This window comes from Salarias fasciatus, chromosome 22, assembly GCF_902148845.1.
Source record: "Salarias fasciatus chromosome 22, fSalaFa1.1, whole genome shotgun sequence".
Lineage (NCBI taxonomy): Eukaryota > Metazoa > Chordata > Actinopteri > Blenniiformes > Blenniidae > Salarias > Salarias fasciatus.
Window position 1 is genome coordinate 10,663,799 of NC_043765.1, and position 70,888 is coordinate 10,734,686.

Below are 70,888 nucleotides of genomic sequence, written 5' to 3' on the forward strand. Positions count from 1 at the left end.
AAAGAGAGCGAGACAGCAACATTCCAAACACAGGGGTGAAGGGAGTCAAATGGGCGCAATGAGGCTTCCTCCTGAACTCCAGGCAGTCTGCTATTGAAGCAAGTGGGTCTTTCTCTCTTTGTGTCCTCAGCATCACCTCAACATGGCTTCACAAACAACACATCAAGTAGAACAGAGGACAAAGACATATGTTTAAGCCATTTATTTTATGGAAAGATACTGGTTACACTGAAGTATTTCGATTAAAATTAATTCTTTCAACATTAATGAGGAAAGTGAAGGAAACTCTCACATACATAGGGAGAACATGCAAACTCCAACTAACCTGCTAAGTTTTGGTTGCAATAGCAGTGTTTACATCCGCTGTGTGTTCACCGGGGACGAGGCGTCTGGTACCGCGCTGGAAGGACCCAGCAGGCGGCTTCTATTAGAATCGGTTTAACCTGTAGTTTCTAAAAATAGCGCGTGCACTGTGTTTATTCTCTAAAGACGAGCCGTATGCTTGATTCCGCTCTCTCTCTCTCTCTCTCCTCCTTCCCTCCCCGCAGAAACCCGGCGGCGGGGATGTGACACACTGAAGTGGCGTTTTCTCACTTCAGTGGATCTCACCGAGGACAGCGAGGGGAGGAGAGGAGAGGGAGGAGGAGGAATATCTGGATCCTGGTTTGTCAGATCTTATTTTTACTCCCACCGCCAGCACACACACATACACACACGGAGAAACTTTCACTCATTACCAGCTCTCTCATTCCTCTCTCCTCCTCCTCCCATCACCCGTTTGAAGCGCTGATCTCTCTCTTCCTCCCACACTCTCTCTGTCTCCCAAGCTTTTTTTTTTTCCCTTCCTGACTTTGTCTCTTCTTCCTCTTCCTTTTCTCTCCCCCCCCTCATCTGTGTGTTACAACCTCTCTCTCTCTTTGGTTTCTGCTCACGCTGACACACACTTTCTCTCTTCTTTTGCCAACTTCACTTGACTGTCTTTTCTTCCTCTCTTATGCAAATGTTGTAAGTGTCTCCCTTTTTTCCCTCCACCTTGCAAACACACATTTCCAGTCTTGACACACGCACACATCCCAGTTCTCTCTCCACATTAGCTAATCTCACACATCTCTGTTCTCACATTTTCACTCGCGCACACACCCTCTCTCTCTCTCTCTCTGTCTCTCCCTCCCTCTCTCTCTCAGTCCTCCTCTGTACCTCGGTGCAGTAACACGTTGCCTCGCTGCAGCTCCAGCACTGAGCAGTGAGCAGAGGTTGCCGGCTCTCGTGCAACGAGAAGCATCTCCTCTCTGTGGAGTCTGATCGGTTTCTTTGACAGGAGCAGGAGGAGGAGGAGGAGAGGAGGGAGGCTCTGTTTTCTCACTGTCCTGACTCAGTTTGCCAGCTCGAGCGGGAGGAGCGGCAGAGGATGTGAGCGAAAAAACTGCCGGAGCTGGAAAGTTGGCTCCCCTTCACTCGCCTTGCCCGTCCATCCATCACTCGCAGCGCAGCAAACTTTTTCAAAAGCGGAGAGCAGGAGGAGGAGGAGGAGGAGGAGGAGGAGGGGAAGGAGGTGGAGGAGGAGGAGGTGGAGGTGGACCTGCGCGGGAGAGGAGGCAGAGAAAGGGCGAGAGAGCATCCCTCATCCAGCACACTTTTTCTCCGCACGTGTTCTTTTTCTTTTTTTTTTTTCCTTTTTGTCGGTTGTGTTGTCAACAAGCGAGCAACAATTCAGAGGCGGCCGACTCATGTGGCAGGAGGCCCTGTGGACCCGCGGACGCTACCTGCTGGAGAAGAGCGATGGCGGCGAGGGCGCCGAGGGGCCCGAGAGCCTGGGGGACGTGTGCCCGGGGTTCCAGGGCGAAGTGTGCGTGGAGGCGGAGAAGCCCCAGGACTGGCTGTACGAGTCCTACTACAGGATGAGCCAGCAGCACCCGCTCATCGTCTTCCTTCTGCTGATCATGATGGGAACCTGCCTCGCTCTGCTGGCCGTGTTCTTCGCTTCAGGACTGGTGAGTGGATAAGTGTGTGTGAGTGTGTGTCAGTGTAAAGTTAAGTGTGGACAGGAATATGAAGGCGTGGGCAGATCCAGCACCCTGCAAGAGGAGGTCGGTGCAGTTTGATCCTAAATATACCACAGTGCTGTTAGTTTGGCCATTTTTGCAATAATGTGTCAAAGCAATTTTTTTATTTCTCCTAAGAAATTACTTTTCAGAATTTCTTTCCTAATTCCACTCCTATAGAGAGCGGAGGATTGTTTGACTCTGTGGTTCCTTGCTTTTATTTTTTATGAAGACTTTCTATGGGAAATGAGAAAAAGGTTGGATTTTGTAATTATTGCTTAGAGTTACCAGCTCTGCAACTTTACCTTCAAGAGCAAAAACTCAGATTTTATGAGTTTAATACTTTTGGTCCCACGGTGGTGCAGTGTTGAGTATTGGCACCTTAATTTCCGCAGACCTGGATTCCACGTTTCGGGGTTTGCATGTTCTTACTTAAAGATGCTTCCTCACTCAGTCAAAAACGTGCACGTTAGTTGTGGTTGTGAGTTCTCTCTCCTCTCAACCAGTGGCAGCTGGGATTCTCTCCAGCGTCAACCCAAGTGAGATTAAGTGGGTTTCAGTGGCTGGATGTTATTCAAAGAAATAAGCGCCAAGTAATAATGTGACAGCCATTCATCCACCTTCCAGATCTGCTTCATCCAGACTCTGATCGTCTTTCAGTTGCAGTGCGAATTCAGACAGAAAAAGAAATTTGGTTTCGATGGTCTCTGTTAATAACGAGAACTGCCTCAGCCCTGTTTTGCACTGATCCAAGATTTATATTTAGGGACCAGCAAAGAGAGGCGGATGTAGTCCAAACAGCTCGGGAGGATAGTTATTCTGTTTGTTTACATTTTATATTTATATTTCTTACACATTTTTAACTTGGCCTGTTTACATGTATAATTACTCTTTTTTTTTTTTTTTTGGATGAATTTCGTTTGCTCTGACTGGGACTAATAAAGTCGCCTGTTGATATGCAAACCTCACAATGAAAATCCAGCGACCCAACAAGGAACTCCCAGCAGAGCTAACCACTGCTGCACCGCGTCACCTGACTGGGGAATGAAAAGTTTGATTTCCGTTCAATAAGCTCGGTTATTCCCGGAGCGGGACTTCGGCTTGTGGGGAGCCACACCTCCCCGAGACAAACAGCCGGTCGGCTCGCTCGAGGCGACTCATCTGAGTTATCGTCAGTAAGAAGAGTCAGAGAGGGAGTCTTCTCTTCGGGATCACAACATCAGAGTCTGTGTGACTGAATGAGATGATGGGTGGGCGGGGTCGGGGGGGGCGGGGGGGTGTACGGATGGGGGGCAGTTTGCCGGGGTGTGTGTGTGTGTGTGATTATGTGTGGCAGCTGAAGTGGCTGTAAAGCGGCACTTTAAATCCCAGCGCCCCGGCTCGTGGAGTGGCTCGAGAGCAGGATGAGAGTTCAGTGTGGGTGTCGGTGCTTTTGTTGAGTGAAATGTGTTGTTTTGGCCACTACCACTCAAACCGCAAACGCAAGCCATTGTTTTTCAAGTGCAGCTTTTGTGTTTTATAAAATATACACACAAAAGGGAAGCCCACTCATTGCCGCCGCTGCTGCTATTGTTGTTGTTGTTGTTGTTGCTGCATCGTCTTCGAAATGATTTGTCTGCTGCTGCATGTTCAGGACGGTGTGTGTTTGTGTGTGCGCGTGTGTGTTGTGCTGTCGATTCAGCGCCTGGAGGCTGTCACCGAAGTCCCGTTACATTCATTTCAACTCAATAACGGGGTCGTTCTCGGTGGCACCTCCACCTAAATCGATCCCTTACTTCTATTTAAGACAAATCAATAGCTGTTATTGCCCCTACTGATCGATTAATTTGTCCGGGCTCTCCTCTCCCTCCGGGGCTCCACGCTTCGCAAGTTAAATTACAATCTCCCCCCTTTAATTTCCCATCAATCGAAATCAGCCTCTCTCTCTCTCTCTCTCTCTCTCTCTCTCTCTCCTTCTCTCGCTCTTTTCTCTTTCTTTCCCCTCCCCCCCATTTAGTTCCTATTAAATACCAGACGAGCAGTGATGAAGTGGCTGTTCATTGAGGCGTGTGTATTTATTACTGCTGAACGAAGAAGAATGGCAGGAATAAATAGAGAGCGGGTTTTGCGGGCGGGGGCCGGGCGGCGGGAGGGGAGGGGAGGGGAGGATGTTGTTGTAAGTGTTGTGGCTTTATCAGCGAGCCGGCAGAAACCCAGCCAAAGCAGAGCTAATGCTCCCAAAATTACTGCACGCTTTTATCTTTCCCTACAGATTAGGGCTGGAGAGGCTGAATGTTTTCAGGCAGGGAGACGCCCCCCCACCCATTTTGTACTCTGTGTGTGTGTGTGTTTTTGGGTGTGTTTGTCTGAGGAAGTGTCTCATTTCCTCCTCGTGCTTATCTACAATTTTTAGAGAAAATAACTCTACTTGTTCCGTCTGAAGTTGTATCGACTGTAAAGGGTGTAGATCTGTACGCTCCAGCATGTCGGCGTGTTACCGTAATGACATTTAAAACACCCTTAAACTCAGATCAATATCAAATCTGATAATGGAATATTGGAAATCTGTGCAGAACAGCTCTCATTGTTTGATTCTTTTGTTTTTTTTTTTTTTTTTTTTGGGTCTTCTGTGTTTTCATTGACAAGTGTTTGTTTCCGATCATGACTGTAATTTTACAGTCAGGTGGACGATTCATGTCAGGCTAAAAACACATGTTTCGTTGGCTTCCATTGACAGTTTGATGGATGCCGGGCGGTGAGAGACGGGTGGTTTTATAATGATGGATCACCAGCTGTAGCCGGGGCCGCTAAGGGGAGCGAGGTGTGGAGCGATGGGGGACGAAATAGACGCTTTGACGTCACTGACTGAGATGTGGACCGGGCGCCCAAACGATCTGCTGCTGCAATTCAAACAACATGTGGAGCAAAAACAGGAATAATTCCAACATTTTTGTTCATTCTAAATGATGGTTTGTATAAAGAGTCGCATAGATTAGTTAATACAAAAGCAATTCCACAGGAAAAAATGAACAACTTTTACCTTCCTAGGAAGGAACAGATTTTCTGGCCAAAATCAACAAAATCTCCCTCCTTGTCTGTGAAGTCAATGGAATTCTTCAAACTAACTGATAAAAGGAAGTAGTTATAAAATTCAAAGCCTCTAATCCAATCTCTGTGATCGATGAAGAACCTGTTGCAGGTTGAACCCTGCGTTTTACACATCGTCAATCCTGGACAAGGCATGCTAAAATGCATGGAAATAAATAACACTTTCAGCTCATGCAACTTTTACCACTGATGTACGAAAGAATATCACCATGAGCAACATCACTAGCAAGATGGGTCGTTCAGATGAGGTTTTAATGCAAATTAGTCCTGTTTGCATGAACACAGTCAGCTGGAAACGGTCTCATTTGATTGTGTCCACCATTGAATGATTGGACGAAGCACTGAGCCCCTGCAAGCATAAAAATGTGGAGTTGGATGTTTTAGTGGACGAAGCCATCAGACATGTCAGATCGTTACGGAGAGTAAATCTAAATATACATCATAACTAATACCTATTGGATTCACACCAATGTAAGCAGTTGTCCATCACCTGGGAGTGATCAGGGTTTCAGTGTCTTGCTCAAGGACACTTTGATGTGTGTACAGGTGATAAATGGGGAGTCAAACCCCCGACGTACTGATGGAAACATCACCCATTCCACCAACCGAGCCACAGCCGCCCCTACGGATCAGAAAATCTTTTATGATAAAGTCTGCTAACAGAAGTCGTGGCGGGCCAGCTGTGCAAACGACTCTCATCGCATTAACAGCAGCGTCTCTGCTGGAGGCTGAACGGGCTTGGACCTCCTTTTCAGAATTTCTCACACCTGATATTCCATATTCATCAAGGCTGACGCTCTAAACAGATAATTGGTGGTGTTTTGTTTTCCGATCAGCCTCAACGCTTCCCATCATTCAGTAGATCGTTCCTTGAATTGAAGGCAGGATGATTAAATTCAAACCAGCAGCAGAAGTCAGGATATGTTGGTAAAGATTGTTAAGAAGTACTAGTCAACACTGAAGTTTCTTGTTCAGATGAAATTTTGATAACAGTTGACAGGGGTCACTAGGGGTCAGATATGTGCTCATGGATTCTCTCATTTTTGTGGTAGATCTTCCCTGGGCATACAGACAGCTATTTTTTCTGACCGTGATGCTTAGTTTCAGTTTTCCCTGCTTATATTTTCAAAAAGTTGCATCAGTAGTGACTTATGCAAGGCAATGACAGTTTTTCATTTTCACTTCAAAAGATTATCATGCAAACAGGAATCTTGACGCTATTCAACTACAGTGTCCTTACACTACAGTTTTTCAATTAGGACAACACCTTCATAAGCACAATTACAGCAGATTTCATAATAATATGCTGTATGTTGCAAGCGGTCATTAACTACTGGCTGATTTATAGTCTTTTGCAGATTATAGTCTTTTGCAGCAGTTGTCATCGACAGGGTCCTTCCATTTGATCTACATCACAACAGTAGATGCGGAAATCTTTAAAATGAAATTCTAACAAAAAGAAAAGATAATTTGCAGTATTATTAAAACTTCTTTTTACCTCGCACAAAGCTTTTTTTTTTTAAAAATATTTTGTGATATTTTACAAAGTACAAGTTCATCACAAAGTGTAGTTACACTCACTATTCCTGCCCACAACCTCCTGATGTACATCAAGAGGCTAAAACCAGATTGTCCTCAGAAGAACTACTGTTTGTCTGGAATGGGCCTCTTAAACTTTAAACTGACTTTAACTTCTTCTCCTGCTTCAGCTGCAGCTCACTTGGAGCCCTCATTTCCATTTTTTTCCCGTGGCCCGTCTTCATGTTTGTGTTTGGTCCTGCATGGCTGCTGGGAATCTTTTAATGTAAAAATGCATTTCACACCGTTCACATCCACTCAGTACAACGTCCCAGTGCTGTGCCCTGTGGCGTGTTTTTGTCTGGTGCTGAAATTAACATTTTCCTAAGCCCGTGTTGATGGAGTCCTCCCTCGGGAGCGCTGCGATAAACGGGGGAGCTTCATCAGGCAACATGAGTGACAAAATCTCTGAAGAGGCGGCGTCGCCTGCTGTAACATAATCACATTTATATTTTTGAGATTTGTATTTTTAATGGAGCTTCAGTGCAGTACAAAAATTCATTGTCATTCCTGCAGAGCAGGTTTTTTTTTTTTTTAATATTTTGTATTTCTGCAAGCAATCAATCAAACAAAATCTAAAAAAAAAAAAATGTGGGGAAGAAAGATGGGAAATAAACAAATATACCTGCTAACTATGATAATAGTACAAGAACACAAGGTATTCAGTGAAGGATCAGTCAGTGTTTATTTTATATTTCTTCAATCATGACAGTCTTGTCTTTTTCTTCATTTAATGTTTTTATTGCCTCTTTTTAATTTGTGGTGCTGTTCAATTTTTAGTATGAATTGTAAACAAATTGCAACCTAATGAATACTGTAAAGTTCAAAAGTTCTAAAAAAAAAAAAAAAAATGCTCCTATCACTGGCTATGGTAGAAATTCTACTGACTTAACTTACAGAACTAGATGAAAATGAAATTTTAAATATGATTAACTGGTTGAAAACCTCTTTTGATGCAATTTAAAAAGCAGCTGGTTAGAGGAAGCAGTTGAACGAGTTTCACCCCAATTTATAAAATCCATCTGTCAGATTCAGGCACACGGGTAATTTAGGCTCACTGCATGTTTTTGTAACCTGACACGCCAGATGGACAGTTTCATATGTCCGCCACGGAAATATTTCACAAGCCCATCCGGGTAGCCGCTCTTCCGATTTGATTTCAGAGGCGGGACCTTCAAAACAATCAGTAGCTGGCGATTGGACGACCGTTCGAACCAAAGAAGAAGAAGATTGGACTACCGTTCTGATTGACGCACGACACACTCACCACAGACCAATCCGCATCAAGCCACGGTATGACGTAGCTTACGTGCGCTGATGCTGAGAAGCAGTAGACACTGCAAAAAGTCCAAATCTGAGCAAGTTTTTTCAACTTGTTTTGAGTGAAAATGTCTAATTTTATTTGATTTAAGATAAATTTACTTAAATTTTATATTTGATCAAGATAAAAAGGCTTGATTTAAGAGAACATTCTCTAAAATCAAGAATATTTTTTGCTTGTTCTATTGGCAGATTTTTTTTACTAATTTCAAGTAAAAATTTCTTAATTTAAGAAAAAAAATCTGCCAATAGAACAAGCAAAAAATTTTCTTGATTTCAGAGAATTTTCTCTTAAATCAAGCCTTTTTCTTGATAAAATATAAAATTTAAGTAAATTTATCTTAAATCAAGTAAAATTAGACATTTTCACTCAAAATAAGTTGAAAAAAACTTGCTCAGATTTGTTTCCTGACAAAAAGGCTTGAAGTGATGTTCTGTGCTCCTCTTTCAAAGAAGAAATTGAGTCGCTTTCTTATAAAACTGCAGATATTGCCTTTTCCACGGAGATCGCTTCGCATGCCGCCATTGTTTTCAAACTTTCAGGCGCTTCCCGCTGTCGTCATGTCTTCTCGTCACTTCCGCTCCTCCCACAGCTCCCGCCTCTTTTCCCTGATTGGACCGGTAAAATTTCAACCGAGTGACACCATTGGTCAACGGAGCGCTACGAGATGGGATCTGCAGGATTTCAGGAACTGAATCAAGCAGGCCCGTCTGCTATGCAAGGTTAATGTTTTTGGGCTATGTGACGAAACTTGAGAAACATGGAGAATATGCAAACCATGAGGTAAATGACAGACTGCAGTGGAGGGCTGGAAAACAAACAGCATTGTATATTGTTCCTCTCTTTATTTATTTATTTATTTATTTATTTATTTATTTATTTATTATTTATTTATTAACAATGAGCCCAAAAGTTTTCTGGAAACAATTGGTAGTTTTGCCAGAAAAAAAGTGCAAACAAGCAAAAAGTTTATACTATACTATACTATACTATAAAATAAAGACAAAGTGTATACTTCCCAAAAGTAAAAGCAAGGCAGTTTTATTCCATGCTTTGTGTACAGTTATTTTTTTTACTCACTGTTTCTTACTGAATTCCCGCTGGCTGGTCAGAGACAACCAGAGGTCTATGAGGCACTCTGTAAACAGGAGTAGTCTGTTAACTTAATTATGGTGAGTAGACAGACAATCATATTCACAGATAATGATATTGGATTGGTATCATGTACTGGGAGTCTTGGCACTCTGGAGGCCACTGTTTTTTTGTTTTTTTTTTCCATCTACGGCATTTTTCGACATATCCAAACAGATGTAGTTGGAGCATTTTCTGGAAGTTTCACATTGGGAGCGGTTTTCACAAAGTTGCATTTTCACTGGCTCCGAGCATTGTTGTCATGTAAACGGACATTAGTTTGCAACGATAGTTTAAATTTTTACTCGAAAATGTTATTGTATGAACAGAACCTGATATCATCAGGGTCGCCTCCTGTTTCTGTGACACGTCGGAACAACTTGCAAACCAAAAGCAGTCGTCTACAAACCCTCTCCTTTTGCAGGGTGAATGTTCAGAACATTAAAAAAACATACATGCCACCTGTCACGTGGCTTCTTTCCCCTCCTCGCCGTCGGATATGACGTATTTGCCTTGTTTCTGTCATTTCTGCTGCTGAACAATTAGCGCTCTGCACCTCTCTTTCTCTCTGCTCTGTCTGCCTTTGTCTGCCTTTCCCCTCCGTTTTCCTCCCAGTATAATAGCTGGATGAGCCAGACGAGGTTAGAGAGAGAAAAAAAAGAGAAATAATTGTTCTCGGTGACAGAGCAGTACAATATGGCTGGCAGGCACAGCCCCTCTCCGTCTCTGCCATGTCAAGGGAAATGGCTTTAAATGGTCTAAAAAGGGGGCTTTAACCGGATTAGGTGGCCTACAATCAGAAATGTGCAGCGTGCAGATGCTTTTTTTTTTTTTTTTTTCTTAACGCGAATAAGTGAAAAAGCTGCTCCATGTGGAGAGACGGCAGCTCCCTCCCTCCCTCCCTGTAACCTGGTGTGTTCATGCACAGCGTGCGTGGGCATTTTGCTAAACGTGTTTGTTTGCTCAAGGAAAGTCCGTGTCACCGAGCCGTCCCTCTGGTGTCTGTGTGAGTTTGCAGTCTTGCTTACATTCTCATTGGTATTCAGCCCGGCGCTCCGGGGCCCGACTGTATAGCTGCCTCGGCATCTGCAGCCGCGTCCTTTGGGAATTCCTCCGCCAGACCCTGACTCATACTACCTCTTCCTACATCGACGCTGCCGCATCAATACACAAGCCAAACGCTCTCATGCCGCAATTTGTTCTGCTCAAAAAGACTTTGTTTTTTTGTTTTTTTGTTTTTTTATTTTCCTCAACAGGCAGCCCGTAAACTGTCAAATCATCCGCAAACCCAAAGCTGAGCCCGGAGCATCTTTTTCGCTCCGTTATCTAAAACGCTGCTTCTCCGTGGTGGAAATCAGGCACATTTCCAGGCCCACACCGCTGCTCAGTTCACTGTAAAATTGGTGGTATGTAATCACTTATGTGCAACTCCTGGGCCTGTCAGGGTGATCATGACTCGGCTGGAGTGGCTTCGCATCAGGACCCTTTTGAATGACACCAGACGGACTGGAGATCAGCTTCCGCTTTGTTGCAGTTTGGGGGTCGGTTTACACAACAGCGTTGGCCGGAGCCACTCAAAACACGGCTCCCAAGTGGAACTTTTCAGAACTGCCTCAACTCCGAAACACAAAACTTCCCCTTGAAACGAAAATTATGTATTTTCGCTTGAAACACATAAGGCCTCAGAGGCAATCTGCAAAAAGGTTGAGAACAACTGAACAACTGCGGTAAACCCGACAAACGATGGTGATCCTGCTTCTGCTGTGTAATTTACTCACGGTTGAGGGCTAAAATAGGAAAGCGAGGGACTTATGTTTGCTGCTTCTTCAAAAGCGTTGAAGTCTATTCTTACATTGGCCAGAACATGTAATTGCGCGTGATTGCTGGTAGACACGAGATGTCACACGCCTGTGAAGTGTACCGCGACAGTGACTGCTGCCGCTGCAAGAGGCCGCCCTCACCTCGGAACCACCGCGTCCGTGACATACACTCCTGTCATTACGTGGGTACAGCTAATTAAATCATAATGAGCAACTAAAAGCCTTAAATGAACTTAATTACCAGTTTTGATTGGTTAATCCATACATCTGCCTCCTCTGTGGGTGAAGGTCAAGTTAATTAATGAGTCAGAGAAGCATCCGGCGGTAAAGCACTGACAGAAATAAGTATCCAAAAAGATGCGTCTGACCTCAAGCAGACAGGCTGCACAGATTTGGATTCATGATTTCACAGGTTTCCAGACGGAAAAGAATTTATTGAACAAAGCAGAATCACATTTTCAGCTGAGAAAAGTTTGAGGAAGTCCTTTTGTCTGATTGATATCCATTTCTGTCTGATCCCATTGAAAAGCCCTGAGAGAGCGAGAGGAGCTCATTTATACTGGACAGTTAAAGGAACAAGAATCAGGGTATTCATGAGGGAGATAACAGCCGCCAAGAGAAATGAGAAGGAAGAGCGAGAAAAAAAAAAAAGAAAAAAAGAAACTCTGAACAACGAACTACATGCCGAGATTTAACACACCTGGTCTGTCAGACTGGAGCCATTTCACTACACAACTGTGTGTGTGCGTGCGTGCGTGCGTGCGTGCGTGTGTGGCTTCTAAATGCTGACTTGGACTGTGTGGGCATGGAAATGATGCTTTAGCACATTCTCTGGGCTCAGACTGTCTGCCGATCTGTATGCCGTCTGTTCGACTGTGCGCGCGCGTGATTGTGTGTGTGTGTGTGTGTGTGTGTGTGTGTGTGTGTGTGTGTGTGTGTGTGCGCGCCACATCCATCCTTTTGAGGACTGAATGTCCTCACCAGGTTATAAAAACGTGGAAGAGTTTTTCTTAAGTCAGCAAGTGTTTCTTGTCTTCTCTCTTGACCGTCGGTCTTGATCATTTGCTTCCCCCCCCCCTTTTTTCTCCAGAACACAGAGGACCACCTCACCTTCCTGATCGCTGTGCCCACCGTCCTCTTCCTCTTCCTGTCCATCTTCGTCCTCGTCTGCATCGAGTCCATCTTCAAGCGCATGCTCCGCCTCTTCTCGCTCCTCATCTGGGCCTGCCTGGTCACCCTGGGCTACCTGTTCATGTTCTCCGGAGGAAGGCTGAGCCCCTGGGATCAGGTCTGTACAAGTCTGTGTTCGTCTGCAAAGATAAAGAGTTTCACCCACTTATGCTTTTTATGAGACAAGTACTTATTATTATCAAGTCCTGTAACAGGTGTCTAATTTCTACCTTGTTGGCTTAAAATCAGCTGTCAAAAGTATTGCGTTTCCATAGCAACATTTAAATTATCAGCATTAATATAACAGTATTGGGTCTAAACTTGGCTTCACAAGAACCCCAGACAGTGAAGGTGGATGCGTATGGGTCGAGGATGGAAAACAGTGGACCTTCTTGAGTCGGGCGTCTCTTCAATCCTTCATCAGAGTCAATCTGGGACAAACGACGCTTGTGACCAACAATATCCACAACCAATGATTACAGCCTGTCCTTTGACACACACGCGTGTTCATTCATGAGTATGACTGGTGCCGTGTGCAAATGTTTTCTCTGCGCATCCGTCTTTTAGTTGAGGTGTGTGTGTGCTCCTGTGTGTGTGTGTGTGTGTGTAGAATTAATTCCATGTGTTAATGAGGCCTGATGAGAGAGCTGGAGGTGAGCAGATCAGCAGACAGACACATTAGTTTTCAGAGCCAGGCTCCCGTTCTCTCTCTCTCTCTTTCTCTCTCTCTCTCCCTCTCTCTCTCTCTCTCTCTCTCTTTCACCAATCTTATTCTCCTGTGCTTATGCCGCGTCTCTTCTCATTCATCACATCTCATTTTTCTCCCCTCAGCTTTTCCCCGCCTCCATTCTCCCACCATCCACTCCAGGCCTCACTCTTCACCATTACCTAAATTTCCTCTCTGCCCCTCTTACCTTCCCTCTTCTCCATCCGCCCGCCCTCCGCCGGGATGGAGATATTTTTATCATCAGCCACCTGTGCGAGCATAATCATTCTGCATTATTAATCATTTTATTCTTCTACTATTCTTCCGCCGTGACTGTTGCTCTCATCTTATCTATCTGAGGATTTTTATTGTGTATATGAGGAGTTCAGCTGCTCCGCGACAGAAGCAGGTTTTAATTTTTTTGAAATCCTGCATGAATGAGATTCTTTAAAGCAAAGCTGACCTTTTATTCTATGTCTGGAAGTGGTCTGATTCTTATTTAACTTTTACCACCTGAAGACCAATTGAAATGAATCTATCTGTCTCCAGGTTTTTTTTGTTTTTTTTTTAACTCCAGGTCTCTTTCTAGGACTGTGGTCCTGTCAGTCTTGCGGTCTGTTAAGACATTAGATCTCTGTTCACCTCTAGGTCAGTCAATCCGTCTATTTTTAGGTCTGTCTGTGTTTTCGTCTGCCTCTCAGTTTCTTGGGATGACAGTTCTGACGGTTGATGCCTACTTTACTGTCTCTGTCTCTTGGGTCAGTCTGTCTTTAGATCTGTCATATTAAGGGTCTGCCACTCTTTATGTCTGATTCTCTCTCTCTACGTTAGACATTAGGTCTGTTGGTCTGTCTCTAGTAGGTCAGTCAAGCTTTCTATTTTTAGGTCTGTTTCTGTTTACAAATTTGATTTTTTTTTTTTATTAATCTATAATAGTATCAGTTTGTCTCTAGTGCTTTGACACATTGCTTGAAGTGTGTTTCTTGTTCTGTCTGTCTTTAGGTTTGTTTTTATGTCCCTCTATCTCTATATCCGTCTCTCTTTAGTCTGTCACTTCTAATCGGTGAAACGGCATGAAGGAAAACAGAACCAAAGAACAGAGCCGAAGAAAAGACAGAAACTTGCTGGAGAGCAGAAATCTGATGAAAAGGGAACAGCTGGAACCACAGCCTACTCTCAGCAGGCTGGATTGATTGCGATTACCGAGGGAACAGCATGTCTGATGGAGCACACTGAGCTAATAACAGTGAAGCTTGAAAAAAGAGAGAGAGAGAGAGAGAGAAGGAGGGGGAAAAAAGGAAAGGCCAGTAAGAAAGAGGTTGACAGAGAAAACTGGCTTTCTCCTCAGGCCCTTCTCTTTCAACCCCGGTGAGAAATGTCTGTTCGGTATAGAGGAGAAACCTTGGCTGTGTCCTGCGATCTGTATGCATTCGCTGTTGGTCTGGGGTTTATTTGATTCCTCCGAAGGCCACAGGCGCTATACGTGGCCGTCACGTCCACACTTAAGTACCCGAGTGTGTGCGAAGGCAAATACCTGATGGTTGCTCGCGACAAGAAATCATCCTGGGCAGTTTTTTACTTTCAGACATTTTTGATATGAGTATCCAAGCCTGTGCTCGTGTGTTCGGAGACAAGTGCACTGCTTTTGTCTAAAACACACAGGAAGAGAGGAGTTGTGCGCTTGAAACAAGGGACAATGAGAGAGAGAGAGAGCGAGAGAGAGAGAGAGAGGAGGGAAGGTAATTGAAGGACCTGAAGTGAGATGATTCCTGCAGCACCCATCTCCAAGTGTTAGAGGCTGTATTAGGATGCGGGCTGGAGACGGAGCGCGTCTCGCTGGCTGCGCGGCAGACAGGAGCAGGTGACGCACCTGAAATTGGACTGCCACTCTCGATTCGGCACAGGCGCCCAACGAGACAGGACGCGGCCAAGTACCCTATTTTTGGTTCCTGTTTTCGGAGTTCCGAGTGGGGGGTTCAGGGTTAAGAGTTGAAGGTTACGGCAAAAAAAATATACAGGACCTTCAAAACACCACATCTGCTCCGACGTCAGCATCCTTCCCTTTGTTGGTTCCCTTAGCAACAGAGGGTCTAATCCAACACAAAACATTCTCTCTTTCTCTCTCTCTTTCTCTCTCTCTCAGCCTTCAGGTCCTCTTTTAGAAGGAACCCGGTCAACCAGACAATCACTTATTTCCAATGTTCCAGCTGTGATTTGTGCTTGATAAAACACTGTGTGTCAGTAATGGAAGTGATTATATATACATGTTGTCAGCAAAAATTGTCTCAGCAAAGAGATGTTGATCTGAGAAACATGCAGAAGGAGCACTTCCAGCACTTCCCTCAGGAGCCGAAGCAATAAGGAATGTAGAACAGCAAATATTCAAGGTTTATACAGAGATTACCTCGACGGATACATCACGGTCTTGCAGGGAAAGCTGATTCACTTCGAGCTGTCAGTTGATTCATGGTTTTGGAGGGACTCTCTGAAACGAAAAGACAAAGGAAATAAACAGACAGGCAGGAAGGTCGCAGTTCATCTGGTGTCCCTGTCAAAAGGGTGACCCGATGGCGCTGGTCGCCACCATAACAGGATGGGGCGGACTGACAGCAGGGGAAGTGGACAGGGACGAAGCACGAGGTTAATGCTCCAGGTATCATTGAAACCTGGATTAATATGAAATCTCTCCTGCAAATTTACCCACTGAATTCAAAGAAACCAGCGTAAAGACATATATTAAAATAACACTGATATTTTCTGTTTATGTAATTCTCACCATAAAACAAGTAAACGTGCGGTGAGTTCTAATGATATGACCAGATACTGTCTCGGGTAGTAATCTCTTCACAGTGAGCATCCGCATTTAGATGCTTTAATGGAAACCTGTCAGTGGAGAGAAGCAAGAATGATTACAAAGAACTATTTTCCAACTCATGAGTAAAAACAGCTTCAGTATCTCTGTGACGCAGATGCTATATATCTTTGTTTTCATGGCAGCTTATAGCAAGAGGTTTTTTTTATTAACTGAAGTGATGAGCCCACTTATCTGTGAAAATTAACCACAGAATCAGCATTTTATCATTTGATCCTGTAGTGAAGAAAAGCTGGCAACCCTCTGCTCTGTGCTCTGTATTTAGACAGCAGCCAATGGGGCAAGAAACACGAGGGACTCTGCTGAGACTCGATTGTAGACATTCCTGTAATTCAAAATCGCTGTTGTAATGTTTAGTTTCCCTCCCAGTGAATATAGAATGAGATCCACAGTTTGATTTTGCAAATATGTCTGCTGGAAGTAAAATAAATGAATATTTGATGCAAGTGTTCACTGCATATTTCTCTCAGAAAAGCTTACTGATCATGCAAGTCTTGTTTGGTAAGAATCCTCAACCTTGGAAAAGCTTCAAAGCAGTAAAGAATGTGTTGTTTAGTTAGAGTATGCAATAGAGTATCAAACTGTAGACATTGTGCCCACACCAACATCTGAAGTGTGGACGTACGCAGATGATGCTGTGCTATTATTTTTTGACAAGTGAGAGACGGGAACTGTTCACCTCGGGCAATGTCATTCTTCAATGCGACCACACCAGATGTGTTTTTTAGATTCCATTATTTCACTTTGATTGAGTGAAGCTTGTTAATGTGACGACAAAGCGTTGCTCTCCACCGCCTCCTGGGACGAGGATGGAGGACACAATCTGCACCATCACCTGCTAACTAAGACTCTGATTTTCATTTCCAGGTGTCCTTCTTCCTTTTCATTGTGTTTGTTGTCTACACAATGCTGCCCTTCTCCATGAGAGGAGCCATTATCGCCAGCGGCATCACATGCTTTTCACACACCGTCACCCTCAGCGTCTGTCTGACCTCTGAAGCCGCGGAGCTGGAACCTTTAGTCTGGCAGGTAAGGACCGCCGCGACATTATCCGCCATCAAACTGACTTTTGAAGGCAGTTCCTGGAAACGCTTTTCGTCTTTGTGCTAACGTAGCTGAGGTGGCTTCTTGTTTTGGTCCCCTGAGCAGATAAATGGCTACACGGGGGCTAATATTCTCAAATCAGCAAGGCCATCACATGGACGATTAAAAGTGATGAGGTACAGCAATTTAATGAGGTCCGGGCTGTAAAACAAGTGAACCTGTCCCGTATTATCGAGACAAAGCACATTCAGCAAGGCCTCCGGAATCAAATAAACTGCCGTTTAATGGACTTGGGAAACACCTCTTAGAAACGTGGCAAGTGAGCGAACTCTCGATGGAGGTGACGGTTGGTAAAGCGCAATAAAAAAAAAAGAAAAAAAAAAGGGACAAATAGACCAGATAACACACAAAGTAAAGTACAGTCGATTTTATGTCACATGCCAGACGTGAAAACACACATTATACCCGAACAACTGTAAAAGTAAACATGCCGGCAACACTAATGGCAGCAGTCTTTCTTTTCCTTATCTTTGGCACAGACACAAACGCACACAATACAATACAAGGGAAAAGTACACCAACAATAAAACATGCTCCAAGATGCTCATCGCCCTTGGATACAGCGCCAAGGACAACATGCAGGTTCACACTTTAAAGCTCCCCAGGTTGACATAGAGGCGTTAGACGCAGCACAAGTGTGCACTATTGGCTGGTTTTATGAGGTGATAATATGGGCTTAAATGGAAGGTCACATGTTGGGGAAAATTACAGGTACAGATATAGCCGGAACCTGCATCACCCAGCTGACGCTCTGTAATGCTTGGCGTGCGTGCGTGCGTGCGTGCGTGTGTGCGTGTGTGCGCACATCAGATCATGGCCAACGTGATTATCTTCACCTGTGGGAACCTGGCTGGGGCGTACCACAAGCATCTGATGGACCTGGCCCTCAAGCAAACCTACCAAGACACCTGCAACTGCATCAAGTCTCCAATCAAGCTGGAGTTTGAGAAGCACCAGCAGGTACGCAGCGTGAGAACCGACGGCCATTTCCCGTAACAACCAACACCAATGTGTTGCACGTGAGTGCAGCTGAGCTTCCTCGCATTCTTTCCTTTCTCTCATCATATTATGGTTTTCCTGCCACAAAATTTCACTTCTCGATTCTGTCAGGGATGAGGACTTGGGAAGTCGGTCATGTCTAAAGTGGCATTATGCCGTGACATTTGCTTGACATTAGCGTCTTTGCCCTGACATTAACCGCTCTCCCCACTTGGGGAAATGATGTAAAATTATGAATGATTAGCTGCTGGTCTACTCGGTCAGGAGTTTTTTTTTTTGTTTTGTTTTGTTTTTTTAAATTTTTATTTGCCAAAGGTTATTTCCTACTTCAAGGTGATGCCTGCAATTCAGCGGTTCTGTATCTATTCTTAACGGAAAAATACTGAATTTGAACATTTGGTATGTGTTGTGAGGCCTGTTTCGTCTTTGAAATAGTGTGTTTGTAGTCATTGTTCAGGCTGTTTTTGCCACTGCGGGTCCGTTCCCTGGTCAGCGCTGAAGATTTAACAGAGAAAATGTTACACTTTGCACTAGCACAGGTATTTTTATTTATTAATTATTATTTTTTTAACAGAATACCAAAATTTGCATTCTGCTTGTTGTGATGTACTTTGTGCGACTTTTTTGTTCTTCTAAGGGCTATTTTACAGATTTTTTTTCTGTCCACCAGTTTTTGAACTTACTGAAAGTAATTAAATTATGCAAATGAGGCAAAACAACTGCGACAACAACACTTTTGAATCCAATGATCCAGTTTTCTCTGAAGCCGGGGATTTGCTGTATTTGGTCCATTTAGAGGAACTCGTTGGTCAGTGCTGTATTAATGAGTTCAAACATACCCCAAGTTTTTGATTAACTTCTCCTAGAGTGGGTCTATTGGAAAAAGCAAAATGCTGAAATGTCTCCCTTTACAGTAACCATGCCAACCAACGACGGCAGGTTACAGCTTATTATGGCTTTAACAGGAAACGTTCACTCTCTCTTGTAATCAATTGGTTTGAGAATCCAGTAAAACTTAAAGCGCAAGCTTTACCTAATCTGATTATGTTTTATTCCAGCTGCCACTTCTCTGCTTCATGTCTTCTTCTCTGTTTTTTGGCGTATTTCCGTGTTTTAGTGTGTTACAGCACAGGTCAGGTCTCATGTATTTTCATGCGTATGAAAATTTTTTGGGTCTCGGAGTTGATCTCACTTGCTTGTGAGACTCAACATGCCTGGTAAGAACCAATGTGCTCAATTCCAACATATTCTTTATTTTTTATTTGTTTAATTTTTTTTGGTTCAGGTTACAGTAACTCTTAGGCAGCTACTAGTTAAAGTTTTCTTGTGTGCACAACTGTGTGTGAACTCTTTTTTTTTTTGGGGGGGGGGGGGGGGTCTGACTCAACTTGCAGGGACCAGCACTTCTGGATTTGTGCAGGGGTTTGCATGTTTTTAGGGACCAAGATGATGTTTGTATAGTTGTGATGGTTAAGGTAAAGGAGTACGAAGTCCTTACTGTCAATAGACGAGGGCTGATAAGTAATCGCTAAAATAAAATACAATAAAATAAAATAAAATATGTTTTAATCTTTTCAAACTTCTACTGCAAACAGCATTTAACAATGCACTGAAAAATATCATATTACTACTCACCAAATTAAACAAGACTTCAGCTACAATATTATATGAGCTATTTAAATAGGCTCCAGGCTGGTTATGGCTGAACTTGGGTGAAAGTTTAACAGGCAGTAGTTGTGGTGAATTAATTGTGTGTGTGCATGTGTGTGTTTTTCAGTGTGTGTGTGTGTGTGTGTGTGTGTGTGTGTGTGTGTGTGTGTGTGTGTGCATGTAAATACCACTGCATCACTAAGCAGATCTCATTCAAGAGCTGAATGCAAATCAATCTAGTTCATTAATCAAACACATGATTAATACCATCACATCTCCTCGGGCTATTACCCCCCCGCCCCTCTCTCACCCCCACCCCCACGTGCACTCGCAGCAGGCCGCCCGTGTCTCTCCAGCGCTGAATAAGTAAACACGAGCGGGTGGTTTGGCGTTCTATTTTTAGCCCCTACCTCTTTCCCCTGCTTTAATTTTGCGGCTTGTGTTTTAGGAAATGAGCCCGCGGAGTGTGAACAATGTAATGACCCTCTCTGCTGCGAGCCGCATTTATGAGTCACACCCCCCCTCCGGCAGCGACTCGCTCTCCCTCCATCATGCACACACACCCACACACGCACACACATACATGCCCACGCACCGAAAACATCGCCCTGGAACCAACCTCCATCCGACGCGCCGAATCGAAGCGAGAAACTTTTCAGGTTACGCAACGGCTGCAGGTGAAGGATCCTGTGTTTCTCTAATATCTGACACTCGACAGCCGAGCGCATGTCAGCTGTTTGGGAAAACATCAGCAGAGAAGTGTCTTAACCTCCGTGCCACAACAGTTTGGCCTCCGACACTCCGAGTGCATCCAGGTGGAGTGGAGGTGCCGAGGAGCGCCGGCTCGCCGCCGACAGCTGCCTCCGCGCATTCAGCCCAGCGTGCAACAGCAGCGTTCACAAGCTGCTTATCTGGCTCTCCGAGTTACGTGCGATTTGCTACCATTAATTAAAGCAGGACAGGTTTTGCCTGAGGGGAAAGGTAAATAGAGTTTTTTTTTTTTTTTTTTTTTTGGGGAAATGAAGCAAATCAGGCTCATTTAATTACACTCCAGCGCAGTTCATTGGGTATTCGGTTCTCTTCTCACCTCAATCACCTCATAATCAAGACACGCTTGACTGCTTGCCATGACCTTCACCTCCCGCTCCGTGCCGAGGAGGATGTGAACATGTTGATTTACTGTATGGAATCTGGTTTGCTATTCCATGAAAGAAACTCCATACACGTCATCCAAACTCTCAAATATTATATTCAGGCATCAACGATAAAATAAACACATTCTTTATGCTAGTAGAAATACTGTGCAGACGAAAAACTCGATGTAATAATCAGAAAATATCATCTCAGCATTGAAAAAACTGAATTTCATGGACTCATCAGATTAAAACGTGTTAACAATTTAATATTAAAAAATGTACTTGATACAAAGAAAGACACTGCAGCAGCACAACTCGGTTCAATTCTTATCAAGAGTGGGAGTCGATGTTCCACACGTGCTCAGGGAGAACGTGTAAACTGAAAATGAGACTCACACCAACAGTTAATTTAAAGAAAATGATCCAGCTAATAGTCTTTGGGCTGTGGGAAGTGAACTGGAGAAAAAGCCACCCACACATGCAAAGGGAGAACATTCAAACTTACATAAAGGACCCGGAGCACAGGATCAGATCGATATTATTATCTCAGTGATGCAGGGGTGTTAATCACGACGAAACCAAGCAGCGAGAGTCAGCCAAAACCTAAAAAAAAACAAATAAATATGTCCAATGATGCAAGATTGAAATGCATGAGAGATAAATACAAAACGTTCAAGGTCTGAAACTTAACATTTGTAGATGTTTGGACATTTCTGCCATTAGTTTCTGCTATTCCAGTCTGCCTTGATTGTCCTTTCATTAACTTGTTTATTGAAGGTCGTTCAGGTGATAATATAAAAAAAAAAAAAAAAAAAAAAAAAAAATTGCTAATGAGAATAATGAGTAGAGGAATCATCTGAAAAAAATAGAAGATGCCTCATGTCAGTGCATCGGTAGCTGATAGAGGCCTAATTTTTCTTTAACTTTCCTTCATGATCGATCTTGATAATACAGTGACTCGGTCTTGTCATACAATTTATTTCAGCTGAAGAAAATAAAGGAACTCGGTGATAAAGAGAGATAAAAAAAAAAAAAATCCACTTTAATTCAATTAAATAGACCACGAAAGTGTTATAAATATATTAAAAAATGATGAAAACTAGAAATATCTGTGCTAAATTCAAAGTAGTAACTTAACAAGTCATGAGAAAAATGAATGTTTAAGTAGATAAATGTACAAACATTGCTGCAGTACACACTCGGCTTATTCCAGAGGGCAAATCCAGGGAAATAGATTGAACATGGGTCTTTTTTTCCATATTATAAAACAACTGATGGAAATCACAGTTGTTTGACAGAATAATCCATCAGCTCCATTCAGAAAGTCCAGCCGATCGCAGATTCAGTCCAGATGGTTTTGTGGTTTCATGACGAGTTAAAGATAAAGTTTGGAACTGCAGATTGAACTTTGTAGTATCAACATAATTTATTCTGATGCCACTAATTAAATGAGTGAAACACCTAGATGAGTGGATTATCACTTCATTCATTGAAAGACAGTGTTGTCTGGAGGTAGCAATCTTCAATCAATGTATTTCTTCTTCTCGTGTCTTTCTAAGAAAACGTTGACCTTCCATTGTCAGTGTGCACGTGAATGAGCAGAAGCCCGGTGTTTCATCCCCCCGCATCCCCGTCTTCCCCCCCGTCTGCAGGAGCGACTGCTGCTGTCCCTGCTGCCCGCTCACATTGCCAGAGTCATGAAGGCCGAGATCATCCAGAGGCTGCAGGGACCCAACTTCGGCCGCACCGAGAGCACCAACAACTTCCACAACCTGTACGTGCAGCGGCACACCAATGTCAGGTGAGGCTCCCTCTGCGCCCTCCAACGTCATAAAGGTTATTATTCCCCCCTCTCGTCTTGATTGCTCCGGCGCCGTCCTGTCCTCCCCTTCCTTTGTCCTCCCCTCTCTACCTGCTCTCGTGTTTGGATCGCCCCCCCTCTCCGTCTCTTCCCTCACCTCTTCGCCATCTTCTCTCCATCCCATATTCTTATTCCTTTTCATCGCTGCCGCAGAATTCAATTCAGAGTTAATCCACCTCCATTGTATTCCGAGGTCACTTTGCCAAATGAAGAGGGGGCCTATGTGCTCTGCTCTCGGCGCCGTGCTCCCCTCATATTGCGGGGGCTCAAAGAAACAGAGCAGAGTGCACAAATCCAGGCTTACCCCGAGAGCCTCTCCATCCACTGCCCTCTAAAATCCTGCCTTCCTCCCCGCCAGGAGCTTCACACTGGAAGCAACATTGCCGTGTCTCATTTAATGGCGTGTGTCCTCACGCTGATCTGCGTATTACCCCTCCAATGATAACAAACTCTAGCGCGGCGTGGCTGACGGTGAGTGGGAAGAAGAGCTCAATCTTTCCAGAACAAAGAGCTCGCACCCAGGGACAGGTGGCGGAGCGGTGCGCTTCCGTCCTCCCACACCGGCGCCGAGCGGGGATCCGCTGCCTCCAACCGGCAGCTCTGCAGCTGGAATAATTGGCGCAGCTCAGCTTCCCGGGGATTGGTCGTACTGTAGGAGCTTTGCTGATTTGTCACATTTCTGAGTTTGCTCAGCTGGAGACATGAAGAAATTCAGCTCTTTTTTTACACTTGGATAAGACATGTACTGTTGACAGTACTGTGTGGGGTTTTTCAGTTTTCTGTCTCTGTCAATGGAAAAAAAGACATAAATACGGCTTTTCTTTTGATGCTTTCTCTTCAAGATTTTAGGGATTATATTGCGTTATTATGCCAGAAAATTAATCTGATTTCTTATAGTATAAAAGCTAACAGACTCGATCCTGGTTTTATATTTTATATTACTGTGCAGTATATATTGTAGATTAGTCTTCGAGACCAGGCCTGGTCTTGAGACTATATTCGGTCTTGACTCAGTCTCTGTTCCTTAAAGTCTTGATCTTCTGAGACTCTGGTCTCGGTCTTTACCCGGCCTCAGCTTCGGTGGGCTGAGATTTACTAAAGGAAGACCAAGATTTTATTAAATTGTTACCATTCACAGGAACATAGTACTTCTGCATGAGAACAAAATGCACCTTTCTTAATTCTATCAAAGCAAAATCACCTAAAAATGAAGTGTCACTATGCGAATAAAATGGCTTAGTATGGCGTTAAATGAACTGAACCATTGTGAGGAGAGAGGACACAACAAACAATGCAGCCAAACAGGAGGACATTTGGACATTTGTTGTGCAGGGCAGATTTATTTCACATGAAGCCTCGTGACAAACGAATAATGTCCCAAACACATATTCCCTTTGTGTTTTGTGCAGAGTATCTTTAAACTTATGAAAGCATTATTTATTCATAGCTTTAAATGAAACCATTTCCTCACGTTATATGTTTAGAAAGAGTTCCTCTAAGGTGAACACATCCCTCAGTCTCTCCTTATAACCTACATGCAAAGGTAAAATGGAGATGGCTTTTAAAAATTGAGCCCAGTTCAGTTGTTTTTGCTTTATTTGGCTCTTCACACGCAGTGCAAACAAAGCTAATATCACATTTTATACGAGAGCTCTTTGAAAACAGCACCATTAGTGCAAAATGAATATCAGCGGAAGGACCACAGCTACAGTGGAATGAATGAATAAAACATGCTACAGAGTCCGAGTGAAGAGGAGAGAAGTGCGCCGCAGTGACGGCAGCGAAAGAAACATTATGTACATGATCCGAGTAATTTCTCTGCACTCTCCACACAGTAATGTGCATTTTCTCAGTTTGATATTCAGTTTGCCAGATAGGAATCCCAAAGCCTTTTTGTCCTTTGGATCTTTCATCGTTCCAGTCTCGGGAATGATGTAGACTTCGCACATTTCACAGCAATCGCTTGCTTATTCGACTAATAACGGAGTCCCAGAGGGGAGGGAACCATATGTTTCCCCTCGCAGGGGGAAATTATAACAGAGGTGACCAGGGAAACTGCTCTTCAGCGGGGAGGTTGAGGTATTAATTGTTTCATTTGCGGTTTCTTTTCTCACCTTGCAGCATCCTCTATGCGGACATAGTGGGCTTCACCAGGCTGGCCAGTGACTGCTCTCCCGGTGAACTCGTGCACATGCTGAATGAACTTTTTGGCAAATTTGACCAGATAGCGAAGGTGAGTCAATCTCCGAGTCCGACTCAGATTTTGAGAGAACCCTCCTCTCTCGCTCTCTCGCTTTGCGCTCCAGGTTTGTCCGTTTTGTTCAGGAGGAAATCGTTTTTCAGAAGCCCTACAGAAGACGTCTCTGGCAATTCAGGAAATTGCGTTTTGCCGCAGTTGGATTCAATCGGGATCGTATTAGAAAGAATTGGATCGCAATTTCCTGTACGATGTCGTGCTTGCTCCAACGCCACATCTGAACCTCACACCTGAAATACTGTGCCATCATAAAAGTCAATCACTTACTATTTAAACCACTTTAAAGATGCACTTAGCGTGTTGCCCTGTGTATCACTGAGTCGGCTGAGACAGCGCTTTTGATGATTCAAACAGCAGAGGAGGCTGTTAAACGTCGGGTTTGAAGGTTCGTTTTACCGAGACGGAGGACGTGCTTTCAGACCACAGTGACCGGATCGCCATGCTGGAAACATCCGTGGAGGAGCTGAAGTCCACCATACCTGGCCAAGGGAAACGGAGGATTAAAGGATAAGCTGGATGGATATGAAAACAGAGACGTATGAACCTGATGGTCCTCGGTGTAGCTGAGGACAGCGAGTGGGGACAGCAGCTCATGAAATTTATGTCTGAGCTGCTGGTGAAAGTGCAGAACAGTGAAAGCTTCTCAAAGGCCAAACGCAGCTCTTACGAGAAGGTGAAATCACAGCTGTACGAGAAGAAGCCTGCGATGCCCTCCAACGCTCCTGGTGTATTACAAAGGTTCCCGGGACTCGTTCAACACCGCCGGGGCTGCGGAGGCCTTTTTCAACCAACACCTCGGCTCCCATACCGGAGTCTGATCCAACTCTGACTGCTGAAGATATGGACTGACTTTTCATCCACAGGGGTTCCACCTCGGCTGAACTTTCACCCAGCGGTCTATCGTCAGTCAGCAGCCATAAAGAACAACACCGTACAGCCTTCTCTTTGAACCGACTCCTCCACAGAACAGCTATCACACTTCAACACACAGGACTGTTTAGGTTTTCTACAACATTGGCTTCTCTCAGTTCATTCCATTTTATTTATTTTTGTTTCCATTTTTCACTGCCAGACCTTTATTCATATGGACAATACAACACAAGTGCCTTCTTCTCAGAACTGATTTCAGAGAAATTCATTTAGTGGAAGGCTCTCTGCCTATTTGTTTTTTATTTTATTTGTATGTTTTATCTCCCATCCTGAGAAAGAACCCTTATGTGTAATATTATTCCGGTCTGATATGTTATTGGCCACTCAGCTTTTCATTTTGTTGTATTTTACTCTGTGGCTTGTTTGATATCTTTGGTTGAATTCTTTATTTTTTCACAGTGAGACTTTTTGAAATATCAGAAAATGCGCTTTACTTTCAAATCCCATTTGTAACCGTGTTTCAGTTTGCTATCATTACATTACTTTATTCTTGTTCTTTTATATATCTAGCGCTATCGATCATATATATCAGAGGTATTCCTCTGATCATAACGCAATAATAGCCTAATTTAATATGGATTCCTTACAAGGTGCTATGTCCAGGTGAAGGTTCAATTCAACCATTTTTCAGAAACGAAAAATATCTCACAAATTATAATGAAAAGAATTTATTATTATTAGCAAAGATTCAGTCTTGGATAATGCAACGATGTGGTGAGCGATCAGAGATTCTACGTCACAATGCGATTACTTTCTGATCTAAAAACTGCTAAATATTTCCAAATTAGAGCAGACTTGCAGTAATTCAGAGAGAGATAGCTCAAGGATGAATATAGCAATGAGGCGGAAACAAAGCTTAATTCACTGAGGGCAGATCTGGATGATATTCTCAGTCAGCGGGCTAAATGTTTGATGCACATCTCCAAACATAGATATTACACTGATAGACACAAACCAAGTTGTCTCCATTGAAACAGTAAGAAAACCAATTCAGCATCCTGTTTATGAACTGTCCAGTGAAGAGTCTGGTCACTAAAACATTCAGCATTAATAACACATTCATTTTTTGAGGATCTATGTTCCTCAGAGGATCGAATATCACAGGAATTATTCTCTTCGTTCTTTCGCAATTTGAATTTGCCAACGCTGACAGTGAATCTAAGGAAATACCTGAGTTACACACAGCAGTTGAATTAACCAACAGGGCAATTAGACATTTGGAGATTTTGGATTTACTTGATCTAATGGAATATTTTGGAATCTCGAGGTTCTCAGTTCCTCTATTTTGGGGTAAGGTCAGCACTTAGTTCACCTCAGGTTCCTTCAGAGGCTGAATTGAGGACTCGGCTTTTAATATCATTGATGGAGAGCAAAGGAAAACACTCTCCTATATATAATGTGTCTCACACCCCTGCGAAATCACCCAAAAGCAGATTATAGCAGGCAGATATACTCCTCGGAACAGAGACCATGGGGATACTGTGTGGGAAAATGTCTTTCAGTCATCCAAAAATCCAAATCACCAGTTAATCCACTTCAAAATTTGTCATAGGATATACTTAATAGGACATAATCGACACTTAATGGGTTTAGCTCCCAATCCTACAAGCCTTCCTCAAGGTGGTCTACCTGGAGCGATCTTCAGCTCGCATTCATCATTTTAAGTCACATTGGAGGAAAGCCGCAGAGGATGTTCAAAAATTATTGTCGTGACCTTTGGAGCCTCATCTGTGGTAACGCTGTATGGTAATTTTCTGTCCCCGTTTTGAGTGTTTTGATGTCGATTTTGTAAATTTTGCTCTGCTGGACTGTGTGTCCCATGGGGACGAGGGATGGTGGCATGTTGATGAGTGTTCAGTTTGTTTGTTTTGTATTTGTGTTATCATTGTTGAAAATCAATTTAAAAAAAAGAAGCTGATTACAAAGAAAATGATTTTGAATAAATGCAGCAGTAATGGGGCCACATTTGACACCAATCAGAACTATAAATCCCGAACAAATCAAATTATCACATTGCTGAGGGCCCGATTGACTAAAATCCTCCTATAAATCATTTTCATGTTCACACACACACACAGATGGATGGTTTAGTTTGCGAGTGATCAAGTAGCGCCTTGACGAAAGTCATGAGCTTACAGGAGGCTTCAAGTTAGTGTGTTTGCCTGTATTCGGTCTTGATGGAGTGGAAGAAGTCATTGAACACATTGAAGCACTGTAGTGACGCAGTAAAATATACCTACAAATAAGAGAATACAAAAACAGTGTTTTTTTTTAAATCAATACTTCTTGTCTGTGAATTATAAAGTCACAGGCTCTGTCTGCAGTTGTCAGTCAAACTAACCGAAGCCTGTGAAGAAAGTTTCCGCGTGTCCCGCGGCCTCGGCCGGCCTTCCCGCAGCGCCGCTCGCTGTGTGGGCTGCTCGGAGTCGATCTCCCATCAGCTGAGTCAGGCTCTCTCTCTCAGCTTCATGTCCGGCAGCGTTACATAAACCCGGTCCAAGGATGAGCTGTTACACGTCCCACATGTGGGTGTTAGAAGAGTAGATGTGTGTGTGTGGGTGGGTGTATGCATGATGGATGTGACTGAGTGCAGGTTGGAGGTGAGGAAGTAATAAAAGAGTTGCTTTTTTTTTTTTCTTCTTCTTCTTCTTCCTCTGTCTTCAAGGAGAACGAGTGCATGAGGATCAAGATCCTGGGGGACTGTTATTACTGCGTGTCCGGCCTGCCGGAGTCGCTGCCGAACCACGCCAGGAACTGCGTGAAGATGGGCCTGGATATGTGTGAGGCCATCAAGTAAAATGCCAGAGCTTTCCCTCCTTTTTTTCCCTCCCCCTCGCGACACAGAGACACAGGCTCGGAAGCACAACACACACAACCGCACGCCGCGGAACAGACCGAGCAGAAGGAATGCCAGACTCGGATCTGTTTGAACTCGAGAGTAAACACAGTGTGGCTGCGACGTGATAAACCTCCCGAGTAAACATATGAAATATTCACAACAAATGAGACGACATGCTGTCGTTTAGACCTGAACTCTCTCTTCTCTGTGATTTTTACTCATGCGTGAACACACACACACACACACACACACACACACAAAAATCTTCACTTTTTGCTCATATCCAAATATCAGCCTTAATTCTTTATATCATTTTTTTTTATATTTCCAGAAATTCTGAGAATGATCCACACTTTCTCCATCATACTTGTTGAAAATGTAATTTCTTGCTTATTTTCACTGTAATAATGAAGCAAAATTTCCCTCATCTTAGGCCAAACTTCTTCTGTGATTTCTGCATGAATATATTTAGCCATATGAATTCAGCCCTTAATAAGGAGATGAAACCATCCTTGCATTCTGATATCCACTCAAAGGATCCGGTTCGAATTTCCGTCCTGTAATAGTTCTTTATTTGAAGATCTCTGTATGAATCAGGTTTTCCTAAATTATGTTCCGTTCTGCAGCTTCCTTTATCCGGCCGCACCGAGCTGTTTCTCCTTTTGCCTAAATCCACATGCTTTTCAGTCTGTAAGCTAAGCTAAGCTAAGTGAATGCTGCTGCCGAGCTCTGTACTCAACTTTCCCATGGATGTCAACCTTCTCTTCTCATGAAAAAAATTCTGCTTTTCCAAGCGTCTGTTGTCTTTTCTCCGCCGATCGCAGGAAGGTTCGCGACGCCACCGGGGTCGACATAAACATGCGCGTTGGCGTTCACTCTGGGAACGTCCTCTGCGGCGTGATCGGCCTTCGGAAGTGGCAGTACGACGTGTGGTCACATGACGTCACTCTGGCCAATCACATGGAGGCTGGGGGCGTGCCGGGGTGAGAGGGTTTTTTTTTTAATGTGTTACTTTATTCCCAGTGACAGCTGGTAGACTGAGGCATCATGTTTCTCCCATTTACATTAACTTGAAGTCGTCAGGAGCTAAGCAAGGAAATTTATCTCGATTTGTCATTCCTGCTCGCTCAAGGAGAAAATGAAATATTCTTCTAAACAATTGTGAATGGTAACAGTTTTTTTCTCAAATTTCCGCCACAAATTCAATACAAACACCAATATGTGGCCCTAAATCTTGCCTGAGATATTTTCTAATAAAATGTACTTTAAATGTACTCCAGCAGATTTACGCAGAGGGACATATAGAGCATGCCTGGTCCAATTTTGGATTTTATAAGAATTCTTCTCAATTGCAGCTTTCTCATTTGACCAGGCAGGCAGCTCCACATTTGTTACGTGGTCATTATGCCTCCGCCGTCCTTGCTCTCTAACTGGCTTGGGGAAAAATGGGACGCTGGGTATGCAAACGTTACTCTGAAAATAAGCTCTCCAGAGCCGCGGCGTTGTCTCACCGGGCTGCTAATGGTTTACCTCAGGTTATGCCAGCTGAAAGGTATCGGAAAAAAAACATGTCCAGTGGGGGGAAAAAAAAAAAATCCACCTCTTTCTGTCTGCCTTTTCCACCGCGAAAAACAAAGCAGAAAAGGCGGAATTACAGGTTAGCGTTGTTAGAGAGCTGGAAAATGAATAATACGCTCGACGGAGCCGCTGACGCAGGCGCCTCACCTCTCGCTGCGTGCCCACGTCCTTCTGTCCAGGAGGGTCCACATCTCGTCGGTGACGCTGGAGCATCTGAAAGGCTCGTACAAGGTGGAGCCGGGAGACGGGCAGAGCAGAGACTCCTACCTGAAGGAGCACGGCGTCGTCACCTACCTGGTCATCAACCCCAAGGTGGGATTACTGTGTCGCATTTGCTTTGTCATGTTTTAGACTTTTCTGTTATTCATAATAGACGTATTGAACTTCTTTCAACACCATCAAATGAAGAACGCTCAAACAAAACTGCGTCCATCTCAGAGGAGAGTCTCAGTTAGCGGACGCACTTTGCGCAGGTCCTCCTGTCAAACCAGGACACAGAGGACGTTTAGGAGATCCGTCTCCTCTGAGAACATCTCTGTATAGAATTTGCTTCTTGGCAGCATCCAGGCTGCGCTAAGTGTTTCTCAGGCTTGGCAAATGGAACTAAAATACGTGCTTAAGCATCCACTAGCCTTTTTTTTCTTCTTCTTCCCTCCATAATTTGGCTAAAATGCGCCCACTGCTTGACGTATCGTCCGGAAGACCTCTCTTCTCCACCCTTCAGGCATAAAGTTTTGATTATATATGCTTCATAAAACTGAATCCTTTCATAAGAAGTAAGGTTTTTATGTTTTTGAAAATACTTCAACAGACAGTCATGGATTCCTCAAAATCTTGTCATTGTTGTTGTTTTGCCGCTTGATCCTGTCATGTGGGAGTCTCAGATATTCAGCGAAATGAAACGAGTTCAGTGGAAGTGTCGACGTGAGCGATCACACTTTTTTTTTTTTGTCTGTGATTGCAGGCGACGGAACTTCACTGCAAACAAGACAAAATCAGAATCCAATAACTGCGAGGAACAGTTTGGAAAACGAGACGTTAATGTAGTATTAAGTCAGCATGTTTAAGAGCAGCTCCTGTTCTCTTTGCCCAGAAATGTGAATATTTTCCCGCACATCCTATTTGTGGGAACACTTCAGTGGAGCTCCTGCATTAGTCACACTCCAGGCAGCAATTAAGCAAACCAGTTGTTTCCAGCCTGAGCCAAGTCTGTACTTACTTTAAATTGTACTTCTTATAGTAACACCGTGACCTGACGGGGGTCTTTTCTGCCCCTCTCTTCCCGTTTAAACATTTCAATATCCTATCAGATATCGGAGAAAGGCTGCGGGCGCTCTGTGACATTTTCAAGAAGCTCCAAATGGATCAAGGCCAAAAACGGAGCATCTATCAAGGGAGGCGTCGTCTCCTCCGTCACTGTCATTGATCGTCACTGTCGGAGCCGTCCGGCACACCCGCGGGAAATAAACGCAGCCGTCACGCGCCGCGTCTGTCCCGGCTCTCGCCTGAATTGGCGTCACGTACGGTCGCTCGCATTACCTGTTCCTGTGAGCAATTAGAACAAATCCTCAGAGATACTGAGCGTGGCGTCCTCCTCCTCCTCCTCCTCCTCCTCCTCCTCCTCGGACTCTCAGGGTCCCGGTCAGAGTTAAAGTGGAGCACTCCAACCAAAATATAAAAACAAAAAGAGTTGCATCCTTCTTGACTTTGAGTGTTTTCAGTAGTTCAAAACATTGACAGGGAGCCCGCCCGAGTTGGAAAGTGACCACTTTTCCCAAAGCACCAAGTCATCTTTTGACTCGTACCCTCTTAGTCAGAACACTGTGAGAAAGACACACAGTTGCATATAAAGGATTTTAATCTCTGAGATCATTTGTTCTATCTACTCTTTGAAACATGGCATTTAAATGTAGCTCAAAATTGGCCAATTTTACATGTGATTACAGCTTTTAGCAAAGAAAACCGAAGCAAACTTTGATGCTAGAAGTTTCTACCAATCTACATGGAGAAGTATCTTCCCTGAGGGGATCAATAAAATATGATGTCTTCCTCTTTCAGACTGAACGACACAGCCCGCTGTTGGGCGTGCGCTCCCGTCCCTCCCTGGACGGCGGGAAGATGCGGGCCTCTGTCCGGATGACCCGCTACCTGGAGTCCTGGGGAGCCGCCAAACCCTTCGCCAACCTCCACCACAGAGACAGCATGACCACCGACAACGGCAAAATCAACACGACGGTGAGTCCCGTCTGTCCTCTCCCGTCCCCTCCCTGCACGCAAACGTCCACCTGTCCAGATGGTTTACGGTTCGATTCCTATTCCAGGATGTCCCAATGGGGCAGTACCACTTCCAGAGGCGAGAAAGGTGAGCCACAGGAAGCACAACCCGTTACCTCGCTCTGTAATCAGAACATTTCCTTATAGGTGGAATTTTTTTTGTCTGTGCTTAAACGTTTCTACTCCGATTTCAGGTCCAAATCCCAGAGGAGGAGGTTTGAGGAAGAACTCAATGAACGAATGATTCGCACCATCGACGGCATCAACTCACAAAAGTGAGCATTTTGTGTCTGCAGCGCACTTCCTGTCAGTCACATCTGAAAAAGCTCTAAAGCTGTTCTAATGAAATCCAAAGCAGAGTTGGTTGATCAGGAGGTGGCATCTGATAGATGTGCAAAGTAGCACATGCAGTTAAGTCATGTTTACGATACTAGAATAATTTACAATGCATAGTGTGCAAATCAGCTCAGCTTTTAACAGATATCGCTGTGAGATGCATTTCCTCAGCTGGCCCCTAATGACTTTTATTTGCAGATTTTATTTTAATAAAATATAATAATAGTTTCCAGCTAATCTTTTTTTTGCAAACATGGCCTAAAGGGTGAAGAACCTGTCATTCATCCTGTTTGCTTGTGATTGATGCCAATCATACAGTAACTTATTTATTTATAAAACACTTTCACACAACCACAGTTGAGGTGCATGAGAAACACAATGCAAAGGCATAAATTAAGAAATAAAACTATAGAATACAACTAAAACAGGAATTAAAAAAAAACAAAACAAAAGCTCAAGCTGTTATTCTTAATTGATCACCAACAAAACAGCCGAAGAAAAGCTGCAGTCTTCTTTCATGGCCATGCAAAGTTATTTATGTATTCTTTTTTCTGCAGTGTCTCAGTAAATCATGCCTGCAGACCCTGCACTGGGGTCTGAGACGTCTGTGAGCAAAAGAGCAGTTTTTAACGCTTTAAGGGAAATAATAATCACGCATTAGGAGAGTTTGCAGAGAGTGTTTTTGAAAATGTGTCTGATGAGCAAATACGATTAGGAAAGGAAAAGAAATATAATCACACATATTATCTTTGTGCTTCGATGAGCCGCGATGAAGGTGTGCCTGTACAGCCGTGGACTGCAGACCTCTGCTCAGCGCCATTTTTTTTTTTTTTTAGAAGATAAAAAAATATAAAGCGGGCAAATGACGAATAGAGCACAATTCATGATATTACTTAAAAAAGTCAAGAGTGAAGCTGCATTAGTAACTTATCAGAGAATTTAGCCAGAGTTGTAACAGTTGCATCACCGTGGCTCCTTTTGGGATGTGCTCAGTAAGGTTTGCTTCACAGCTCAAGTGAAGAGCGGACTCTGTGTTTCAGAGTCTTGCTTTTAAGACATGAGAGTCGCAGTGGCCTGAACCCGATGAATGGCTGAATGTGTATATTACAGATACCTCACAATGGCTCTGATGTTATTCTCGCTGTATAATAAGAGCTCTGCTGTACTGTCTGCTTCACGTGTCTGCAGACAGTGGCTGAAGTCCGAGGACATCCAGAGGATCTCATTGTTCTTCCATAACAAAGCTCTGGAGAAGGAGGTCGGTGAACGCGAACACAGAGGGTCGGAGGCGTGCAGGACGTGTGCAGCTCGACAACATGTCCGTCTCATCTTCTCCCCACAGTACAGATCCACCACCCTGCCCGCCTTCAAGTACTACGTCACCTGCGCCTGCCTTATATTCTGCTGTATATTCGTGGTCCAGGTCCTCGTCCTGCCCAAGTAAGTCCCCGCTCAGTGAGCCGCGGCGACGACGGCGGCGGCGGCCGGGTGTTAAACAGCTGTTTGACGCCGGCCGTCTCGTCACCCCGACCAAATGAAAGAGGCGAGGGAGCAGGAGGCAGGGTGTTAAAACGCTCGCGGAGAGGAAAGGGCACAGTGTCTGCCAGTGATTATGGATCAGGTGAATCAAAGTGTGGCGTCTCTTTAATGGCGACTGGCGGGGGGGGGGGGAATTCACAGTCATGCAAATTTACTGCTTCTGGGAGCCAAAGGTGTAATTCAGCGCCTGAGGAGCCATTGATTTTTTTTTTTTTAATTCCCCCCCTCTATGTCTCTGTCGTTCTCTCTGGCTCTCTTCATCTTTGCCGTGTTTGTTTCAGCATCTCTCCACACGTTTAGACGTGACGTCAGGGTTTTTATGGCAGGCGTCTGTGAATCAGCCGCGCTGTATTTCTCCTCCGAGAAATGAGGAGATGAGTGCGCCTCTTTTTCTTTTTGAAGTTCCTGCTGCAGTATCTCACTGTGAATGGAAGTGAATTACCGAGACGTGCCAGGAGGGTCATGTGTGTGTATGTGTGTGTCTATATGTTTTTTTTTCCCACTGTGATGGGAACTGAAACCTTGTTATTTATGCAGTTTGTGTCAAATAATGTTGAAAACTGTTGAGACGGGTTAAACCGTGGTCACCGGAGAGTGAGGGTCATTTTTTTCTTGAGATTCCAGTGAATCCACGGGAAAATATTGTCAGTGCAACGTCTTCAGAAAGGTTAAACTAATTTAATGTTTGAGACTTTATTGATTAAGCGCACGTAGTCGGAGCGGTGGGAATCTATCGGGGTCAAAGGTCTTGCTCTGGGACATGCAGCGGGATTTAAACCTGTGAACCTCTGGGTCACCACTGACCTGGCAAGGAGCAGCGTGTGTGTTCAGGGATGCGGTCAATAATTGTGTGTGTGTGTGTGTGTGTTGCAGGACCGCTGTGCTGGGGATCTCGTTTGGCCTCGCTTTCCTGTTACTGGCTTTGATCCTCCTCCTTTGCTTCGCCGGTCACATTCTGGTGAGTTTGCATAAATTCATCTGCAACTACACCAGCAGTCAGTGTCAATATGCACGCTCACACACACACACACACACACACACACACACACACACACACGATCAAGTTACTTCTCCTTTATATGCAAGCAGTTTGAAAACATCATTAAACATGCTGATGACTGTGAATGTGATGAAGCGATGGGTTGTATTGTGTGTGTCAGTGTTGAAGTGGGGGTTTGTGACTCCGGCGGCGGAGCTTGAGCCATGAAGCGCTCTCTAAAAAACCCGCTACGTCAACAGCGGCCCGTCCCAAAGGAGCCTCGATCGGCCACTCAAACAACAACCCGCGCAAGGAGGTTTATGTCGGGGAAATAAAGAGAGTTGATTATCACGGGGGTGAACAGATGCTTCCCGCTGGAGCGCGGCGTCATCCAGGGTCGTCATGTGCGACGGACATGTGGCCCGATGTGGATTTCATACCCCGTCATTGACAGATTAAGTGCTGTGACTCGTCATGGAGGGACGGCTGTTATTTTAAAAGCTGCCACATGTACCTGTCACAGGTGTTTTATGGGCAATCGATACGCAATTTCTCCCTAAAGAGAGCAGCCAATATCAGCCCCTGACTAATTATTGATAATTTGGCTCCTCCTTTCGCATATATCAGCTATATACTGCAGGAAGAAAAGAGAAAGCCTCACAGAGAGAGAGAGAGATTGATGCTGAAAGGTTGGTGCAAACCATGAATCTGATACTGACCAGCCAGAGAGTGCATGTCTCACAAACTCTGTGTGTGTGTCTGTGTGTGTTTGCATCCGTCGTAATTAATGGGGCACATTGTAACTAAAGGTTGGGCTCCGTTCAGCTGTGAAAGAGTGCATTACACAGTTATTGTAATCAATCACGTCTCTGGGGAAAATGTCTTTCCAGGCTGCGCTGTTGCTGAGAGAAAGAAACAGAAACAGAAAAAACTGTGAAAAGCTGATCTGCTGCTCTTTAACCCAATAGCTTCTACGGTTAGCGACAAACATGTGGAAATGGTGATAATAGAAAATAACTGGTTTAAGTATTTCTTATGCATTTTAATGTAGACAGATTCATTATTACACACACAGGAAAAATAATGTTTTTTCAGTGATGTATGTAAAAACCAGTAATATTAAAATTGCTAATAATGTAGGGATTTTGGCCTTCTTAACCTGATAAATCTCATATTGTAATATGTTGCTTTATTACTATTAACATGTTAAAAGGTGTTACATGACTGAAGGAGCATTTCAAAATCATTTCAAAATGTAATGATTGCAGCCAATAATGTATTGATATATAAAAATGACTACACTTCTTTTTAATAGAAGCTATTTTTGCAGTTTTTGTTCAGTTTGTCTGTCAAAATAAGGTAAAATATTGGGTGTGACAGTTGTTTAATTCAGTCATTGAGTATACAAAGTTCCACACACCCAGTCATGGTTGTAATCTTTTTCATTTTTTTTATTGCATTATTTATTGTTAGAGATGTTCTTCAAAATATTGAAATGTGTAAAGCTGTATGGCGGAGGAATGACATGTGGAGCTCCAAACTTTTGCATTATGTGTGCGAAAAATACATTTTGAAAAGTTTTGTGTGATAATATTGAAATTAATTACTATTGAGTAAGAAGGTGGAAGGTAAGTGACGGTAATAGTATGTAATATGTAATCTATGTTAGTAGTAAACTGTATGAACATGAGCAGCTCTACCTGTTAAATGTGACTTATTTACAGATTTTCTGCGCAACTTTAAAACAACTTTCAGCAACTTTCCAGACTCTCTGGAAGGTTTTCCCCTGGAGTTGTGCCCCTCCAGTCACTGGTGTTTCCTCCACAGCAGGGGGGGAAGGGCTCGCTCTGCTCCCTCACGTGGTTTCCCACCTCCTCCCGGATCATCGTCACCAACAACCCCTGGCTGCGATTGGTCCTCACCATGACGACCACCGCCCTCATCCTGGTGATGGCTGTCTTCAACATGGTGAGAGGACACGCACTTCAACTTATGGATGTATTTTTTTAGCCTGAGAAATTTAAATCGATTAGGTTTTCGTGCTCTAACCCTCACCTCTTATTTCCGTTTCGTGTGTTCAGTTCTTTGTGGAGGATCCTGGAAGGTCCATGGAGGGCATCCTGGCCACCGTCCAACCTGTCAACCTGTCCAACGGCAGCATGTTGGACTACTTGGATGAAAACTCGGGCGAAAACAGGTTTTATCTGCCGGTGAGAGCGGGAGTGTGTGTGCTCACTCAGCTGGGAGAATCGGAGCGAAGGCACCACCACTCAGAAACAAAAAAATTCATCTCAAGCATTCCTTACATATTCTGCTCTCCTTTGACAAGGATGTTTTGTTCCTGTGCTTGAAATCCGTAAAGTAAAAATAAATTCGCTCTAGTTCAGACGGGGGAGTTTATTTAAATCTCCCGTACTGCTCAGATGTGGGGAAATCCCTCAATGTCAAAGCCACCATTCATATTCCCAGTCAGCATGGCGCACACACAAACACACACACACTGTCTGTGACTGGCGCCACACTCAACAAAATCAGCATTACTATCAGGGCCTCTAGTATTTGAACATTTATCAAAAGAAACAGATGCAACTTTATTAGTTTCTTCTCGATTGGTTTTTACATTTGATATTCACTCAACACATTGTTCTTGTTGGTTTTGAATTAATGTGCACATTTCTATCATTTTCTTACATTTTGTGTTAATCTTTTTTTTAAGTTTTCTTCTATTATTTTTTTTTGTCAACAGTTTTTATTGAGCATTTCACATGGTGCAAAATAGTGCGTACAATTTACATGGTGCTCAGATATTTTAGTGAAATGGAAAGAAAAACAAGAACACACAAAAACAGAACCTTCAAAGACATGTTAAAGACATGTTTTCTTGTAAATTTGTTTTTTTTTCTTCTAAGCAGTCATTTACTTAAAGGTTATCTCTCCTACACAGATCACTGATCACCACTTGTAACAGCATAATTTTAGGCAGTTTTAATATGATAAACCCATTAGTGTAACATAACCTGCTAGTTATGCAATGAAATGTTAAGGTTGTGTGCATCAACAATCCAATTTAGGTATTATTACATTATTTTCATGAGGCTACTTCAGTAATGTGATCAATTATTAAATTATTGACAAAAGGAGCCGATTATACCTAAAATACGATGGATTTTCTTGGATATTTGTCATTTTTTGCTGCTTGCTTATCAAAAGTGGTGACAGTGAATGGAAAAGTCATCCTGTTCATTTATTATACATACTGTGCAACACTCTCAGTTCTAATTCAATTATTGCCATTATTATGTGTAAAACTGTCTCATTTTCATTTTCGTTTTCTCGCCGCTGTGTCCCCAGTACTTCATTTACTGCTGCATCCTGGGCCTGGTGTCCTGCTCCGTGTTCCTGCGCATCAACTACGAGCTGAAGATGGTGGTGATGCTGGTGGCGGTGGTGATCTACAACGTCATCATCCTCCAGACGCACGCCACCATGCTGGACGGCTTCAGCAAGGCGCTGTACCCCACAGACACACTGGACAGGTACATCCACACACACACACACACACACACACACACACACACACACACACACACACGCATGTTTTGAAGCTTCCGCCTGCAGCTCTCGCCCTCGTCAGCGGCGCGCAGCCCGCTAAAGCGCCTAATGAGAGCGGACGGGGGTCTTCGGGGAGGCGGCGGTGCTGAGGCAGCACCGGTCTCACGTGACTCGTCAGTCAAGCGTAACCCCGGGAGACGGCGAGGATGAGTGGCAGAGCGAGATGCGGGCGTCCGCGTTGATGAAGCCGGATTTATTTTCCCGTATTTGACTGACAGCCGCGGAGAAGAAGGAGAAAAAAAAAAATCCCATTAAGCAAAAAGTTTTCGAGGCACCAGGAGAGAATTTTTCTCTCACTCATATTTCTCTTTCTTTGTTTCCTTTTCTCACCTTGACTTTATTAGCGTGATGGATTTTTTTTTTTTCCTTCTGCTTTCGCCAAAGAAATGATGCAGATGAATGGGATCAGTTATGAAACTCTCAATAAGGGAATAAAGTAGGACTGCCTAATGAATCAGGTTTTTATTTACACTTGGCTGCTGTGGCTCTTTGGCTGTACTCGACACTCTTTTGACTCTTCAGCAGTAATTTTCACATTCGGAGTTCAGCTTCTGTCCCATTAGATCATAGAAGGAGAAGCTGACAGTTCGATTTGTCAAAGAAAAGCAGAGTAAGGCTCCATCAACATGGATACGGCGCCAGCGTTTCTTTATTCGATGTTTCTTTATTGGGTATTTCTTCTGTCGATACGAAGCCGGCCGTGCTGATGTCTTTTTCCCACCCTTCTCTTTAGTGTTAGCGCTACAGAGGCTACTGAGCCGAGTGTGACTTTCACAACAACAAAATAAATCTTCAAGAGCACCGTACAAGTCCTGGAAAGCTTCCTGCCTCTGCTTTTGTTTGTTGGTGACGGCTGGCATGTCCACCAGTGCCTTCACTGTCGAGTTTTGGCAAATCATTGATTGTAAATGGGATCTACAGTTTCACTTTAAAGGAGTCTGAGCCACATATTTATCACATAATATGTTAGTTTGACTCCTCTGTGACCTGCGATTCAGACCGCCGGTTGAGACTTTCGACCACATGATCGTAATTCTACTTCAAACATGGCTTCAGGTGATGTTTCTTGTCTTCTCTTTCAGTGAGATAAGAATCAAACAGCAGATATGAAGCAGCGATCTGTCTCGGCGTGAATTTTCCTCTCGAAGATGAAGATGAAAATGAAAGAAATGGCGGGCGCATCACACAGGCGTCAGTTACACAACCTTTATTCGGGAGTCAGTTTTGTTTGCTGTGTGAGTGAATATCAGAGAGACCGAGTCCGGCAGCGATTGTCCTCCTCTCGCTGCGTTTCAACCTTCTCTGTTGCTAAGCTGCAAACCATTATGTCTTAATGAAGATGTGTGTGCGCGCGCGCGCGTGTGTGTGTGTTTGAAAAGCATGTCACAGACGTGTGTTCTTATTCTTTGATAAGCAAAACAAAACCCCCAGAGTTCAGTAATTCCCGTCAAACAGCCGCTTTCGCTGCAGTTAACGTTACGTAGACGGGAGAAGATAAAGCATTCGCTTGGGATTATTTTCAGCCGTGGATGAATGTGCGATCTGGTTATGTGGGACTGACCTAAAATAAAATACTTTCCGTGAGTGTGTTGTTTGTGCTACGCAGCCAGTGTGTGTGAGGTTTCAGGCACAAACAGGCAGCGGCGACAGGCCCGAGATGTCAACAGATTGATTTAAACACTGATTCGACTAAGATCCCACTTAAATCGTGCTAAACTCTTGCAAACAGATCGTTTTCCAGGTAATTTGCCAAGTGAAAAAGGACCATTCGAATAAGTCAGCATGTTCAGCATATCAGAGTGTTACAGCGTTTTTTTTCCCCCTTAAAGCAGGAAATGAATAAAAATCATCGTGATCCTCTTTGTGTGTGCTCAGACCCGGAGTCCTGAAGGATCTGAAGACCATGGGATCCGTGTCTCTCTTCATCTTCTTCATCACCCTGCTGGTTTTAGCCAGACAGGTGAGCACAGCACCAGCCGTCCCCGTGAGACTGGGAGGCGCCGCTCCTACATGCACCATTTACTGTGGAGCTTCAAAAAAACTGCTAATTGAAACACGTGCATGAATATATAGTAAGTTTTCTCTACAGGTTGTGGGAGAAGTGGCAGAGATTTGAAGTAGCGAGGCTCAGCTGACACAGATCTCAGCGTCTGTGTTTGTATCTGCTTTTTTTTTTTTTCTTCTTTTTGGCATCCATCATCCCTGACCTCGCAGCAGATGTTCAGGACAGAGAGACATCATCTCCCGAGCTTTACCGGCCCAGACCGGGGCTGCTCCGCGAGCCGCATTTGGCTCCACACAGCCGAGTGTGTTCTGGGTCAGCGGAAGGGAGTGGTGGAGCTTTTGTTTGAGAGAAACACAACTTTTCTCCCCTCGTCGTCGTGTACCTGTCGAGGAATAAATGGGCTCGTTCCCGCGAACCCCCGGTCGTCTGTAATGCAGCTCAGCTCAATTCCCGTCAGTTACTGTCACATGAAATGATCATAAAACAGGCTGAAAAGGTTTCGCGGCGGAGCAGCCCGGGACACGCTGGAATGTAAATTAGGTTTCGGGCGCGCCGTTAACAAATCTGCCTCGGCGAATTTTCATCATTATCCCCATAATAAGCGCTTTCCCAGCCATTTAGTCAGAGGGAGGAGAAAGCAGGTTACAAGGAAACAAGGCATCTGTAATTCATCCCTCAAGAACAGATGCGCAGCGGAGCAAAACTCATTTATGGGCTCGTTAGCTTGCCTTCGAAACGGCATCTGGAATGAGCTCCAGTTCCTTCTGCCCTACTTTTCTGGACCGGTGGAGGTTCTGGGGTTCCTCCCCCTCCGCACGAGAGGCAAAGCGCTGCGAACGGTTGGGTCTCACTCTCCTTGAAGAGCTGGAAGCCGGTCGATATTTTCACTCCCGCCACAGGCGATCAGCTCAATAACTGAAGATCTGGGCTCAGGGCCGTATAGACGCTCGCCGCTGGAGTCCTCTAAATTGGCACCATACGTAAATCTCGAGGGAAGCATATCCAGATCACACATACATCACCCGGGACTGCTAACCACACCAATGAAGTAGATCGAACGGGAGACTCCTACACACACACATACACACACACACACACACACACACACACACACACACACACACACACACACACACACACACACACACACACACACACACACACTGCGGCGGCCGGCCCACAAGTCGCCTCCAGCGTCCAGAAATACACGGGCATATGAGCAATGGTGCTGCGTTCAGGGGACCACGTCTGTTGCACAAGCACACACACTCCTGGGACGCTTCGACCTCAATATATGAGTCTTCCTGACACAGTTCGACGTGTTGGAAAAACTCCCCCCAAGCACAAATAACCCGAGAGGAGAGAGAGAAGCCGAGCGGCGGCTATCTTTTATGCAAAACAGTCGTGTCCGCTCACTGTTTCCTTGAGCTACAATAGCGCGGCCGCTTTCATTGTTTCAGTATTACCTTATCAGGATATTAATTTTCTCTGAATACCAAGGATGCCCTTCAGCTCTGAGCGGGCGAGATGTTCCTAGAAATCCTATAAAGTTTCCATTCGGAGGCAGTGATTAGAAGCGCACACAGGCAAGCGCCCCATCTCTGAGAAAAACTCTCATTTCTGTAGCTGCAGGACTAAACGAAGCCGGTTCAGACACCTGTCAGCTCTGCTTCTGGATTCATATTTTAAAAAAACACACATCTGGGAGGCGAGACTCACTGTCTTTTTGGGTGGAGGTTTCTGAAGAGAGGGTGTCTGGTGTGAATGACCCCGGTGTCTCTCCACTCTGTGTCCTCCTGTAACAGAATGAATATTACTGTAGGTTGGACTTCTTGTGGAGGGACAAGTTCAAGAGGGAGTGCGAGGAGATCGAGACCATGGAGAACCTCAACCGGGTGCTGCTGGAGAACGTCCTGCCCGCCCACGTCGCCGAGCACTTCCTGGGACGCAACTGGAAGAACGAGGTGAGCGAGAACAGACTTTCATCCGGCGCAGAGAGGAAAAAAACCATCACACGCCGCCGTGTTTGTGTGCTTTTTGTAATGAAGGAGCGGCTCTGAGGCTTCCTGTTATTTGGTGTGAGATGAGACAGAGGCGAAAGCGCAGGTGTCTCACACCGAAAGCACGAGAGCCGCCACTCCAGGAGTCTATAAATAGGAGCAGGACTGTTGAGCTTTGACTGTTATGACTCTGTGAAGGGGGAATCGAGTTTATTGTACCTGTACCCTTCACCTCTTTTAATATCTCTGCCTCCCTCTGAGACGCTCCTCCATCCGTCTGGAGCTGTTCGCAGTGTGATACTCTGGTCCTGTGTCCTTGGCAGCGGAGACGTCACTGTCGGCTCTGCTTTTTCTTGCTGTATTTCAGAAACGGGATGATCAGTGGTGGGACGTATAACAGAGTAAAAAGTGTTGTTTCACCTCACTGCTCTGCCTTTTCCCTCCGTCATTCTTCTTGCAGCTGAGTCAGAATCCTCACAGCATTGATTATAGTTTCTTCTTATTTATCCAAAGAGCCGATGTCATTTGGCTCATAGATTTTTGCTGCTGTTCAGCTTCGGCCGGGATCGATACCAGTCACGCAGCTGTTCTCCCGTCTCCTCCTATCAGGACCTTTATCACCAGTCCTACGAGTCCGTGTGTGTGATGTTCGCCTCCATCCCAGACTTCAAAGAGTTTTACACCGAGTCCGACGTCAATAAGGAGGGACTGGAGTGCCTCCGTCTCCTCAACGAGATCATAGCGGACTTTGATGAGGTAAACTCCTCTCTCGCTGTCTCACAACCGGCGGGGGGAGAAAAAAAACAAAACAAAAAAAACATTTCCTGCTGCGTTTTTCAGCAGCAATCACGCCAGGTGATTATGCTGCGGAGACATACAGGAAGTTCCACTCTGTGTCTCACAGCTGCTGTCCAAGCCCAAGTTCAGCGGCGTGGAGAAGATCAAAACCATCGGGAGCACGTACATGGCCGCCACCGGGCTCAACGTCACTCCCGGACCGGAGACGCAGGTGAGCTGCTTCACATCCTAATGTCCACTTAGCTGGATGTGATGGTGAAATAAATGGGATCATCGCAGCAAATAAATCTGAATTTAGCTAAAAACGGGGAAAAAAAGGCAAGAAATTTCCAATATGTCCAAAATGATCTCATGGAGCCTGTTTGTTCTGCCTTTTAAATGCAAACAAACAGATGTAATTATAATCCAAATGTTCTAAACCGTGTCGCGTGTTCCATTTGAATCTTTTAGCCGAAACGTGTGCGTGCACAATATCACATTAGCGTTTTTACACATGCGGATCTTCAGTGGACGGAGCCCATTATGTGAATCCTTTTGAAAATGATTCCAGTGTTCAAATAAATTGATGAATAGCGGTCTGATGGCTTCAGAGAGCCACTACAGCCAAGCTAAAAAGCACAATGCGGCTCTATAGCTGCGGGTCGGAGACCCCTGAGCGGAGCGGGGATAAAGCTGAGCATCTTGCAGTGAACAACAGGAGGCTTTCATCTGCACAAAAACATAATATATTAAGATACTTTTTTCATAGCAATATGAAATCTGACGGCGGAGCAGTGTTTCACCGGTTTCCCTTCGTGTCCTTCAGGAACACGACAGACAGTACATGCACATCGGCACCATGGTGGAGTTTGCGTTTGCTCTCGTGGGGAAGCTGGACGTCATTAACAAGCACTCCTTCAACGACTTCAGGCTCAGAATCGGTGAGAACCCCCCCTCCCTCCTCCTCGCCGCGGGACAGTGGCACACGTTCAATATCGCAGCTTCATCAATTAATCAGCTTCGGTATGAACACCTGCGTGTGACTAAACTGAGGAATTACCCACAAGCCTTTTTGTCCGCTGCCTTATTCCCCCCCCCCCGTCAGGGATAAACCACGGGCCGGTGATTGCAGGCGTAATTGGAGCCCAGAAGCCTCAGTATGATATCTGGGGGAATAGCGTGAATGTGGCCAGTAGGATGGAGACCACTGGAGTTCTGGGCAAAATCCAGGTGAGAAAAACAGATTTAACTCCCTGTAACAGATCATGTTAGTCAGAATGTTGTTTCCTTTTTGTGTGCAGGTCACAGAGGAGACGAGCGAAATCTTATCAGCGCTCGGGTACATGTGTTCGTGCCGCGGCATCATCAACGTGAAGGGCAAAGGAGAGCTGAAGACCTACTTTGTTCACACGGAAATGACTCGGTCGCTGTCGCAGGGGACCGTGATGCCCTGAAACAGACAGACTCCGGAACGCAGCAGCACATACAGAGCGGCCATAGGAGTCATTTGTCATGCTTTGTAAGTAAAAACCCATTACCAGAGGCAAGCGGCGGCAACAACGGGGCCGGCGGCCGGCTGCGGGAGAAGCACTCCTGTCCCTAGCAACACGGCGTTGATCGGGCCAGAGGTGCGCCGCTGCAGTCCTTCAACGCTGCACTTCGGATGCTTTCTTTCGCGGCTGGAGCGCAACGAGGACTCTCGTCCGAGGAGTCTCGTCGCCGTCTAAAGGAGCGCCTGACCTTCCGGAGGGTTTCGCTACATTAGTGCAGCTCTCGAGGACTGCAGTCACCCGCCCGCCTGTGCCATCGTAGTGGTGTGGAGCTCATTACCCATGCCGGTGTTGCAGTGCTTCACAGCCTTATACTTGAGTGTGTGTGCATGTGTGTATGTATGTATGCGAGCGCGTGTGTTTTTATCATCCTGGTTGGCAAAAAAAAAAACAAAAAAATGAGCGAATTTGTTTCATTTTTCTGCAAATGGATGTTACAATAGTTGATTGTCTTATAGAGCTGTTCCTGGCGGCGTGATGGGTAGTTTGCCAAAATCCTGTGATTCGTATTTATAGCTTTAGCGCTGTGTTCGTGTCCCACTCCGGCAGGTGGAATCACACACGAGAACTGAGAAGGATTTTTTTTTTTTTTTTTTTTTTTTTTTAATATATTCCCTCTGGAACCAATCCAACAGCATGCGTGTTGCCGTTCACTGCCATCCTTTTGTTATTCATTAAACATTTGTATATAAATTCCACTGCTCTTGTGCCTCTGCTTCAGCGCGCTCCGTGACAGACGGATCTCGCTGTGTGCGTTCTCAGGAAGCGTTTACAGTCCAATCAAAGGCAGAGGATCATTAATTTGATGCATTTCAACCTAAACAGTTACATATTTAACTTGAAACTACCAGCTCAGTTTGAGGAATGCCTCTCTGTGTTAACACAACGTCCCCATTACCAGTGAACAACACCGCCTTTCACAGCACTTTGTTATTTTTAAAGCAAAAATCAATCTTAGAACAAGTCCATGCTTTTCATTTGGACTGTTAAGTAACATTATTGATATCAAACATGTCAAACAAGGAGTTTGCATGCTGTCATTGTGCCTGCATGATTATTCCTCAAGTGCTCTGGCTTCGCCTCAGCCGGTTTACTGCACTGGTGTGTGTTAAGAAAGACGAACAGCAGATCTTTCATTCAAGCTCTTTATTAAGTGAATACTGTAGAAAATCTGTCGGTTACGATCTAAAAAGACAAATCTTTTGGTGTCTCTTAGCAGCCAAAGCCTTTCTGTCCAGCGTCATTCCCAGGACCCCGCCGTGAGGGTCCCAGCGATCGGTCCACACATCCCCCCCCCGTGATTCCAATCTGTCTGATAGTATTTGCTCGCCGTGGACAGGACACCGGGTGATATGAATTCATCTCCACTCATGTTTACATGGTACTGAACCGGTCTGGTGTGTATTATCAGCGCTGTGAACATGCTAGAAAGCGTTGGTCTGCTCTGGCTTTAGGATTCAGCCTCTGAATATGAATGTGCATTTCTGAGATGCGGAGTCATTATTTCAGAGAGGTTTTCAGCAACTAAATGCTATCCCACGGGATTTCTTTTTTTTTTTTTTTTCCTCCCCAGCCTTGAAACACCATCTTGTGTATTAGCTCCTAATCCTCTTAGAGAAACACTAACAGCAAACAGATTGAAAACACTGTCCCGTTTCGAAGAATAAAAAGCTCAATTTTCAGCCAGAACACAGAGGCAGAAGCAAATGAGAAGACGTCAACAGCAGAAATCCTATTAGGCAGGACGCCGGTCTCGGTTGTGTGGGTTCAGAATCTCTGCACAGAAAGGGTTAGTTATGTATTTACACGAGACAAAATCAACAGCGCAGCGATACAGGGAATGAAGAACAAACAGCGCTAAAGGTACAACACCGTCAGTTTGGTAGATTATCAGTTGTACGGAAGAACACGTTTTCCTCTTTTTGTGCAGCATTTATCAACCAAACAGATCAGTATGATTCCTGTAAGTTTAAGAATTTACATAATTCTTCCTAATAAAGGTAACCATGAAGGGGCAGAACCAGGTGACAGACTCTCTGATCTTTGTTTTAAAGTGAAATATTTACTCATTGATCTATAGCCCTGAGCTTGCAGATCTGCTGCTGATTATCACTGCATTCTAAAGCCTAAAACATACTTGCTTGAAAGAAAGCGAAAATACCTCTAAGGTTGCCCTATATGACACTATTTATATATATATATATATATATATATATATATATATATATATATATATATATATATATATATATATATATATATGTATGTATATTTATTTATTTATCCAGTCTTGGGTCAAAGGTCACTAGATCAGATCTGAACTACCAGTGGGTGAAGGCTGGACACTTCCTGGAAAGGTCCAAAGCCCATCATGAAGCAAACACAGAGACAGATAATCACACACACTCATATCCACATCTAAGGTCAGCAGTTCAGCTAATAGGCAAGAGAAAACCCCGCCAGAGCTAACCACTGCTCCACCGCTTCAGATTTCAGGCCTACACAGTGAGAACTCCGACGTCTCCGGGTCGTCAGAGGGGGGCCACCGATCCGTACCCCTCAGCCACGTTCCAGATGATCCCGTTCTTCATGAAGAAGTCGGCCTGGATGCGGGCCACTCGGGCGTGCTGGCGGCCCGTCTGGAGGAGGGCGGGGGCCGGGCGGTGGCCGTACACGGAGGAGGACAGCACCGGCACCGCTCTGGACCGCTCCTTGGCGTTGAGCAAGACAAAAGAGACGGAGGAGAGCTGGAACTAAAGAGCATTCCAAACTGTTTCCTCATTAAAGCGGGTGATAAATGGAGGAAAAGTTATGTTTGGACGTGCGTGCATGCGTCTAAATATTTTTGTGTCCCCGATGATATTTCTGTCTAATGAGAATTATTAGTGCATAATAATGTGTGTGTAATTAGATTTGTGCATGCGAGTGTGTGTCCACAAGAACCTGTAAATGCCTCTATTGTCTACTTTCTTTCAGTTATTCTTGTATTACAACTTATTTTAAAGATCCCCCCCTGCTTTAATCACAATTCACACAACGATTAAACCTCTTTTTGTTGTGCTTAGAATTCATACAGCTTGTAACAGAGTGGAGTTTGTGTGTATTATCCGGAGCAGCCGTGCGAGTCTTTTTAACTGTTTTTTCCTCGGCTGCTTCCAGCTCAGTTGGTTTCAGTGGAGAGTTCGCGATCTTAATTGGAAACAAAAAAAAATAATAACATGCTTTCATTATCCTCCGAACCGTTCAATAAATAAAAAATTGCACTCAGACGTGAGTCCTGTAAGAGAAACGTCCTATTTCAGCAGGAACTGTCACCACCCTTGACAGCCGGCGACACAACTCGCTGTAATTACGAGCTCGGCAGTGTGTGTGTTTGTGTGTGTGTGTGTGTGTGTGTGTGTGTGCGTGTGTGTGTGCGTGCGTGTGCGTGCGTGTGTGTGTGCATGTGTGCTGCTTTGTTCACCTCCCTCTCTGCTTCCGCTGACCCAGAAACTCGCAGCCAGCCAGTTTTCTTGACATGAATAATTACTCTGTGGAGACGAAATGGCTTCAAAAAGGAGCCATAAACAATTGTCATAATTCTCTGAGATGTATGTCAGCCAACGCATGGCGGAAAATGTTACCAGACTCATAAATATGGATTTTTAAAAAGATTTTTTCTTTTTTTTTGTTTTTTTTTAAATGCATGCTCTTTTGGAAGTCATTTCCATATAAAACACTTTGAAAGCACTCTGAAATTCAAGCGGAAAGCGTGGAAACTCTTTGGTGGTGCTGCAGGTGATGGTAGAGAGAGCAGGAACAGGCCTCTCTGGTGTGTGTGTGTGAGAGTGTGTGTGGAGTGAGGAGGAGGTCAGTGCTGCGGGGCAGCAAGGCGCCTGACGTCACCGGGAGAAAACTAACGATCACAGCTCAGCTCGCTGTCAGACAACTGAAAGGTTTGTGTGAGGAGACTGAAGATGTTTCTTAATCCATTACAAGGCGAGGTGGAGAAAACAGTTTGATAATTTACAACAGGAGGGGGCAATTTATTTACAATGATTAATTATGGATTTAACTCTGTTTGAAGACTGGAGTTACTTATAATGAAGCGATAACTGAATGCTTTTTGATGCGTGAAATTGATCATTTTTCAACCCTCAAGTGCATCAAATTTCACCATAAATGCAATTAATATTACATTCAAAAATTGATTAAATAAGCCTCTGTTTCAGAATTTTTGGAGATTATTTTGCAGGTCGTAAAGGAGAAGGTGTCAGACACATGTTGCCCAAAGGCCAGGTCTGATTTAGTAGAATCAATAACAATTCTATTAATAATGATTCCGGTTGTCTGTGGCTGTAGAAGGTTTACAGCTTTGTTGTTTTTCACAATGACAATACAGACTCTTGTGATTCTGTTTGTATGAAGAAAGCATTGTTATCCTGAGAGTCGGTGAGTCATTACATGTTGTTTGCAACCATGAAACCATTTTATTTTCCTGATGGTTACATTGATGCTTCATCATCTGTTTTTTTGTAACTTCTTGACTCCTGGTAGAAAATTGTGCGTTGTCATTGAAGTGACGAACAAACATTCATATTTGTTTTTTGGTTTCACAGTCATCTCAAAAGGATGGTTGTGACGGGTTGTTTACCTCCTGGTTTATGTCGAGTCCTCGTCCTTTGCAGTGTCTTCTGTCATCCCGGTGCAGCCTCATGTCGTAACCCTCAGCCTGGTTGAACAACTGGTCATACGTGGACACATCTGGGGCCTGGCATGAGCACAGAGCATATAATTAACTGACAAAGAGTCATTTAAGTCAGAGATATTGCTCACCTTTGAGCCTCCTTTAATATTATGTTTGTCATCCCATAAATGTAGTGTACTTTTGCATATACAGAGAAGTAATAAGAGTGTTTAAGATGTACACTCAAGTGAGGCAGATGTTGCACTGATTGGAATTAATGTTAGAAGAATTTTAAAAAAAATTAGTTTTAAAGTGAATGGCTAAACAGTGCAGATCAAAATGCATAAATAACAAGTTGTACTCAGTATCTTTAAAAGGTACAAAATTGTACTTCAGTAGCTGTAAAATTACATTCTATATATGATTTAATATCCAAAAACACTGCTTCATTACAGGAAGTATTTTTACTTCTTCATCTGCACTGATGAAGACTTCCATGAATAAATCGATGAATAATGTTGTGTTGTAATGGTGCTAAACTTTTAAAATCAAATTGTGCACATTGTTTCGACCAGCAGCTGGCTTACCTGCGGCTCTTTGCTGAAATAGGACGCCTCTTTGGGGTCGTTTCGCCGCGGCGGGATGTAACTGAAGGCAGACAGGGTGGATAAAGGTTTCTTCTGGGCCTCTAGGTGAACGTCCATGCTGCTGACAGCCAAACGCTCCTGCTAAAGTAAATAAAATCTCAGAAAAGTGAAGAAGAAAAAGAAAAAAATCCGCACAAACCCGAGCGGAGCGAGAGCGTCTGTGGTTGCTAGGATACCGAGTTGCCTCCTGCTGCCTTCAAGGACGATCCGTGTTTTTCCCTACTGATCAGCCTCTTCAAGAGAAACCAAACACAGCTTTAAAATGCCTTTGTTGTTGTTTATTCTGTCTAAAATTGAATAGAAAACACAGAATCAACTGTCAGGGTTGAACTTATTCTTACCATCAACTTTGAATAAATTTGTAATTAGTCCATCCGTCATCTGCCCTCATCAAAAAAGTATACTTGAATTTTATTGGACTTGAATATAAGTTGAAGTATAGTAGGTATACTACGGACATTGTACTTGTAGTGTTCTCAAAAGTACGGAATACTGACATTCTCAGTTGTGTTTAAAATTGTGATTTAAAAAAAGAATATTGAAATAAATTGTGATTGTGAAGATCTTAGCCAGAATCACAAAATCTGTGCCATTTTCCAGGATTCTGCATCTGCAGAGCTCCAGCAGCTCATGAGCAATTAAGTATATAGAATTCAGAAGCTAAACTTTGAGTATACTGCCTCAGTTTTTGTATCAAATAAGTGTACTTGCAGAACTAGTTTTGCTAAGGGTGAATATCATTTTAAATGAATTTCCTAAATAAATGAATACACGATGCCTCATTCCTTATTCAGGGCATCTTGAAGCTTTTCTGGGTGTTGGAGGAAGCTGTGTCTCATATCATGTATGCACGCACACATTAAACCAAATATGGATCTTCGATGGGGGCCAGATTTAATTAGATGAATGTGCCTGAAGGCCAACAAATGTCCCTTAATATCTGCTGTTCGCTGAATTTGCGACGAGATAGCCACAGCTGAGTAAACTCTGACTTTCTCTTGGGCCAAATGCTATTTGCATAACTTGGAATTTAATTTGAGCTAAACAGCAGAGGCTGAGATTGGACCTCATATTGCATGATGTTTATGAATGCCACACAATGATGTTACCTAAATGAGTCACATGTTGGATCCATTCATGTAGTTTTATCTTTTAAGAAGATATGTAATATTTAAGGACAGAGGTCAAAAAATGTTATGCCTTTGTCACAGCATCCATCCATCCATCCATCCATTTTCTACCGCTTATCTGGGGCCGGGTCGCGGCGGCAGCAGTCTCAGCAGGGATGCCCAGACTTCCCTGTCCCCAGACACTTCCTCCAGCTCCTCTGGGAGGATCCCAAGGCGTTCCAAGGCCAGCCGAGAGACATAGTCTCTCCAGCGTGTCCTGGGTCTTCCCCGGGCTCTCCTCCCAGTGGGACATGCCCGGAACACCTCCCTAGGGAGGCGTCCAGGAGGCATCCTAAACAGATGTCCGAGCCACCTCAGCTGGTTCCTCTCGATGTGGAGGAGTAGCGGCTCTACTCCGAGCTCCTCCCTGGTGACTGAGCTCCTCACCCTATCTCTAAGGGAGCGCCCAGCCACCCTACAGAGGAAGCTCATTTCGGCCGCTTGTATCTGGGATCTTGTCCTTTCGGTCATGACCCAAAGCTCATGACCATAGGTGAGGGTGGGAACGTAGATTGACCGGTAAATCGAGAGCTTCGCCTTTCGGCTCAGCTCCTTCACCACGACGGACCGATACAACGACTGCATCACTGCAGCTGCTGCACCGATCCGCCTGTCAATCTCACGCTCCATCCGTCCCCCACTCGTGAACAAGACCCCAAGATACTTGAACTCCTCCACTTGGGCTAGGGTCTCTCCACCAACCTGGAGGGGGCAAGCCACCTTCCTCCGGTCGAGGACCATGGCCTCGGATTTGGAGGTGCTCACCCTCATCCCTGCCACTTCACACTCGGCTGCGAACCGCCCCAGTGCATGCTGTAGGTCCGGGTTCGTTGAAGCCAACAGGACAACATCATCTGCAAAAAGCAGAGATGAAATCCTGTGGTTCCCGAACCGGACCCCCTCCGGCCCCTGGCTGCACCTTGAAATTCTGTCCATGAAGATTATGAACAGAACCGGTGACAAAGGGCAGCCCTGCCGGAGTCCAACATGCACCGGGAACAGGTCCGACTTACTGCCGGCAATGCGGACCAGACTCCTACTCCGGTCATACAAAGACCGGACGGCCCTTAACAAGGGGCCCCGGACTCCGTATTCCCGGAGCACCCCCCACAAGACACCACGAGGGACACGGTCGAATGCCTTCTCCAAATCCACAAAACACATGTGGACTGGTTGGGCAAACTCCCACGAACCCTCAAGCACCCTATGGAGGGTATAAAGCTGGTCCACTGTTCCACGACCAGGACGAAAACCGCATTGTTCCTCCTGGATCCGAGGTTTGACTATCGGTTGGATCCTCCTCTCCAGTACCCTGGAATAGACTTTCCCGGGGAGGCTGAGGAGTGTAATCCCCCTATAGTTGGAGCACACCCTCCGGTCCCCCTTTTTAAACAGGGGGACCACCACCCCGGTCTGCCAATCCAGAGGCACCGTCCCCAACCGCCACACGATGTTGCAGAGACGTGTCAACCAAGACAGTCCCTGCACATCCAGAGACTTAAGGTACTCAGGCCGAATCTTGTCCACCCCCGGTGCCTTGCCACCGAGGAGCTTGCCAACCACCTCAGTGACTTCAGCTTGGGTGATGGACGAGTCTGCTGAGGTCAGCAGCTCCCCACCTCCACTGTAAACAGTGTTGGCGGAGACCTGCTTTCCCCTCCTGAGGCGCCGGACGGTTTGCCAGAAATTCTTCGAGGCCGACCGATAGTCCTCCTCCATGGCCTCCCCAAACTCCTCCCAGACCCGAGTTTTTGCCTCCACAACTGCTCGGGCTGCAGTTCGCTTGGCCTGCCGGTACCCGTCAGCTGCTTCGGGAGTCCCATGAGCCAGCAAGGCTCGATAGGACTCCTTCTTCAGCTTGACGGCAGCCCTTACTTCCGGTGTCCACCACCGGGTTCTGGGGTTGCCGCCACGACAGGCACCGGAGACCTTACGACCACAGCTCTGAGCAGCTGCTTCAACAATGGAGGTGGAGAACATGGTCCACTCGGACTCAATGTCCCCAGCCTCCCTCGGGACATGAAAGAAGCTCTCCCGGAGGTGGGAGTTGAAAGCCATGCTGACAGAGGGTTCCGCCAGACGTTCCCAGCAGACCCTCACAACACGTTTGGGTCTGCCAAGTCTGTCTGGTTTCCTCCTCCGCCAGCGAATCCAACTCACCACCAGGTGGTGATCGGTCGACAGCTCTGCCCCTCTCTTCATCCGAGTGTCCAAAACACTCGGCCGGAGGTCAGATGACACGACAACAAAGTCGATCATCGACCTCCGACCTAGGGTGTCCTGGTGCCAAGTGCACTTATGGACACCCCTGTGCTCGAACATGGTGTTCGTTATGGACAAACTGTGACTAGCACAGAAGTCCAATAACAGAACACCACTTGGGTTCAGATCGGGGAGGCCGTGCGATCCAATCACCCCCTTCCAGGTCTCGCTGTCGCTGCCCACGTGGGCGTTGAAGTTCCCCAGTAGAACAATGGAGTCCCCAGTCGGAGCACTGTCCAGCACCCCTCCCAGGGACTCCAAGAAGGCCGGGTACTCTGCACTGCTGTTCGGCCCGTAAGCCGAGACAACAGTGAGGCACCTATCCCCGACCCGAAGGCGCAGGGATGCAACCCTCTCGTTCACTGGGGTGAACTCCAACACATGGCGGCTGAGCTGTGGGGCTATAAGCAAACCCACACCAGCCCACCGCCTCTCACCGCGGGCAACGCCAGAGAAGTGGAGAGTCCAGCCCTTCTCGAGAGGTTGGGTTCCAGAGCCCAGGCTATGTGTGGAGGTGAGCCCGACTATATCTAGCCGGTACCTCTCAACCTCCCTCACAAGCTCGGGCTCCTTCCCCGCCAACGAGGTGACATTCCATGTCCCTAGAGCCAGTCTCTGTGTCCGGGGATCGGGTCGCCGGGCACCCTGCCGTCGGCTGCCTCCCAATCCACACTGCACCCGGCCCCTACGGTTCTTTCGGTGGGTGGTGAGCCCACCGGAGGTCAGGCCCACGTCGTCCATTCGGGCTGAGCCTGGCCGGACCACGTGGGCAAAGACCCGGCCACCAGGCGCTCGCTTACGAGCCCTAACCCCAGGCCTGGCTCCAGGGTGGGCCCCGGCTGCGCTATACCGGGCGACGTAACGACCTCTGTTGTCTCTCTTCTCATAAGGGCTGTTGAACTGCTCTCAGTCTGGCCCATCACCCAGGACCTGTTTGCCATGGGAGACCCTACTAGGGGGCATAAAGCCCCCCGGCAACATAGCTCCTGGGATCATGCGGGCTCTCAAACTCCCCCACCACGTTAAGGTGGCAGTTCTAGGGGGAGTTGTCACAGCATGTCAGGCAGAATAAATTCAAGAAAATTGCCAAAATCATTATTATTCCAGTTAACGGTTCCTCTGTGGCAGCTATTTACCAGGAGCGCAGGGCATGGGGGGGCAGTTAGGTTTTCTAAGGGGCCACATAAAAAAGCTATTACTGCTCTGGAGGGCCGCACATTAAACTGAACCCAATCCTGCTTAATTTTTAAATGATCTCTTCATGAAAAGGTGTGTGTGTGTGTGTGTGTGTGTGTGTGTGTGTGTGTGAGAGAGAGAGAGAGAGAGAGAGAGAGAGAGAGAGAGAGAGAGAGAGAGAGAGAGAGAGAGAGAGAGAGAGACTATAAGTAACTAAATTCATCTAAAAACCTAAGAAACAAGCATTTTCTGGGGTAGCAACTGTTAACTTCTGCCAACCAAAACAGTGAAAACAAATAAAAGTAAAAGCCCAGAATCCTGAAGTACCCTCGCAGAAACACAGCAGTCTCCTTTCAAATGAAAGAAAGTCTGTTGAATTGCATTTGCATCATGTTTATGAATTTCATTTTAATCCATAGTTTCTCTTCGGCCTCCTATAGACGGGTCATGGAGCAGCGGAGAGTCGTGCGGCACGTGGGCTGCACAGCACTGATCGATAGATGCACAAACTGGATAAGAGTTGTTTATATCAATATCTCACATATTTAAATAAGGAAGAGATAAGAATGAGACTGACTGGAAACTGGAATTCGACTTGCTTTCCTTGTGCTGATAGATTTTTGAATTCGCGGTCGCCGTGGTCATGTGGCTCAAAGCTTTTTCAAGCATTTGCATTCAGAGCAGAACCCATAAAAGCAACCTGCTCCAGGTTAACAGAGAGTCGAGAGTTGTTTTCTCTTAATCATATAAAACCCATGAATAAATTATATCTTGGTTTATTTTATTCAGCCTAAACGATAAGAAGGCTCAATAAATAGCTGACCATGTTATTCATGAATTTCAAATAGTCTGAGTTTTGTCCAGTTTTTCATTTGTCCAAGTTTTCCATCCAAAAGAAGCAGCATTTTTTTATGTACTCCAATATATTTGGAGAAATAACTTTGTTGTTGTTGTTGCTTTTGTTTTGCTCTTTCACATCCCCCGTTTCCTCTGTTTTCTGTTCTAATTATTAAATCTGTTTATCCAACAATCCTGGTCAACAGTGACACTCATTTAAATAAATCCCCCAGCAGATCTTCTAAAGAAGTGACAGCAGCTCTTAACACAGTGGCGCCAGTGTCTTCCTTCAGAGCGAGGGGCGCTTGTCCCTCCAAGGCCCTTCAGAAGTCCCCGTCTGCGTCCGCTGTGTGGCCCTGCAGCGCCACAGTCACACTTTATAACCCTGGACAGACGCCGCCTGCGGCGCCCGGGCCTCCAGATGATGTATAAATAACCTGCCGGAGTCTGGAGATGCAGATGGTGCATGATCGGTTAATCTTGGCCTCCTGGTGCCCCAGCGGTGAAGAGCTGGTAGGAAACAGAGGAACATCACAGGATGGAAAACAGATGAAGGTCTTCTCAATTCACTCCTTACGAGGGTCAAGTATTTTTCTCTTTCCATCTTTAAATATACACACATCCATCCTGTTGTTGTTTTTTAAAATCGAGAAAACAGCAGGACATCGATCTGAAACAGAGGAACGGTGTTTCAAACATTTTGGTGGAGCTGAGGCGGAAGTTTCCGGCACACAGACGGAGCATGATCACCTCCTGCTTTCTTTCATTTCAGAGGTTGTCTCAGAGCACAGGAGTAATTACAGCTGACATTTCAGAGGGACATATTGCTATGTGGAAGAAGTTACTATGGGAATGAAGCCACCTGATGGCAGGGGTCAGTCGTTCCTTGGTACCCAGTTATTAAAGAGAGTCTCCACTCTCACTTGTTTTCATCTATTGGATTCTTTTTATTTCTATTTGTCTCAGATATAATATCTTTCTGTCCTTTCAGAATTCATTTTTATTCAGAGGAGCTCCGGATCTTTGATGTGTTCATCATTATGAAGCCACACACACACTCACACACTCATCCAGATAATTATGATGCTTTCAGCTTAAAAAAAAATCAGTGAATGTTAATTAGCAGAATACTTAATGACCTAAATACTCATGTTATGAACCTGAACAACAAATGACTCCCACAAGACTCATTAAAAATGTTATTGACTTTCACTTGAAACAATACTAAAAATTTACCAAAGCAAACCACTTTACAGTGGGAGGAAAACCTGCTCTGACATGACCCATGAATCAATTCTCTCAGTTGGTTTCAGGAATGTTTTCTGAAGCAGAGATCCTTTTTTTGGTTTTTTTGTTTTGTTCAAATGACTTCGTGTTGAAGACCAACTCAAAATCAAAATCAGTGAGGCTCATTGTTCTTCCCACACAAGGATGTTCTTTATTTTCCTAAAGGAGAAATCATCCCTCTTCTTCCTTCAGTCCTGGTGTGACCAACAATTTTAAGTGCAAATTGCACAATAATCGTTAATCTTCTGGGCAGAGTTTGCATGTTCTCCCTGTGCATGTGTGATTTTTCTTAAGGTTAAGAACATGTAAACTCCACAAAAATTCACTGTGAGGTGAGAGAAGAAACCCTGTCACCATCACAAAAGAGTTTAATTAGAAAATCACGCCAGTTCTACTGCATGAACTCCAAACAAAATCGAAGTTTGCTTCAAGGGACCAGAAAAATGCAAACGTGTTCCCTTTGTGTGGTTTGACAAAGTGAACTTTGTTCAGGAGCTGTCCCATCCCTTCATTTCCCAGCTGTGTGGAGCAAAGTGAAGCCATTCCCAGTATCAGCCTCCCACCTGCTGGAAGATACAAGAAACGCATCAGCGTGAGAAGAAATGCTCACAAATAAAAGCAAGACATTTTTCTTCTGTAGCACTGCACAGAGGTGTTAAGATAAGTAGATAGAACAAGGGTCACACGTACCGACAAGACCCTAACAAATAGGAATAATGTCTTGAAGGCATAGCACAGTCACAGCATTTGTTTATTTATTTTTTTAATTTCTGTTCATTAATTTTGTAGACTGGTTAAAAACACTCAATATAACACCTCTTTAAACATTCACACAGTGATGCACACACTGATGGCTCTGCAATGCAATATGAGCTTTTTTCTTTTTTTTTGGTAGGACAAATGAGAAATTCTTGCCAGTTGGCTTGATAAAAGTTATTATAATAAGCAGCAAGTGTATGAATCTATTTTAATGTAAATCCATCACATGTTTCTACCCCAAACATTTGATTTTTTTTGTTCATTTATTGTGTACATCTGATTGTTGAGTATTTTTTTAAATACTTTCTTGTCTTCTTTAAGTAACTTAAGTTTTTTTTTTCCTTTTTTTAAGGATAGGTTCGGTTTAAACAGTTTTCGCGTTGTTTATGGAATGAAGTACAACAATATACTCACCCAGAAGGCTTTTCTGATCCAAACAGTGCTTCGAGAGAAAGTTAGATCCAAAATCGAGCAGCGCACATCCATATACTGTTAGCCAATGGGGCATATATATAGCCGCTCCTAAAACGGCTTTAATCGTCCAAAAACTCATTAGTTTCACCAATATTTCATCACACACACAACAACACTGCGGCTTCCGTAGCTCTCGTCACACTGCCGCCTAGACATGTAGACATAGATATCTAGATATAGGTGTCTCGATAGGCGTGGACACCAACTAGTTCATTCAAATCGAACATATATCTGCAAATATGACATATCTCGAGACACCGGGCTGTCGTGGAGGAGAGGCGTGAGCGGACCGTGATGAAATATTGGTGAAACTAACGAGTTTTTGGACAATTAAAGCCGTTTTAGGAGCGGCTATATATATGCCCCATTGGCTAACAGTATATGGATGTGCGCCGCTCGATTTTGGATTTAACTTTCTCTCGAAGTGCTGTTTGGATCAGAAAAGTTTTCTGGGTGAGTATATTGTTGTACTTCATTCCATAAACAACATGAAAACTGTTCAAAACGAACTTATCCTTTAAGATTTCTTTAATGTCTGGAAGGCAAACTGATCTTTCAGTATATCCAGTGAGCTTCTTTGAACACATCTTAGTGCTTTAAAGCTGTTTTCCACTCCTGCAGTGACTGATGAGCACAGAGGTTGTCTTTATGTTGAGCATCAGCTTCAAAGGAGCGTATAATGTCACATCATCTGTAAGTCATTTTCACATCAGTCAATGTGATGAATATGATGAAACATGATGAAAGAAAAGTGAGAAGAAGCACCTAATAAAGCTTGATTGATCTCAAACACATTTTTTGTTGTCCTAATATGGTAGAAAATTGGAATCTGAGAGAAAAACCACCACGAGCTCAGGGAGAACATACAACTCCCCCACAGAAAAGCTACAAACTCCATTCGTCTTGTGGATGTTCTTGTTGTAAATCAGATCATTGGTCATTTTCTAAACCATGAAATACTTTTTGTTCCTCTTTCATTAGAACAGGGTGACACAGTGATGCAGTGGTTTGCACTCTGACCTAGGGGAGGTCATGCGGGGTTCATGTTTTTCTTTGTGAATATGTTCTCTCTGTTCAAGAAAACTGTGCATTTAAGACTAATTGTCTAAATGGATTGATAAAAAAGTATAGACGATGGATGGATGGATGAAAATCATTAAGAAGTCTGTCATTCAACTAGAGGATTTTTGGTGCTGATTTGGAGTTTGGTGCTGGGGGTGGGGTTGGGGTTTCAAGGTCACTGATGGGGCAATAACTGGCCAGTTTGAGCAGTTCCAAGTTAAGACCAGCAGATGGCCTCAGTGATCCAGCTCAGTTCATACATGATCCAGTAAAGAAACCTCAGTCAAACCAGCTGACCTTTTTCTCCCTATGTTGTTTCCAGGACTCTTTGCTCATCTGTTTTTTTTTCTGTTCACGGAACAGAAACCCCAGGATGCTCCTGAATCATCCTGTGTTTATTAATCCAACTGAAAACTCAGTTTTCCCCCCAGCAGGGATGCTTATTAACTGCAGATGAGACAGTTTAAACATTTCATTTTCTCTCTCTGACTTTTTTTTGTCTCTCTCCTTATTGTCCCTGTGCTGCGTTCACGTGCCCCTCGTTTCTTCGAGTGCTCGTTTCCGAGAGCGAGCTGACGGAGATTCACCGAGCAGCGACCCAGCCCCTCCCGCCTCCCCCGCACCCCCCCACCTCCCCCCCTCCGTCTCATCAGCGACTCTCCCCTCGGCTCCACTCCGAGGAGGAACCCGGTGCCCCCCGGCCGATCGTTTCTAGTTACGCTACCCCCAAAGATGGAGGGCCGCAGATGGCACCGCTGACACCTCCGAGTCACCGCGACCGACCGTGTGGCTTCCATGACGCTCCGGGAGTGACCGCGCGCCGCGTTTTTGTCCGCTTTCTTTGGGATCTACTCGGGAGATACTGAGCCCACACGGTTCGGGGTTGTGACAGCCATGAGCTCCGGGGAAGGAGCGGAGGAGACCACGAAGGACGCCGGCGACATAGAGGCGTTCTTCAAGAGCGGTAAGCGGCCGTCGGGAGGCGGGGGAGAGGTCGGGCTGAGCCCCGCTGGGCGCTCCGCTGAGAGCTGCTCCCTCCGCTACGGATCCACACATTGTTCCCGTCCGTGTTGTCAGCTTTCAGGGACTTTCACGACACGAAATGCACAACTCTAAAGACGAGCGACATGCACAACAGATGGCAGAGTTTTGTGGACATTTTAAATTACATTTTTGAGTGTTTTTCACTCTCAGGTAGCTCCCACAGACTTTGCATGCAGGCAGTGTTAGCAGGAGCGCTAATCATCATAGTTCCATTATCGGACACCTCTCATGGGTTTTTACACCGCCCCTCGACTGTAATAACACTATTATTAACAATACAACAATCAACTCTATTTCTTGTTTAAGTGACAATTTAACCTATTTCAGTTAAATACCAATACGACATGCTGTTTACAACGATTATGTGGAAAGCAGGCTTGAGCTGAGCTACAAATGTTTGTCCTTGTCCGACAATGGACCGACAGTTTCAGTTCCAGCATTAGCTTCCAATGCTAGTGAATCTCCAATCAGATTTAGTGAATCCTGTCTGCGAGCTAACAGACGTTAGCCACTTTAGCAAAGCTAGCCTGGCAGTGAGTTGACAAAGCTGGCGTGTGATCCTGACATGTTTAGAGTTGGGACCTCATGTAACGCGTGTCCGTTTGAGTTGAGCTCCCTGCTAACTCGTAGTTTGGACTTTTCCACGCTGTCAAAAAAAATAGCACAACGGCTCAGGCTATGTAAACAATACACGGCGTGGCACTTCTAGCCTGGGTGTGCACTGTGCAGGAGGAGCTAGCTCAGAAGTGGAGCTATCGAGGCCAAAAAGGCTGCTTCTTACTCTTGATCGCGGTGATTCGAACCTCAAATAAGGCTTTGTCAGAGATCTGCTCGTCTCTAAATCTCCTGATTGCCCACCTGATAACACAATACCCAGTTACTGAAGCGCTAACACTGTCTATTGAAAGCTAAGTCCTCACCCGGGCCTACTGTGATTTCATCTGGCTGCAACAATGGCTCATAAACTGTGAATTTCAGGGCTCCTTGTGGAGATTTAATGGTCATGTAAATGTGATTTCAAGTTTGATTCTAGCCAACAGACCTTGCCAAAAAAAAATTCAAAGAAGAAAAGAATACATCTGATTACTTTTACTCATCCCACAGTATGATGCATCCATTGATCATTGCCTACATTATATTTTGAGGGGTGTTTTTGTATGAGGCAGTGATCTGTGGGTGAAAAGCAGCCTGATTGTGGCTCTTTGACATGAGCAAGCTGCTGAGCCTGTGGGCTGCTCTTGCATGTGCCAGATAACCCTGTAGCTGTCCCCTGGCTGCAGGCGGTGCATTGGATTTACTGCTTGATGTCACGTCTGTTAGTGTGTTCATTCAGATCTGTTTGTTTTGGTAGCTTTAAAAGAATGACTGCTGATGTATATTTCAACAACTTCCCAATTTGATTGTGCAGTTTATGTTTCTAATTGTGTTTTTGTAAGCTGTTTTTCAGTGACTATTAACCCGCCAAACCTAAAAGTTTGACATACGATTGAAAGTGCGATAAAACAGCACTCTGTTCTTGAGCCAGATCACAGTCGTGTGCGGTAGAGCTCAGATTTTGAGGCACAGTTTGAAGGGTGTAAGCAAGGATGAGAATGCGGCGTATTGACATTCAGCCTCTATCTCCTGTGGTTTTGTGTCTAGCGAGAGACAATAAGCCACAGAGGGAAGTTGGGTATTCGTACTGAGCTGATGGCGATGGCTTCCTCTTGAGGAGAGGGGCGAGAAGCATCCCGTAAACTCACACGCTTTGCTGGTGGCGCACAGCTGCAGCCTTTCCACTTTGCATTTAATCAGATCTGTTGTTAATTTGTCGCGTAATTACACTTTTCAGATATGCCCCCCTTTTTCTTATTACTATAAGCCCATCTGCTGGAGTGGTAGTTTATAGTTTAAAAGTAGCTGTTTATTTACCAGTGTGGCAGTTAAAGCATATATTAACTTTATTTGTTTGTTCTCAAGAGGCTATAACACAGATGATTAACTTTCGGTTCACTTTTGTGTTTTCCAGCCTTGGTTGAAAAGAAACTGTAGGTACTCTCAGTACAAATCTGTAAATATTGAAATACAGTGGAAGGATTCTGAATTGATATGAAATGTCACTCCAGCTGGCATTGGTATAGCGGTGGAATATTTTAACACAAGGGCCGTTTAAATTTGAGGCCAGTCTGTGCCTGATGCTCTTAATCATCCAAGTATCCTGTTTTCATTAAAATCTGAAACTTATCCGGCACAAAGCTTGAGGCATCCTCCTTTTTCTGATCTCCACATGTTGTCAAAGGTAGCAAAATGTGCCCCCACACGATTCAGTCAAGACTCTTGAGTGATGTACTGAAGTACTGAATCATCTTTTTGCAGGAATAATTAAAGTAAAGCCTCTCAAATTTCCAGTTGTTTATTACTTTTGTTTTATTTACTGTTCATATATTCATAGGTCAGATGTTATAAATGCCCATTTGAGCTGAAAGTGAGCCAGATCAGAATGGCCAGATCCGGGACCCACACCTCAACTTTGACAAATATGACTCTGCTTCATGATCAGTGTTTTCTGGTGTGCTTTTAACTATGTGGTTGCTATTTGTCATTGTTTACAGACACTACGACCGGTAGTGCTGCTCTGTATATAACTAATTTATTATCAGCATGCACAATATTGAGAATCAGAGGCAGTTGAAAGAGCACTGTGATTTGAAAAAGCGAGTCTCTTAATTACAAAGACATTAGCGTTTGTGTCAGGGTTTGTATTCTGTGTGAGTTATATTTTTATTGCAGTACTCAAGAAGATTATCACATATCTGACACTGTGCAGCCCAACATTAATTTGGTTGATGACCATTTGTTTATCACCAGTTCCGAACTGCGTCAAGCACCATGCATGGGGATTCTTGCAATTGTTTTTTCGCGTTCTTACATCTGGCATGCACAAATGCACTCATGAGTAAACAGAGGGATCATCTGTATTTAGGTGAGGTTATCTTATCAGTGTATGTAGGGCACTGGTGCTTTCAGGAGATAAGTACATGTAGTGAATGAAGAATGAAAGTCTTGTAGGATTTATGTACGATGTATGATCCAGCTCATGAATCTGCTAATTCCCGTTTTGATGCAGTGTTGCTGTGCTCATGAAAGGTTTTAACATTTAGTGCTGTCAGGCGATCATCTCAGGGTGTCTGCGGTCGTGACAAAAGGAAAGAGTTGTCTGTGAAACCCTCTCACTACAAAACCGCAGATTTTTTAACCACAAGAGATGTTTTCATGATCGCTCATCTTCTGTGTGTGATGGCTAAAATTCCAGTGTACGAGGGTGTACCCAAAAAAAACCGGAATTTGATTATAACTTTTTATTTATGACATTTCAAAATAAAACACCACCGTCGCCTTCAAAATAATCCCCATCTGCATTCATGCAGCGCTCCAGCCGTATCTCCCACTTCACCAATGCGTCGTCAGACCCGCGCGTAAAAGTGCCATTTTTTGCCGGCTGCGATTTTTCTGTCACCTCCTCCACATCTGCAAACCGCTGTCCCTTCAGCTCTTTCTTCAACTTGGGGAACAAGAAAAAGTCACTCGAGGCTACATCTGGCGAATCAGGCGGATGGGAGAGGAGATTCATCTTATTCTTCACCAGAAACTGCGTGACGCGCAGCGCCGTGTCCGCTGGCGCACTGTCGTGGTGGATCAACCGGCTCCACTCCGCCACTCCGCGGGCCGCTTCCTCCTCACGGAGCCATCTGAGGACTTCCATGTAGTAGTCCTGGTTTACAGTCTGACCTGGATGGACAAACTTGCTGTGGACGAGACCCTGGACAGCGGAAAAGCAGCTCAGCATTGTTTTCACGGCTGAGCGCACCTGACGCGCGGACATCTGGCCCTTTTTAAACCACCCGAACCACTCATGGACCTGATTCTTCGCCAGAGCATCATCCTTGTAGGCTTGCTGCAACAAGGTGAGTGTTTCTGCTGCTGTTTTTTCCCAGCAGAAAGCAGAATTTAATGTTTACGCGCTGCTCTGTCTTCCCCGTCAATGTCGACATTTTGGAAAAAATCGCAGACTGCCTCTGCACTCTGTTGCTATAAATAGCTCCTGACAGGCGTCAGTGTAACTCTCGGAGCTCAAATTTCTCACAGATGTGCATGAGGCTTACCTGCAGCACATCTGACAGCCAGAAGTCGGAACTCATTATTATTATTGTTTTCTGACCAAATTCCGGTTTTTTTTGGGTACCCCCTCGTATGTATACACTCCTGAAGTTACTGTTTCACCATTTTTAAAGTTATGCTTATTTCCACAAAGCAGCAGGATAGAGTGCTTTCTTCCTACCTATTGTGTCTGAATCAGAAATCCTTTGACTAATCTTGTGTTTGTAATGAGAGTGAGCAGTCTGTCTGGCTCATGACATACACATCTCTTCAAACGTCTGAACGGCGCATCAGTAAAACCAGCTATGAAACCAATCCAGGGCTAAGTATAGGCAGCCCACCGCCGTCTCTGTGCACTGATCTTGATGGGAGGCTTGAGTGTCGCGTTCAGAGCCCCCCCCTCCCCACCCTTTTTGTTTTGCTCGTGAACTTCCTTCTTATATATCTGGCAATCTTGTTCCAACATGTACAGGTTTGAGTGTCTCGCCACAGGCTACACTCCCCCTCCTCGACATCCTCTTCTCTTTTTCCGTCCCTCAGCGTTGGGTCTCTTTGTCTTATGTGTCCTCTCACTCTTTCTCTCTCTCTCTCTTTCATTTTGCCCTCTTTCCTTCTGTCTGTCTGCTCTCTGAGCGTTCATTCGCCAGTGTCTGCTTTGAGCCCCCTGCCTCCCCCCCCACCCCCCCGCCTCCCGCCTCTTCCTCCCTCATCTCATTCTTGTTGCATCACGTTGTGCCTCTCTGCCCTGATGCAAAATGACAACTAATAAAAAGAAGAAAAAAAAATAACAAGCTTCCCCCCGTCTCTCTCCGGATCCCCTGCTTCCCAGACTGGAATTAATACCCAGGCCTCAGAGCTCCGGAGCTGGGAGTTTTGTTGTGGCATGTTGTCAATCATCAGGTTATTCCACTCCAAACATATCTCCGGCTACGCCGATGACTAAGAGTCTGATTTGGTGTTGGTTTTATGCATTTATTACTCGCCAGTCGTCGGGGCGGGGTATTATCCACAGCGGAAAATTTACAGCCGTCTTGGCGGCGAGCTTGTGAATGAGCGTCCGGCGGCGGCGGCGGTTGGCCCCGTAGGTTTTTGAATGAGCGCGTGTGTGCTTGTGCAACGCAAGTGAAACAGACAAGCAAGGAGGGACCAAGGAAGAAATCTGATCCACAGCTTTGCTTTTATGACTCAGGCCCATTCACACAGGATGAGGTCTGTACACATACATACACACACGCACACACACACACACACTCTGAGACTAATGGATATTGATCCAGGAGATGGAGACTGATTGCGGTCCCTCAGTAAAGGTTTCCTCCGGGCTTAAAGCTGCCAACTCAGACACAGAGCAGAGGCTACAGCCTAATGCTGTACAAAGCAGATTTCTTTTATCGTGATGGGGTGGAAGTAAACAGATGGACGGTACATCGCAGATCAATACTGAATGAATGAATGAAGGCTGACTTTGGGGTCACATTGTTTCCTTTCATAGATTTTGCACTCATCTCCCCCCCCCCCCCCCGCCCCCCCGGACATCTAGTTCAGCGTCCATAATCATCGGGAACTGACACCATTATGACATCTTCCCACCTCTAAAGGGGATTTGTGAAATGTGCACATCCTCACGGTTGGAAATTATGTGGAAGAATGTGAAAAAATGGCTGTAATTGCAGCAGGAGAAGCTGAGATATCCTGGTTCTAGGTTGCTAGTATGAGACCTGCCCCAAAGCTGCTGGATCCAGTATTTCCCACAATGCACATTGATAGCTTAGATAAGTGGGATGAGATCACCTGAGAGGGGGGGGTTCAGTCACTTTCTTCTGAAGCTGGAAAGACGAGCGATTTCACAGACTCACGTTCATTGCCAACAATGTGTCGAAATATCCTGCCCACTTTAAACCTTGAAGCTTCTCTTCATTCTGCACCACATCAGTTGACATAAGTTGCTTAAGAATGTGATTCAGCCAGGCAACGTTTCCTATTGTTCCGATCTGTCTCTCAAAACAGTTCTCAAATAATTTGCACAATTGTGGTGGGAAACTAGGTTGCTGTTGGTGCAACTATGTGGTCGATTGGAAGATGTTTTGCATTCATGTTGTCCAACCTGAGACCTTCAAGACTCACACAGGATTCAGTAATAACAGCTATGAAGGGAACCGAAGCCCCTGCAGCCTGGTTTGAAGTCTGAACTCGAGCTGTCATGAGTCATTTTTAGCAGGCAAGAGTTAAAAAAAGAAACAATTTGTACATTAAAAGTCAAACAAAATGCCTTATTTAATGTAAGTTCCTTATTTTTTACTTTTTTTTTCCCCCAAACCAAACTAAATCCGTATCTCTGAGGAAAGTTTATATCCGAATGAAAGATTTTGCATTGCTTCAGTGGGTGATATCTCTTTTTCAAATCTGACACGGCTGACATGCCTTGTTTTTATTTGCTGGAAGAATTTACTGTCAAACCAGAGTGGTCTAAAAACTTGTACATGAGATCTTACGCATGAACAAGTTGGTTGAACTGATCATTTGTGGGGACTGACTCGTGATCGGGCTGACGTCTACTCCACTAATTGCGTGCGTCCTTACCACATAAGTGTTACAGTACTTAGTGCAGAACTGTTTGGCTACTAAATGTAAATTGTTAGTGGTTTATTAGTGAATGCGTAGACTGACTTTCCATTAACAAACACAAAGCAGAAAATGCTGGGAGTATGACATGTATTTCATGGTCCTGTATTTTTTTTTTTTTTATACCGGCAAATTAAAATAATCGTATCAATTACAATAAATGATTGTAATCATGTGATAATTATTGCCAAATTGTGCAATAAAAGACCAGACCAAGACCCATCTGGCTGCAAAAAGCTGCAGAGCACAGAAAGAATCAGTGGAAGATGCTCGGACCGAGTAATTTGGAGGAACTCTTGTCTGCCTTTGGACGTCATGTGGTTCACTGCACAGGGGGGTTTGTATAATCAGCACTAGCTGCTCTTTGTCAATAGTTTTTTCACACTTACACTCACAGGAGGGCTTTTTACGATATTCCCATCGCACTACAACCCTGTTTCACACTGCATTCTGCATTCAGTCTCGCATCCCTACCACGAGTTGACTGTTTTTAAGTCGTGCACGCAGGAACATCAGGTACATCCTTTCACTGTTGTGCCGAAGAGCGCAAAGCGAGCATTAATAAATGGAAGCCAGCTGGAGGGGAGAATGACGGGGAGAGTTTCAGCCTTTTATTTAGCAAGGCAGCTCCAATCAAAAGCTAATGGATGGCCGGGTAAAAAGCTTTTTAGAAAAGGGCTTGCAGATTAAGCTGAAACACGGGGATAAAAAAAAAGGGCTTCTACTTGAACTGTTGCCTTTGTTGCAGCATTAAAAATGCAATGTTCCAGTTAGAAAGGCATTCATCCCTTTAAAATTAAGCAGCAGTATAGCAACACTGAGCCGACGGTAACAGGAGCAGCAGCCTGAGCACTTGGAAAACATTAGCATTGCAGATAAAAGCGTCCCGTTTCTGCTGGATATGGGTGGAGATCTGAGGGGATCTCATCGACGTTTGAAACTTTTTTATGGGAGCTAAAAAGAATTAGAAATAATATAACTGACAGCCATCTGTTGAGTCTGTTGGAGCAGAATTGTCCTACTCCCCTCTAAACTTCCTGTTATTTATGAAGTCTTCTCATGTTTAGTAGGAATGTGCTCAAACTGTCACTTTATAGAAAATCACTTTCCAAAAGAATTCTTGAGTAAACAAATGATCTTTTCACAGGTGCAGGTACATGCAATTTTAAAGGCAGATTGCAAGCTGAAGCTTCTCAACGTTCACTTTAATCTGCTCCGAGGCCACAGTGAGTGGGAGGAAAGAGGAGGGCGGTGTCTGTTTGAACTGTTGTCTGTTGAAGGTTGTAGCAGTATGAGCTAAAGTTTCAGTAAATCATTAGCCAGCAGACACTCATTGACCAGACTTAAGTCAACGACAGGAACAATGCTTGCAGAGTGGAGTGTTTCCGGAACAGAAAAAAACAAAGTAAATAAAATAAAGATGTCTGTCTTTGAGACTGGTCCTAGTGCTTAGCTGGTTCCAGTCTGGCAGCTTCAAAGAACCGGTTGCTTTTCCATTGATGTGGAGTCAAGTGAGATTTGATTTTATGCCCATTGCCAGTTAAAATAATGAATGAATTCACTTGACTTTAGTTTTCAAGATGGCGGTTACACATTTTCAATAACCCCGCCACCAGCCGCTGATGGTGCTTGCTGAGCAGCAGTTTAGAGAGCTTGGCCCCGGTGGAAATACATAGAGCTGGTTCTAAGTCAGGCTCTGGCTCCGAACTGGCACTGAAACCAGTTTGGTAGAAAAGAAGTAAGCCTGGGACTGGTTCCAACAGCTACATTAACAATAAGACTATATTAGAAGCTATCAGTCACATAACCTGCTGAGACAATTGGGGAAATGTGATTTAAAGATTTTCAAGAATTGCTGACAAGGTGACTTTAGGTTTTAGTTTCCTTAACACAGAGACATGATTTCTAATGTCCACAGGCACATCCAGCAGATTCAGCACTGAACCCCTCAATCAACATCTTATTTCTTCTTATCCATGTTGGTCCTTCTTAGATTTGACCGCTGTTGTTGTGAATCAGTCTCCCTTCACCGCAAAGAAGTTGACTGGGATGGACCCTACCTTCCCACCTCCCTAACTTGAAAGATGGATGGATCTTATATCTTTATCTTGCAGGCTGAATCAGTCCCATCCATTGATCAACACTTCACAAGTAGAGAAAGTTCGGTCCATCTAGAGTTGAATTCAAATGAAGTTCAATAATGTTGCTGTAAATGGCACACTCTGGAATTGTGGTGAGAAAAAATGGTTTCCTCAACTTTTAATCGTGTTTTTTTAAGCGGCATCATCTCCTTCTTTGGTCTAGAAGCTGCCCTGTTCAACGCTCCACCGTCTGCACCAGCTCTGTTCAAACTTCTTGTGGTCGACATTATCCACACGCTGCCGCAATCCATCATCCAGCTTGTAGAGTTAGGTGCCGGATCTGCGTATCACAGAGAGAGCTTGTACTGGAGAGTGGTCATCAGGGTCAGGTTTACTTTGGCTTCACGATGACGTATTCTGCGAGCAAAGTCTAGGCTGAATAAATGTCACGAGGTGAGCCGAGAGGTGAATTTCTCATGCCGGCGGTAATAGTTTCCTGTCTGAACCGCAGTCCGTTTAGTGGCTGGAAGCAAACAGGCGGAGGGTGAATGGGGAAATTTTACGAGGTCTTAAAAAAGTGATAAGGACCTTTTCACAAAACGCGGGACCAGAGTGAACAACGGCAGAATCTTCGATGTAAATGAAGGAATAATGAAAGAAATTCAGGACTTTAAGTGTAAGGTAATAAAAGACGAACTGTCGCAGAAAGGGGAAAATATTTTGACCTCTCGCATGGCAGCGTTGGATTTGTTTGCAGCCCAGAGCACGTATGATGTCAGCATGAACTTTCAGTTGTGCCACAGTAATACAACCCCGGCAGTAGTACAAAACACGGCAGATTCAGTTTCCGAGGGAACAGCTTTCACTTCCCTGATGGTCGGATGCCTGTAAACAAGGTCCTCCTTTCCCTGAGCGCCGCGCATGGTAATGCAAGAAGTAGCAGCTTCCCTTCGAGGCAGGATGGGGTTGGGTTGCATTTAATAAGAGAGATGAATTATAGTGGCCGAACGTGACTTCAAAGTTCAACACAGAAATCGGTTCTAAAAATGGGATTTCTCTGTGAACACACACTGAAGAAAACTCCATCTGCAGTGGTAAATAGAATTTGTATGTTGTGAATCATGCAGGTTGCAGAGTCTCTGAAATGCTACAGGATGTGTAGGGAAAACAGATGTGTTGGCTAAATCAGAAACACACACACACACTGTGTATGTGTGTGTGTGTGTGTGTGTGTGTGTGTGTGTGTGTGTGTGTGTGTGTCGGTGTGATGATGTCAGCTCTAACAGCATTAGGCATGTTAGAGGTGAGAGTTCATTGGATTACACACGCTGACCGAGTCTAATCTGCTGTTTTGTTCCCTGGGATTACAGTGTGTGTTTTTGTGGTTGTACGTGGGCGTTGGGGTGGATCAGGTGAGGTAACAAGCTGAAAAAAAAAAACTGCATCATTGCACTCACTCAATTTAATAACTACACTCACAGATTAGAATTTTATTACTATAAATGCTTTCAC

General features: G+C 44.7%; 3 protein-coding genes across 10 annotated transcripts in view; 2 read left to right on the plus strand and 1 right to left on the minus strand.

Moving 5' to 3' along the window:
* Positions 1-1,688: 1,688 nt before the first annotated feature.
* On the plus strand, positions 1,689-45,848 carry adcy2b (adenylate cyclase 2b (brain)). Of its 4 annotated transcripts, none has more exons than XM_030120634.1 (25): positions 1,689-1,991; positions 12,070-12,267; positions 16,595-16,756; positions 17,642-17,791; positions 22,269-22,417; positions 24,599-24,710; positions 28,330-28,457; positions 29,328-29,486; positions 30,261-30,393; positions 32,140-32,316; positions 32,403-32,443; positions 32,550-32,630; positions 33,880-33,949; positions 34,034-34,131; positions 35,104-35,188; positions 37,037-37,177; positions 37,291-37,419; positions 38,561-38,745; positions 40,697-40,781; positions 42,632-42,790; positions 43,436-43,582; positions 43,731-43,835; positions 44,430-44,544; positions 44,709-44,833; positions 44,905-45,848. In XM_030120634.1, the coding sequence occupies exons 1-25, from the start codon at positions 1,728-1,730 to the stop codon at positions 45,055-45,057; spliced, it is 3,351 nt and encodes a 1,116-aa protein (XP_029976494.1). In that variant the 5' UTR covers positions 1,689-1,727; the 3' UTR covers positions 45,058-45,848. The 4 variants fall into 4 exon arrangements, 3 of the variants coding, with proteins under 3 accessions (XP_029976494.1, XP_029976495.1, XP_029976496.1); XM_030120635.1 differs by having other exon boundaries at positions 37,040-37,177; XM_030120636.1 differs by lacking the exon at positions 44,905-45,848 and having other exon boundaries at positions 43,731-43,834; positions 44,427-44,544; positions 44,709-44,823.
* A 1,836-nt stretch (positions 45,849-47,684) lies between these two features.
* cfap90 (cilia and flagella associated protein 90) lies at positions 47,685-50,581 on the minus strand. Its single transcript, XM_030120639.1, has 3 exons — positions 50,407-50,581; positions 49,787-49,903; positions 47,685-47,864 (listed from the first exon to the last, which is right to left on the minus strand). Exons 1-3 carry the CDS (start codon positions 50,521-50,523, stop codon positions 47,685-47,687), a joined length of 414 nt encoding a protein of 137 aa, XP_029976499.1. The 5' UTR covers positions 50,524-50,581.
* A 9,581-nt stretch (positions 50,582-60,162) lies between these two features.
* Positions 60,163-70,888, plus strand: part of LOC115409440 (triple functional domain protein) — a 66,272-nt gene continuing 55,546 nt past the window's right edge. For 4 of the 5 annotated variants that reach the window (XM_030120629.1, XM_030120630.1, XM_030120631.1 and 1 more), the window contains exon 1: positions 60,164-60,456. In XM_030120629.1, coding sequence (XP_029976489.1) covers positions 60,387-60,456 — 70 coding nt within the window. In that variant the 5' untranslated portion in view covers positions 60,164-60,386. Of the gene's footprint in view, positions 60,457-70,888 lie in introns of all 5 variants that reach the window. The other variant, XM_030120633.1, reaches the window with a different exon arrangement.

Bases quoted from the DNA above. Each gene is read 5' to 3' on its own strand.
- adcy2b (XM_030120634.1), top strand. From the start codon at position 1,728: ATGTGGCAGGAGGCCCTGTGGACCCGCGGACGCTACCTGCTGGAGAAG. The intron at 32,444-32,549 runs GTGAGCCACAGG...CTCCGATTTCAG, and splicing joins CACTTCCAGAGGCGAGAAAG to GTCCAAATCCCAGAGGAGGA. The intron at 43,836-44,429 runs GTGAGCTGCTTC...CGTGTCCTTCAG, and splicing joins CTCCCGGACCGGAGACGCAG to GAACACGACAGACAGTACAT.
- cfap90 (XM_030120639.1), bottom strand. From the start codon at position 50,523: ATGGACGTTCACCTAGAGGCCCAGAAGAAACCTTTATCCACCCTGTCT. The intron at 49,904-50,406 runs GTAAGCCAGCTG...TGCTCATGCCAG, and splicing joins ATTTCAGCAAAGAGCCGCAG to GCCCCAGATGTGTCCACGTA. The intron at 47,865-49,786 runs GTAAACAACCCG...CTCAACGCCAAG, and splicing joins GACTCGACATAAACCAGGAG to GAGCGGTCCAGAGCGGTGCC.